The sequence below is a fragment of the Dasypus novemcinctus genome, chromosome 12, assembly GCF_030445035.2.
Source record: "Dasypus novemcinctus isolate mDasNov1 chromosome 12, mDasNov1.1.hap2, whole genome shotgun sequence".
In the NCBI taxonomy this organism is placed as follows: Eukaryota; Metazoa; Chordata; class Mammalia; order Cingulata; family Dasypodidae; genus Dasypus; species Dasypus novemcinctus.
Genome location: NC_080684.1, coordinates 77,960,250 through 78,032,338, shown reverse-complemented (window position 1 = coordinate 78,032,338; position 72,089 = coordinate 77,960,250). Strand labels below are relative to the sequence as shown.

At 39.8% G+C, this 72,089-nt stretch overlaps 1 long non-coding RNA gene and 1 other non-coding gene across 2 annotated transcripts in view; both read right to left on the bottom strand.

Moving 5' to 3' along the window:
• Positions 1–2,874, bottom strand: part of LOC131280759 (uncharacterized) — a 7,314-nt gene extending 4,440 nt beyond the window's left edge. Inside the window, exons 1-2 of the long non-coding RNA XR_009188452.2 lie at positions 2,684–2,874; positions 516–582 (exon numbers count right to left, since the gene is read on the bottom strand). This is a non-coding gene — a long non-coding RNA (uncharacterized lncRNA). The remainder of the gene's footprint in view (positions 1–515; positions 583–2,683) is intronic.
• Positions 2,875–37,404: 34,530 nt separating this feature from the next.
• LOC111760107 (U1 spliceosomal RNA) lies at positions 37,405–37,568 on the bottom strand. Its single transcript, XR_002793902.1, has one exon. It is a non-coding gene; the product is annotated as a U1 spliceosomal RNA (small nuclear RNA).
• Positions 37,569–72,089: the final 34,521 nt, after the last annotated feature.

Here is a 72,089-nt window from a genome sequence, read left to right as displayed (position 1 = left end):
AGTGCCTGAAATGCTACTATTCTAAGATCTTTTGTTTTTAGGAATTTATCCTGGTTAAAAGGTAAATGGTTCTCAACCTTTGCTTGCACATTGGCATCACCTGGGGAATGTTACAAAATCCTGATGTCTGGGTACCACTGCCTGAACATTATTCAATTGGCCCAAGGTACAACCTGGGCATGAGATCTTCTTAAAGTTCCCCCATTCACTCTAAGGTTCAGTCAAGGTTGAAAAGCACAGCCCACAAAGGGGAAGCACATTCTGCCACGGGGGGGTGTGGGTGGGGGGGATGGGGCAAAAGGTGCTGATGATAACAAAAATGGCAAAATGGCTTCACAATTTTGCTTATAGCTGCTACTGGCTATGGTGATTTAGTAGAAGCCTTGCCAATAAGTTTTTCTAATATCGGATACAGTATACTCATCTTTCCAACTGCTAGCCAAGAAGGTAAAGGAAATGAAAGGGAATGATACTTGTGGAAAGAAGCAAAGTGCCTGGGAAATGATCTTTCCTACCTTTAGCTCACCACCTTAAAACACAGCCACTGAGGCTCTGTTCTTCATCCTCATTTGTGTTGCTTCTCTGGAGATGAGCAGAGGAGAAGGTTAGGCTGGAGAAGTGAGCTGAGATAACATACTAATAACCATTTTTAATTCATAAAATGTCTTCAGAAAGATTAGCACTTTGATGTTTACAACATAGCCATTATTTTTGCCATTTTACCCATGAGGGAAGTGAGGAACAGAGAGAGGAAGTGAACTTCTCCAAAGTCCATGCAGCAATCAAGTGTTGCACTCTCAAGCTAATTCAAGACCTCTGTATCTGAGGATGATTTTAATGCCCAGTGTTTAAGGAAGGAAAGCAGATCCCAGTACACCTGACAGGATATTCCAATATAAACTTCCATGGATTCCCATCAGTGATTCCTCAACTACTCATCTTTGCTAAGATGGGGAGTAGAGAAGGTCAAACATTAGCCTGAGTTGTGATCACTTTCCCTGGCCTATTTCCCTGACACCCCTGATCCTTTCCCAGGGTCCCCATCTCAGTCACCAGCATTACTGCCCCTTCCAAGGATCATCCTAGATGGACCTTAGCCTCCCACATCCAATGACTTTTTTGCCTTCTAACTTTTTCTTAAATATAGCTACTTCTTTCTGTCTCCAGCACCAACATTATACTCATCCAAGAAATCAACATTTCATGCCCAAATTGCAAAGTCACCTGCTAACTGTTCTCTGCCCAGTTCCCTCCCAACTGTTTTCCATTCTGTAGCCAGAACTTCTGTTTATTTTCTTTGCTTCTTTGTGATCTTCTATAGACCTTTTCTATTTTGGTTTTATGTAAATGAAATAAATTTACATAATACCAGGACCCAAAGTATTTGTTTTAGTACTAGAGCTTTTAAGAAGTATTTCAGAGGTACAAAAAAAATAGAAAATAATATAATAAACATAAATTTACTCCTTAAAAAGCTTAATATTTTATACTGTCTCAGATTTGATGAAATATGGTAGCAGCAGAGAAATAATTTTTCTGTTAAATAAGTGAATGTGTCTACCACTTATTTTCATCTTTAGGATAACGTCTGTTCACGCTTATCTTTGCCTGATGTCTGCAGCTCCATGATAACTTTTAGCCTCATTGTTTGTTTGGTCTTGTGAGGGAGGGAGCATCCATAGCTATCGTAAGGAAAGTTCACTGCATTTTAGACCATCCAACAACTGGCAAACGTTACTCCAGGACTTGCTGCTCTTCTCTAGCTTTTAACTGTGTTTTCAGCCCAGCCAGGGAGCGTCTATTCCTGCTCACATGTACACACCCTCATGGTCTTTGTTTCCTGGAAACTTCTGTCTGGTCTGTCCTTTATTTTGCAATTCATTTGGCCACAATTAGTAGCAGGGCCTTTACCACACAGAAGACCACATGTTGTCAACTACTTTGGTTGAGAATTAGAATTCAGTGTATATTTGGTTTTCTTGGAAGCCACTACAATATGGTGACCATGGGAGAAGAGAATTTTGTAACAAGTCTTAAAATTCTTGAGAGAAAGCAAAGAATAGATATCAACAGCTAGAACTTAGCTTAAAAGACTTTGGAAGTGAAAAGTCATAATTTTTAAAAGCAAATTTGTCAACCTTGCATATGATAAGGAGATGGACAGGGTGACCAAGGAAAATTATTCAGATAGAATAGGTCTATAGAAGAATTCCATGGTGACAGATGAGGGAGCAGCACTATGAAATTTTGTACACTCAGGGTAAGACATGTTGTATTTGGCCTGAAAGGAAATTTAGGAGTTTTGCCGAATACCAGCAGTCAAAAGATTTTGAATCATAAGGAAAGTGCAGTTTAACTAAAGGTTTTCCTTTTCTGGGCTCTCTTCCAAAAGTCTAGCTAGTGATGCCCTGATGCTCAGTGTGATATCACACGTGATACACTGACTATCCTCATATAAGATGATGCCATCTGTCACTTCTTAGAAGAAACCATCTAGTTTTTAGAGCCCAGGTGACAGACACAAAGCATATTCCTTTTTAAATAAATATGTTTCTTGCAGTAGTTACACTCTTCGATTGCAAAGGAAATGTGGTTGAAATTTACCATCAAGTTGCAAAAATTGTTGCCCATGTGGGATCAATGAATAATTATGCTCCTGGAAATTGGGGGTTCTTTCACAAACCTTTTTTGCCAGATGAAGTCACTCTACCAAAGCTCTAGGAACAGGAGGTCCAGCTGTCACCAATCTATTAGAACAGTTTTCCTTGGGAGTATCTCTGTGTGCTATAGATATAACGGCTGTATAAGTTATCATTCAAACTGGGGCACTTTTCAGAGTAAAAGAGGGCACTCTTGGGGAGTAGATGTAGCTCAGTGTTCAAGCCCCTGCCTCTCACACACGAGGGCCAAGGTTCAATCCCCAGCCCCTCCTAAAAAAAAAAAAAAAGTGCACTCAATAATTGCCTGGCAGCAATAGTCATAAACTGGCATTGTCTTGTGTAAACCATGATGCCTAGGCACACAGGAAAGGCATTTAGTCATAGGTTTCAAATAAAGCTCATATCTGCTTAATGACATGTGTAGTCAAAACTGTGGGGACTGTCAATTAGGGATCTAGGTAAGACTCCACTTACCTGATTGCCATTTCTATCACTCTTATGCTTTCCCACAGTGGAGGGGCCCTCTCTTAGCATGCAGGACTGCGGCGTGCCCTGCAGCTAAGAGGCTGGAAATGAAGGCTCAGCTAATGAAGGGCTTAGCGCTGAGCCTACTCAAGAGAAGTGACTGCAATAAACGAAATCCCACCATCCAGTCTTGTAACAGAGTGATTCTGGTTCACATCTCATCAGTGTCATAGATAGTACATGTCATGGACTTTTGGATGACTCCCACATAACCAGACTCCAAATCTGTATATCGCTTGATGCTGAGGATCAGTTGGATCTGCCAAACAACTGGGAGTTTCAAGTGTTCAAAACTGGTAATTCATACCTGAAATGTAACATGTCAGAGCAGAAAATACTTTTATACTGCATGCATTTATTGACTGTCTGCTTGCAGTACTAAGTAGTGTGGCACTCCTGAGTTCAAATCATGGCTCTGCCATTCACTAGCTGTGTGTCCTTAGGCACACTTCTTGATTTCGCTGTGCCTCAGTTTTTCTTATCTGTACCATTATAATTGTAAGCATCTGAGGTAATGTGCCTAAAGCACTTGGTACACCTTCTAGCCCATATTGAATACTTGATGAACATCAATGTTAATGTTGAAGAGGCCGAGTTGGGCATGAGTTACAGATGAAGAAAACATGGCTCCTCTTCTCACCTGAGTCCAGTCCACCCTAGCCAGGCCAGCTCACCTGAGGTGCTTGGTGCCCCGTAGATCTCCCAGGGTCCCACCTCAGTTCCCAGATTCAAAGGTAGCAAACATCCCCTGCTCCCCAGCCTTCCCCACCTCCCCTCACTTTTTTTCTAAATAATATACTTTTTTTAGAATGGTTTTAGATTTACAGAAACTTGAACAGGTCGTATAGGGAGTTGTCATATACACCTCCCAACCCCCACACAGTTTTTTCCTTATTATTAGCATCTTACATTTGTATGGTACCTTTGGTACCATTGATGAACCTATATTGATACATAATTTTTAACTAAAAGCCATCCTTCAATCTTATTTCTTTAGTTTTTGCCTAACATCCTTACATTACATTTAGTTGTCACGTCTCCTTAAGCTCCTCCTGGCTGTGACAGTTTCTCAGACTTTCTTTGCTTTTGTTTGTTTTTTTTTTTTTTTTTAAAGATTTATTTATTTATTTAATTTCCCCCCCTCCCCTGGTTGTCTGTTCTCGGTGTCTATTTGCTGCGTCTTGTTTCTTTGTCCGCTTCTGTTGTCGTCAGCGGCAAGGGAAGTGTGGGCGGCGCCATTCCTGGGCAGGCTGCTCTTTCTTTTCACGCTGGGCGGCTCTCCTCACGGGCGGGCGCACTCCTTGCGCGTGGGGCTCCCCCACGCGGGGGACACCCTTGCGTGGCACGGCACTCCTTGCGCGCATCAGCACTGCACATGGCCAGCTCCACACGGGTCAAGGAGGCCCAGGGTTTGAACCGCGGACCTCCCATGTGGTAGACGGACGCCCTAACCACTGGGCCAAAGTCCGTTTCCCTTTCTTTGCTTTTGATGACCCCGAGCGTTTTAGATATACCAGTCTGGTATATTATAAGGTGTCTCATTAACTGGAATTTGTCTCATGTTTTTCTCTTGATTAGACTGGGGTTATAAGTTTTGGGGTGGAAGATCACAGAGGTAAAGAGCCATTTATATCACACCCTGTCAAGATTACATCCTGCCTATATGATTTATGACCATTGGTGTTGAATTGATCATCTAGCCGAGATAGTGTTTGTCAGGTTTCTCCACTGTAAAAAGTTACTCTTTATTTGCCCCTTTCCATACTGTACCCTTTGGAAGGAAATCGCTATGCACAGCCCACACCTAAGGCATGGGACCTTCGCCTTTTTGGAAGTGTACAAGAGACAATAGGTTCCACTGTGTCTAGTTATATACATCTATCAATAGTTGGAGATTTTGTTACAAATGGCAGGAAAGCCATCTCAGCTGGAGGAAGGCTAAGCTCACACAGCCTGAGGACAAAAGTCCAGGTGGAGATAGGCTGGTTTTCTCCCATAGTGCTCCAAGCAGTCAAATGAGGTAAAATGACCGAATAGGAGGAAGATAAAGAGTTGGCGGGTGTTGGTGGGTGGTGTTGGTGGTGGGGAACACTGGACTGAGGGCCTTTTAATAAAGAGACTACCCCTCTTCGTTTTTATTTAGAATCCATTCTTAAGCTATGGCCAGAGGTGATTCTTTAGTTCCAATGTAATTGTTATGCATTTGCTATTTAAGGGGATTTAAAAAAAATGCTGTCAGTTTGATTGAGAGGGATTAGAAAAGGAGAAGCAAGAATCATTTCAGTCTTTTTTTTTTTTTTAGAACTCCTTCAGCTGCTTCCTAATTAATCAGTCTGTTTTCTGAGAGCAAGCTGCTGTATAATTACAAGGGGGAAACTACTCTTAAAGAGAATTCCAAACTGTCTATAGGAAAAGGCGATTTTCTCACTGGTGTCCTGAAAGATTTAATCGGCTTAACATGGCTGGGCAATTTTATTAGCAGAGTGATTTGCCATCATCTGGTCATTAAGGACGAGTCATATTTTAGAGCTTTCACTTTATAGGGAGCATTGAAGGGGGAAGGAGAAAAATAACGATCAGCTGGCAAACACTGAAAATAACATCCTGAGCTACCCACCAGTCTAGTCTTTCTTACTATATAAATACTTTTCTTCCCATTAGCACTGTACTCTACGTTCTGGGTAGTTTTCATAGGATGTTTTCAGATAAAATCTCCTGTACGATAGTGCCAAGTTTTATTTAACAAACAAGCAGGTTAGCATCTGGGAGACGGTCAGTCGACAGGCAGAGTTCTAACTTCCAGGAATTCCGCTGGGGATTTGATGTTTCTATAGTAATTTTTTGTTGTGAGATGAACTAAGTCTGAAGAACATTGCAGGTTTTGCTTCTGTAATGTTGTATTTGTTTCCTCCTCTATATATTACAGAGGGTCTCAAGATATGTATGTATCTATATAGATAAATATATATTTAAAATTATATTCTCTAACATTTTACTCATCTGAAACTCATGTGACAGCAGAAACCCAAATCTTTCAAATGCTTTGGGGAGGAAAGATTCTGTAGAGAATCCATTGTTCAAAGCTAAAAATCTCCATGCAAGGTGTTTTATTTCTCCAGTAGTAATATGCTTCTATCATAGGCAAATGGACTGTCTAAATTTGAAAAAAAAAATGAGGACATCATTAAAACTATTAGCAAGGCTGGAAACAATACAGTAATTTTTAACCTAATGGTGCCCAGAGAGTGTAACGAGTGTTCTTGATTATACAGGCTTTGATGATGGATGCAGGTCTTTTTAGTCCATTTTAATGGCTAAGATTGGTTTGCTTCAAAAGAAAATGATTTGAGATATGAAAAAAAAATTCCCATCTACATGCTCCTGAGACCTTTTTTTGTACCTTGACTGCTAAGTTGCCTGTGGCTTCATTTCTATAGAAAATGGGTTTTCAGCAGGTGGAACTGAAAATTACTGTCAGGGAAGAATGATTTTTCAGTGTGGTTAGAATTAGCACACATTTTATGTTTTTACTGTTTATACATACTTCTTCTACTTCTTATGACCTGAAGTCATAATTTTTCCATTGTGATGTCGCAATCATAGCACAATAACTAATAAAAGGCTTAAATTACAGTGATACAGCTGCAAAAATAGTTCTATTGCCCTGTAGAGTCTCATTTATTAAAATGAGAATGAGACATAAGATGCACAATTGTATATGCAGATTTTCCTTCCTTAGAAATTCTCTGTTGAAGTGAACCTGCGCCTAAGGTTAGTATCTAAAATTTTTTCTTTGATATGTTAGAGGAGGTTTAATAATAGTTACTAATTAAATGATAAGCTTTTCATTAGGCAAAGTGAAATATAAAAATGTCAGGATGACTGTACAAAATCTTATTCACGACTAAACAATTACATTTGGCAAGGATTCTCAGTTGGGGATCAGGAAGATTAGAGAAAGCATGTTATACAAGTCTAAATTATTTGCATGTGGTTTCTTTTAAGTGATATATATTCAAGTCAATCTAAGACAGCCTTGGTAAAGGCCCTAAATTTTCAGTTTACAAAAGGAGCACAGTTTATATGTGGCTGCATCTAAGAAGCAGGAGGATAGCTGCGTCTTTAGAACATTCTGAGTGGATTCCATTCAATGCTTGAGAGCATGTTATGGTATAATTTTGGGGAAATGGACAGGTGCTAAGAAATGTCCTTCACTTATGTCTAAATTTTTGAAATTCTCCTCTTAGAGCATATGATGAGACTGCAGTGGTAGAGGAAAAACAGCATGAACTTTTGAAATAAAACTCAATTTCCAAACCTGGATCCACCATTTACCAGCAGTAGGATTTTGGTAAAATCTTTTAACCTCACTTATAAATTGGGAATAATAAAACCTGTGGAGTCAGTATCATGCGCCAATCTACCAGCCACTCCCATTCCCCCTCTTCCTTATTGTCATTGACCACAGAGGCTGGAAAAAAAGTTCTTGCTCTCATCTCCCTTGCAGATAGGGGTGACCAGGTGACTAGTTCCGGTCAATGAGATTGAATGCAGAACTGCTAGGGGCTTCTGGGACAACTTTTGATTCCTTGTAAAAGGGCTTGGCTGAAGAGAAGACCTGGTATCACCTCATCTCCCTTTTCCCTATGACACTGGGAGCTTCATTAACCATCTTTTTTTTTTTTTTTTAAGATTTATTTATTTCCCCTTTTCCCCCCTCCCCCGCCCCAGTTGTCTGTTCTCTGTGTCTATTTGCTGTGTGTTCTTTTTCCCGCTTCTGTTGTTGTCAGAGGCACGAGAATCTGTGTTTCTTTTTTTGTTGCATCATCTTGTGTCAGCTCTCTGTGTGGGCGGCACCATTCCTGGGCAGGCTGTACTTTCTTTTGCCCTGGGTGGCTCTCCTTATGGGGCACACTCCTTGCGCGTGGGGCTCCCTTGCGCGGGGACACCCCTGCGTGTCAGGGCACTCCTTGCATGCATCAGCACTGCGCATGGGCCAGCTCCACACGGGTCAAGGAGGCCCGGGGTTTGAACCACGGACCTCCCATGTGGTAGATGGACGCCCTAACCACTGGCCCAAGTCTGCTTCCCTCATTAGCCATCTTGCATTCAGGAGGAGACAAGCATAAGGATGAAAAGTCAAAATGCTAGTTATAGCAGAATGGAAAATAGAAATTGTTGGGAATCTTTGATAGCATCAATGTACTGGAATCACTGACTTCCTGACTTATTATAACATGAATGAATTAACTGTCTTTGTGGCTTCAGCTACCATCAGAGAGAAATTCTCTTACTTGTATCTGGAAATATTCCTAACTTCCTATCTCAGACACATATTATAAAAGTTAAGTGAGATAAGATGATAAAACACAAGCACAAGACTTGGTTCACAGAAGGCAGAGAATAAATGTTCTTTTTGCCACTCAGTGCCTTCCATATCTTTTTATATTCAAAAGCGCACTAATAGAATAACACATTAAATGGTTCATACTAAGTTATTGTTATTAGCTACTTTTCTCTTCAGGAGGAATGAAGTAAGGAGGGACCAGAAAATAAGGTGGCTTATAGGTTATGCTGTATGCCTTGGAAATGGGGGGCATTGAAGGGTTTTTAAAGGAAGACATCAGATTGTGAGATTTGCATTTTAGATAAATTGGGGCAAGGAGAAGGGTTTTGTGGGATATGCTTGGGGTGGGAGAGGATTGGTAGGATAGCATTGAACATTTTTAATAATCTGTTATGGCTGGTGGACATTAAATCTGTGCAATAGCAGAGATGGACAGGATAGGATGAGCATAAAACTTATTTAGAAGATAAATAATCAGTATTTGGTGCTTAATTGGATATGGGTATAAGGAGCAGGCCAAAGATGATTGCTAGGTTTTTAGCTTAAGTGACCAGGTGGATAGTGGTACAAATTATTGAGAAAGAAAATATAGCTATTGTTGATTTGGAGAAATGTTGACAAATTTATGTTTGGGTATACTGAGCTTGTTTGGGCTATGAGATGGATTAGATGTCTAAGCCTGCAGCTCTTGGGAAATTTGGAAGTCATCAGCTTTAAAGTGGTACCAGAAATCATGGAGAAGATGAGATTAGCCATAAAGAGAATATATAAACATAATTTTAGTGTGCCTGAGGAAAAAGTTATGGGGCAGTGATAAAATTAGTGTTATAAACTACCTATAAAGCAATGAAACTGAGTCTACTTTATACTGTAAGAAATGAGAGATTGCTAAAGACATATTTAGAGCTGCAAATGCGTCTGTTTGAGAGAGAACATTTTTGAAGAAAAAAGGTAGTACTTTTCTTAAGAAATTAGAAAATGAACAAGAGAATAAGGCAAGTGAAGCAGATGTGTCTCCAGCAATTGGGCTCCTGGTCTACCACAAAGGAGGTCCAGGGTTCGATTCCCAGGGTCTCCTGGTGAAGGTAAGCTGGCCCACACAGTGAGCTGGCCTGAGCCGAGTGCTGGCCTGCACAGAGATCTGGTGCAGCAAGATGACACAACAAAAAGAAACACAGAGGAGAGACAGTAAGAGAGTGGCAAACCAGGGAGCTAAGGTGGCACAAAAGATTGAGAGCCTCTCTCCTACTCTGGAAGGTCCCAGGATTGGTTCCCAATGCTACCTAAAGAGAAGACAAGCAGACACAGAAGAACACATAGCAAAAGGACACAGAAAGCAGACAGTGAGTGCAAAACAATGAAGGGAGGAGGGAATACATACATACATACATACATACATAAAAGAGAATAAAGGCAAAAAAGAGAGAGAAATCTGTAAAGATGAAAGTTGAAATCAATGAATCAGAAAACAAAATATTAGCAAAAGAAGAAATAAATTTTAAAATGACTTCTTACTATATAACTCACAAGTGTAATTATGGAAAAAAGTGAAAAAATTTACAAATTTGGAATGAATAAAAGGACATAATCACATATACGAAAATAAACATTGTAATAGAAATGTACATGAAACTCTTTGGCAATGAATCGGAAAACATTTACTTGTTTACCACAAAGTAAACAAAAGAATTTTCTTATAAATGCTAAGTTCTCAAAACTGACACAAGAAGAAGTAGAAACTTTAACATATCAATTACCATACAAATGTTTGTATAGATGGGTAATAAACCATCATTGTAAAAGGCACCAGGATCAAATAATTTCAGAGCTGAATTCTAGCTAGCTTTAAGGAATAGATAATTCCAATGAATTATTGTAATCCATAAAAGTAAAGGTTAAAGCTTCCATTCATATTATGAAAACAATATAATTTAGCACCTAAGCCTGAAATTCAACAGAAAATAACATTATCAACTAATTGCACTAATGAATATAGATGCAAAAATTTTACATTTTATTAAATATTATATTTAATATCAAGAGAATGGTACCCATTTACTAAATATAGTCTATTCTAGAAATTCAAGGATAGTTCAATATAAGGAAAATTATAAATATTACATCAACTAACCAAAGGAAGAAAACCATTCTGTCATACCAATAGATGCCATGAAGGCTTTGGATTTGAATAAATTCAGCAACTCTTTCTTTTTTTAAAAATTTTAAAAAAAGATTTATTTTTTATTTATTTCTCTTTCCTTCCCCCCCATTTTCTGCTCTCTGTGTCCATTTTGCTGTGTGTTCTTCTGCATCTGCTTGCATTATCCAGTGGCACTGGGAAACTGTGTCTCTTTTTCATCTTGCTGTGTCAGCTCTCCGTGTGTGTGGTGCCACTCCTAGGTGGGCTGCTCTTTTTTCATGTGGGGCAGCTCTTCTTGTAAGGCACACTCCTTGTGCGTGGGGTTCCCCTACACGTGGACACTTGCATGGCATGGCACTCCTTGCACACGGCAGCACTGTGCATGGGCCAGCTTACCACATGGGTCAGGAGGTCCTGGAGATCGAACCCTGGGCCCTCCACATGGTAGACAGATGCTCTATCAGTTGAGCCTTGTCCGCTTCCCAGCAACTCTTTTTTTCTTTTTTTTTTTTTAGTGAAATGGATCATTTTTATTATGGTCAGATATATCACATAAATTTGCCATTTTAACAATTTTTAAGTATACAATTCAGTGGTATAAATTACTTTTACAATGTTGTGCTACCATTATCACCTTCCATGACTAAAACTTTTTCATCACTCAAAACAGAATCCTTTGTCCAATGACGCTTCATTTCCGCAGTCCCTGGTAAATTCCATGATAACTTCTGTCTTTACGAATTTGCTTATTCTAAATATTCCATATAAGTGGAGTCTTGCAATATTTGTCCTTTTACCCAGCAACTCTTTCTTAATACTCACAAACACACAAAGTAAAATAGGAACAGAAGGAAACTACTCATATTATGATGAACATTTTAAAGACTATGTGTGAAAACCTAACAGCAAATATAATTCTAAGTGGTGAAATGCTATGGTACTATCATTCTTAATTGTTTGTTGCTGTCCCTGTGAGAGTATTATACTTCCTCGCCCTACTGACATCATGACATTGTGTGGGCCATGGTTTGGCCATTTGACTCACTTTGACCAGTGAGTATGAGGAGCAGTGATAGATGTAACTTTATATTTTTAATTTTTTAATTTTTTTATTTGTTCCCCCTACCCCCACCCGGGTTGTCTGTTCTCTGTGTCTATTTGCTGCGTCTTCTTTTTTGCCCACTTCTGTTGTCGTCAGCGGCACGGGAATCTGTTTCTTTTCATTGCATCATCTTGCTGCGTTCAGCTCTCCGTGTGTGCGGCTCCATTCCTGGGCAGGCTGTACTTTCTTTCGCGCTGGGCGGCTCTCCTTACAGGTCACACTCCTTGAGCGTGGGGCTCCGCTACGCCGGGGACACCCTTGGGTGGCAGGGCACTCCTTGCGCGCATCAGCACTGCGCATGGGCCAGCTCCACACGGGTCAAGGAGGCCCGGGGTTTGAACCGCGGACCTCCCATGTGGTAGGCGGATGCCCTATCCACTGGGCCAAGTCCACCACCCGATATATGTGACTTTAGATGCTTTAAATGCCATTGCGTGAATTAGCCATTTCCATTTTCCATTATACTAAGAAGACAAATCTCAGAGAAAAAATGGGTTTTTATCCTGGGTCCCAGAATGGGAAGACACAAGAGCAGACCTGTTGACTCAGTCAATATGTAAGTAAGTGAAATATAAAACTTTGTTGAAAACTGCTGAGATTTCTGGGTTATTTGTTACCACAGCCTGGCAAAAGCTGAATGATACAAAAATTGCAACCAGGGATAGAGTGCTTCCAAAGATAAGTAAGCAATAAAAAAAACAAGAAAGAAATAAAGGAAACTTAAAATATAGGGCATTTTATAGACTCGGCAGCTGTGGCAAGGAAATTGTCATTAGGGGCTGGAAAGATGATGTCCCATCTTCAGAACTGTTATCTGTGATATCTTGGAAGACAAATAATGCACCAAATATGAACACATGGATTTATATAAGAATGTTGGGAAACAAAATGTCACTAGTATGCCTTGACTGTTACTGTCTGAGTATGACAAGGCATTACAAAGAGGAGATAAACTCAGAAAATAATCGGTTGATTTGCAAGCATAATTAGAAAATGGAATTGTTTATCAAGTCCAACCAGTAAAAGATAAAATTAAGTAAAACTTGAGCCTAAAAAAATAAAACTTTTAAAAGAAAACAAAGGGGAAAATCTTTCTGACCTTATATTTGGCAATGATTTCTTAGAAATGAAACCAAAAACATTAGCAACAAAAGAAAAATTAGATAAATTGAACTTCATCAAAATTAAAAACTTTTGCGTATCAAAGGTCATTATCAGGAAAGTAAAAAAATAACACACAGAATGGGAGCAAATAGTTGCAAATTCTATATTTGATAAGGGCTTAATATCCAGAATATATAAAGAATTCTTACAACTCAACAACAAAAAGACAAAAAACCCAATTTAAAATAGACAAAGAACTTGTGTAGACATTTCTCCAAAGGTAATATGCAAATGGTAATAAGCACATGAAAAACTGCTCAACATCATTACTCATCAGAGAAACGCAAATAAAAACAATTAGATGCCATTTCACACCATTAGAATGGCTATTATTTTTTAAATGGTGAGGATGCAGAGAAATCGGTGCCTTTGTACATTGTTGGTGGGAATGTAAAATGGGGCAGCTGCTGTGGAAAGCAGTACTTAAAATGTTAAACAGAATTATCAAATAGCCTGGCAGTTCTACTTCTAGATATATATATATGCAAAATAATTGAAAACAGGCATTTGAACAGATACTTGTATACCAATGCTCATAGCACCATTATTTGCAATAGCCAAAAGAAAGAGTCCCACCAACAGATGAATGAACAAATGTGATATATATGTATATATATACAGACATACATAATACAATACAATGGAATATTATTCAGCTGTAAAACAGAATGAGGATCTAATATACACTACAACTTGGATGAACCTTAAATCATAATGTTGACTGAATTAAGCCAAACACAAAAGAACAAATATTGTATGTATCCATTTAAATGAAATATCTAAAATGATCAAATTCATTGAGATAGAAAGTAGATTAGAGGTTACCATGGATCAGGAGAGAGGGTAATGGGGGTTATTGCTTAAAGGGCACAGAGTTTCTGTTTGGGGTGATGAAAATGATTTGGTAATGGAAAATGGTAATGGTAGCATAATATTGTGAATGAAACCAATACCACAGAAGGGTACAGTTAAAAATGGTTAAAATGGGAATTTTGTGTTATGTGTTCCACAATGAAAATTTTAAAAATATTTTCAACCACAAGAATCAATTGAGACTCAGTTCTTTTGCAAGAATCAAACCAAGTCTGTAGTCATCATATCTATTAAAGCTGCTGAATCAATTGAGATGGTGCTGAGGAAAGCTGTTCAACTGGAAAAAAATGGCTCAAGGAAAAATGACTAGTTTCATGAATTTCCTACAGAAGTGTATAAACTTAAGTTACTCCCTATAAAGTGAAGAGAAAATGGGCAGCATTTTTGATAAAGTTGCATTGCCAAAAATCATTAACAGAGTAGTGACTATTCAAGACTTGAAACAACTTTTGGGCCTTCAAACTTATATTGCCAAAGAGTAAAATGAGAGATAAAGGTGCTGACAGCCACGGGAGGGCATGTTCTCCTATGCCTTTAAAAGTATGGCCAAGATGGACAATGGACATAGAAAGATGTCTCAGTGGACAGAGCTAAATGCCAGGGTGAACAGTGGAGTTGAAAGCTTCTCACATGGAGCAGAGATGAGGACTAATTAAGAAATATCCCTCCTCCTAGGATTTGAGGTCTTTGAAGCCTTTTCTTAGAGGAATTTCAGAATTGCTTTGGGTCAGTGACTGTTGTGTTCCATCTATTCTTCTCCTTTAATGATGGGAATGTGAGCAGATGTTGACCTGTCCCTGTTCTACCATTATATTTGGGAGTAGGAGGGAAAACTCTTTTTTGTAGTTCATAGGTTTCACGATTAAGAGAATCTACATTCAAATCTGTTGTAGACCAATACAAGATCTTGAAATTTGGTCCTGATATTACAATTGGATGGGATTTTCTACGGGTTTTCCTTGGAAAGGGGGTGAGTTTATTTTGTGAGTGAAAGGGAGGAAATATTTTTGATGCAGAAAGCAGACTGTCATAGATTAAATTGTTGTTTTCAGTCATTTGCTGCCCTTCCCATTCAAGTTATTCTTTCCATGTCTTTGACATTAGGCTTGGCCTTGTGTTGTGCTGTGGCCAGTGAACAAGAGAAGCAGCAAAGTATGTCACTTCTGAGCAAAATAACTAAAGAGTCATCTCATGGTTTGACTATTGCTCTTTTCCCTCAATCAGGAAACAGCAGATCCTAGATAGATGCTCTACTTTTTTTTTTAGATTCAGAATGAAAAACACATGGCACAGAGCCACAACCTATTAGCAATCAATAAGTAATGTGAGCAAAGATAAAAATGTGTTGCTACAGGCCTTGATATTTTGGGATTATTTGTTGTTGCAGCATAACCTACATTAATTAACTAACAAAATTGACTAATATATTTGCATTCATATGGTTAAATCCATTTCCATTAAAGTTAGGAACATGACAGGAATGCCTACAATCACCAGTTTAATGTTTTTGGAGAGTCTAGTAAATGTAGAAAACAAGGAAATAAAATGCCCAGTATAAATATGGAAATGGAGAAATGAAATTATCTTTTTGTTGATAATATCGTTGTATACCTGATATCATCAAGAAGTTCTAGTTTTTAAAAAGTAGAGTTAATCAAACAATTTATGAACTGGGTGGATACAAATAAAAATATAGAGTCATTAGTTTTATCTATATGCTTGTCTTAGTTTGCCTGAGCTACTACAACAAATACCACACAATGAGTTGGTTTAAACAATAAGGATTTATTGGTCACTGGTTCAGAGACCAGAAGCCAGAAATCTCCAAGCTATCCCTGGACACTGTAGCATTCTACTGCTGGCTGCTGGTGATCCTTGGGCTTCTTTTTTTTTTAAAGATTTATTTTTTATTTATTTAATTCCCCTCCCCCGGTTGCTGTTTTCTGTGTCTTTTTGCTGCATCTTGTTTCTTTGTCCGCTTTTGTTGTCGTCAGCGGCACGGGAAGTGTGGGCGGCGCCATTCCTCGGCAGGCTGCTCCCTCCTTCGCGCTGGGCGGCTCTCCTTATGGGTGCACTCCTTGCGCGTGGGGCTCCCCTACGCGGGGGACACCCCTGTGTGGCAGGGCACTCCTTGCGCGCATCAGCACTGCGCATGGGCCAGCTCCACACGGGGAGGCCCGGGGCTTGAACCGCGGGCCTCCCAGGTGGTAGACGAACGCCCTAACCACTGGGCCAAAGTCCGTTTCCCGATCCTTGGGCTTCTTTGACTTTTCTGTCACATGGCTATACCCTCTCCTTCCTTCTGCTTACCTGAGTTTCTGCTTACTTCTGGCTTCTTACTCCCCCCTGTGTCTTTCTCTTTCTTAAACCTCCAGTAATTTGGATTAAGGCCCATCCTCATTCAACTGGGCCAAACCTTAAGTAAAAATAACATCTTCAAGAGGTCCTCTGGATTCCCATGCACAGGAATGCAGATTAAGATTAAGAATGCATCTAGGGAAGTGGACTTGGCCCAGCGGTTAGGGCGTCCGTCTACTACATGGGATGTCTGTGGTTCAAACCCCGGGCCTCCTTGACCCATGTGCAGCTGACCCATGCACAGTGCTGATGCACGCAAGGAGTGTCCTGCCACGCAGGGGTGGCCCCCACGTAGGGGAGCCCCATGCGCAAGGAGTGCACCCTGTAAGGAGAGCTGTCCAGCACGAAAGAAAGTGCAGCCTACCCAAGAATGGCACCGCACACACGGAGAGCTGACACAAGATGACGCAACAAAAAGAAACACAGATTCCCGTGCCGCTGACAAAAACAGAAGCAGACAAAGAAGAACACACAGCAGATAGACACAGAGAACAGACAACTGGGGCCGGGGGGAGAGGGAGGAAGGGGAGAGAAATAAAATAAATAAATAAATCTTAAAAAAAAAAGAATGCATCTAAATTGGGGTATATAATTCAATCTACCATAATGAGCAACACTCATCTAATATGGGAATGAGGAAAATATTTCATCCATATTAGTGACAGAAATAATAATATAAGAATAGATTGCTCAAAAAGGTGCACAATCTATATAAAAATAAAATCCTATTGAAGTGCAAAAATACAATCTCAACTAATAGAAATCTGTACTAATTTCTTGAAAAGGAATACTCATTATCATTAAAAAAAGTATGTTCTCCTGAAGACAATATATTAATTTACAGTAACTCCACTAGAATTGCAATGGTATTTTTAGGCAGGAAAATGTTTTTAAATTGATCAGTAAAGAAGGATGGTATCATAATATTATATTAAAACTAATTAAAAGCCACTATAATTTTTAAAAGTATAGCATTGTTACAGGCCCATGTAAGAATTGAGTAAAAATTAATAGAGAGCTCAGAATTATATTTCAGTATATATATATACATATATATATACATATTTACTTTCTGACAAAGTTGAATTTTCATTGTAGAAGAACTAAATTACTAGTGTCATCACAGTTGGATATACTCCTAGATGAAAATAAATTTGGAACCCTCCTAGTTTACATTAATTCCAAAAATTTCTGAAGGATTAAAGACTTGAAGGTAAAAATAAATTAATAATAACCATTTTGGGGGAAAAATTAGGGTACTGTCTGCATACTTAGGATTTGGAGAAATCTTTTTAACAAAGTAAAACTATAAAAGATGTGTTTAATATATTATTTATAGGTCAAGCAATACCAAAACCAAAGTAGCTAGGTAATAAACAAGTTAGGGAAAATATTTTCAATTCATATGACAGACAAAAAATTAGTACCCATAATAGACAAAAAGCTCTTTCACAACTTAATAAGACAAAGGCAATCAACCTAATAGTAAAATGGGCTGGAGATATGAATAGGCAATTCACAGAAGAGAACATATGATAAAATGCTCAACCTTCCCCAATAGTCAGAGGAATAGAAATTAAAACAACATGCTGATACTCATCAGAGAGGCAAAAATAAAAGTGTAATAACACCTTTTACTAGCAGGGATGAGAGGCAGGACAAAGGAACACAAATATATCACTGGTGGAAATGTGAAAAAGCAATTCACGATCTCTATTAAAAATTTTAATGCATATACAAGTCAACTCAGTAATCCTACTCTTGGGAATCTATACCTTAGAAATAAAAGCCTTAGTATATAAGTATATATATTCAAGGTTGATCATTGCTGCACTATTTTTAGTGATGAAAAGCTGGTAGCAAGTCAAAAGACCATTAATAAAAGAATAGCTGGGTGAATGATGATAATCCTTGCAGTAGATTATTATACAAGCATGAAAAATTAATGATCTATACAACGTGGCCTGGAGGAGTTTCCATTATGTATTATTAAGATACTGAGAATTATATATCACCACTCCCGTTAAAAATGCCTCCTTAAACCTTATATGTACATGTATTTATATATATATATATATGAATGCATGTGAAATTATACCTATGTGTAGATACTAGCATAAAGAATTACATAAAAGGATGATCATGTTAATGGTTGTTATCTCAAAAGTGGATTTCAGGTGTCTTTTTTCTTTAATGTATTACTTGATGTTTTGCAACTAACATGTTCAATATATCTCAAAAAATAAAGCAATAGAACACTCTTTATTGTGGAGAGGAAGAAATTAGACAAATGCTTGAAGCTATATGTCTACACAGGGATATATCAACATTATTCATAACAGTAAAAACCTGTAAACAATGTAAATATCCAATGTTAGGGATTTGGTTAAATAAAGTATGGTCCGCTCATGAAAAATGCAGAATGTGTGACATCTAAAAATATTAAATAAATATATATTTATTGGCATGTAAAATATTCATGTTAAAATACATTTTATGTGTGTCTACTTATATGCACACATACAAATATATGTTACATGTAAATGTTTTGAAGGACATATATAAAAACAGTTTAACTCTTGGTGTCAGGCTTACAGGTGACTCTTATCTTCTTATCTCTATTTTCTAATTTTTCTACAATATACAGGCTGTGCCTTCTGTTACAAAGAAAGTGTTGGACTTTTCTTTTTTTATCACCCTTTCTCAATTTAGGTTGGCTATTTTTCAGTCCTGAGGGGGAAGAGAATTACCCACGGAAGGGAACATTTTTGTGACTCTTTTTGGCTCTCATTTCTTCTCCCTAGAATTCATGGTTGTCCTGGAACTTAGTTCCCTTGGAGCAGATGGAATTTATTCCTTATCTGCATTTTCCACTTGTTGCTAAACTTAAAGTAAAACATGGAAAAAGTGAGGTCAATTTTATTAGCTTTAATCATGTCTGCATGCCATTAGGTTTAATATTTTCCTTGGTTATTCCCCACACATACCATTTTCCATGCCCCTAATAAATTGATTTATTCATTCCTACTGGTTCTGTTTAAAAACTGGATGAGAATGACAGACTTGTCACTTCAAAGTCATAGCCTGTTTTTAACCCAATTGACCTGATTTACCAGACCTGGCTCCATCTGACTTTGGGTCATTTGGAAAAATTAAAGCCATCCTCAAAAGGTGAAGGTTGGCTACCTCTAAGAAAATTCCAAATCACATGCTGCCCGAATGGAACTTAAGAACGAGGAGTTCCAGAAATGCTTAGAGTAATGGCTGTGAAGGAACATGGGTCTGCTCCTCGCTAAACTACTAGGCACAGAGCCAGGCCGGGACCAGGTTATTTTTTAGCCTTCCTTCCTGCTTTAGGCTCCAGGGATTTAGTCAACATTTTCTCTTGCCTGCCACTGCCAACTTCTACTTAGATTTCTCATAAAACTTTATATATATATATATATAATATATACTTATTTCTCAATTTATTCGATAAGTAGATTTCTATAACTGCAGGGATTTTTATTTAATTTTTTAAAACACCGACTGGAGGCCAGGATTAAACCCAGAGCCTCCTATTAGGGAGCCAGTACTCAGCCACTGAGCCTCATTGGCTTCCCTGAATTGTTTTTGTTTGTTTATTTTGCTAATTGTTTGTTTTTGTTTTTACAGGAGGTACTGGGAATCAAACCCGGGACCTACCATGTGGGAGGTGGGAGCTCAACTGCCTAAGCCACATCCGCTTTCCCAGGGAAATTTTTAAAGACTTAGGTAAAAATAAGTTTTCTCTTAAATATGACAAAAAGCAAGGGATAGGCTCTAGAAATTTAAAAAAAAATTTTTTTTTTGCAGTTTCACATTAATAAGAAGCCTAAATGCTTAATGAAAAAAGAGTTAATTATTGTTTAATGGTGCCCAAAAGAAGACACTAGATAAAAATGTCCAATTGAACTGCAGAAAGTGTGAACCTACAAATAGTAGCTATGTTTTAGGGAATTCTTGTGTGAGAGGTCTTTATCATACTTAGTAATGCCAGGTTTTCACTTTCTTTAATCTTGGGAGAGTTTTTCTGAATTATTTTGAATTTGCTTTTTTATAGTGGAAAAAGGGACTAACATCTATATTTCACTCATTTTTTACAATATAGGCTGATAACCTCTACTGCATTTCCTTTTGGCAGTCTCCTGTGATGTTAACAGATAATATCCAGTCATTGTTTTACCTAAAAGGTAAAAATTTTTGTAGAAAGCACACATGTTCTCTTGGCTTGAATAGTATAATGCTACATTGCAATTAGGAAGGGAGGGAAGTGATGGTTAAGACTTTGCTGTGCATCTTGCTTGTAGTAGTTTCAAACCATTTGCACTTGGCCTTGTAACAACATTCTTATTCTATGATGCCAATAAAAAAGCCCTAAAATTTTTGGCAGACTTTTAAATCCCACATTATTCTGAAATTAGCATCTGTGCATTTTTAAACAATTGTAATTTATTTGGTAGTAGATGAAGTCTTAATACTCGTCACTGGTCACTTTTAACCTATTCTTTCATAGCTGTTCCAACCTAAGGATAGTTCTTGAGTTAGAATCCACTCCTACCCAACTCTAGCTTTGGGTGCTAAACAAGCTGTTCAGATGAAATGGCTTTGAGTAGATACCACTACTGTGGACTGGGAATTTTTCATTCCTTTCATAGTTTACTTAATCATCTTCCCCTTGAATATGGATTTCCAAGAGACCTTCTTTGGCCATGGTCTGCAATTTATTTCACCTTGTGGAAATAAATGAAGAATACCCAAATGTTAATGAGCAAAGCCTATTTATTAAGAGCTTACTATAGCAAAGGTGTCAGCTACCATCACTTGCTTTTGGGAGACTCAACAGCAGACAGATGAATGGATAGATTAATAGTGGGAAAAAAGGAAAGACTTTATGCATGTCCTGATTGGAGGCTACTGGCAAGGGGAAGCTAGAGGTGGGCTAACTAGAGACAGGGCATCCTATGTAATTGGTTAGGAGTATATTTGGCTTTCTCCAGTTCATCCTAATTTGGAAGGGGGAGCAAAAATCAGGGAAGCTGTCAGTCACTGATCAAGTTCTGGCTATTTTGGGCCAATTGTTGCAGGGAATGTGTTTTGGCTTCCTGGTTGCTGTAAGTAGTTGTGGTGGTTAAAAACTGTATGTATCCCAGAAAATCATGTGCTTAAAGCTAATCCATCCCTGTGAGTGTAAACCTAAAGTAGGATCTTTTGATGACGTTACTTCAGTTAAGGCATGGCCCAGGATGAGGATTAATCTTCTTACTGGCGTCCTTTATAAGAGAATGAAATTCAAAGAGAGAGAAAGTTTTCTCAGATGCCTGTGGGACTGTGGAAAGCCTGGCCACAACCCCAATGTTTGATGAGAGTAGAGCCTTGAGCCTAGCTGACACCCCAATGCTTGACAAGGGTAGAGCCAAGGTTCTGGATGTCACCCCAATGCTTGAGGAGGGGGGAACAGAGAACCTGATCATCACACCAATGCTTGAAGATGTTGGAGAGCACGGTCATTGTGCAAGCACTTGGAAAGGGTGGGGCTGTCACTCCATCTGGCCCGGAGTACAAAACACAGCTCTATAGATGACTCTTGAAATCAATGAAGTATGCCCTACAGCTTTTCAGATTTGTTTGAGACCCACGAGCCCTGTTCTCCTTCCAATTTGTCCCTATGGGAATGGAAATGTTTATCTCCTATCTGTCCCTCCTTTGTATATTGGAAGCAGATAACTTATGCTCTCCAAGTGTCACAAATCCACAGACTGAGAGGAATTGTGCCCCATGACAGACCATACCTATAACTGATTTTGATGAGATTTTGTGCTTAACATTGTTACTGAAATGATTGAAGGTTTTTGGGATATTGTGATAGAATGAATGTACTTTGCATATGGAAAGAACATGTCTTTTTGGGGTCCAGAGGGTGGAGTATGGTAGTTTGGGTCTGTATGTACAGAAAATCATGTTCTTAAAGTTAATCTATTCCTGTGGGTGTGAACCTGTTGTAAGTAGGACGGGTTACTTCCATTAAGATGTGGCCAGTTTACAAATATAATATCTTTTTTGGAATTCATAAATAATATCAAACTGCTACAAAGGGTGATAGAAAAACATATTATAAGGGATTTTAAACTGCACTCAAGAAACACAAAAGGGAGTTCTTTAGGCAAAAGGGAAATGATCTTAGCAGGAAAACAGAATTGTAGGAAGGAATAAAAGACAATAGAAATGGTAAATATGTGGGTAAATATAAATGAACCTCGACTGATTATTAACTTTACAAAACAATAGTAATAACATATTGGTTTTGTGATGTTTAAAATGAGTATGTCATTAAAATGCACGAGAGTAATAACACAAACAGCAGGAAGAGTTTTGTTGGGGATTAAATAATGTACCCCACAAAAGACATGTTCATCTCTTAATCTGTGTTCCTGTAGCTTTGAACCCATTTGTAAATAGAACCTTTGAATATGTTATTATTAGATAATGTGTGGACTCATTTGTGAATAGGATCTTTGAAGTTCCTATTTAGATGAAGCCAAATCTTAATCCACATGGCTGAAGTCCTTATAAGCAATTCAGACACAGAAATCAGTAGAAGCCAACAGTTAGAAAAAGCCAAAGAGAAGAGAGATATAATGTGATGGAGGCAGAGATACAAGCCAACAACCTGAAGGATTGTGGTAAGCCAGTACCAGAAAGCTACAACTCTGGGAGAAACCATGGTCTCCTGAGACCTTGATTTTGAACTCACAGGCTTTGTTTTAGTTTGCCAGGCTGCTGAAAGCAGATACCATGAAATAGGTTGGCTTAACAGTGGGAATGTATTAGCTTACAGCTTTGAGGCTGAGAAAAATGTCCAAATCAAGGTGATGCTTTATTCCTGAAGACTGGCTGCTGGTGATGTTTGACTTCTTGGTCACAGGGCAAGGCACACGGCAGTGTCTCTCTCTGCTCTTCCAAGTTTTGTTGCTTCTGTGGCTCTCTCTCTCTCTCTCTCTCTTCCCCCCCCCCCCACTCTCTCTCTCTCTCTCTCCATCCCATTTACAAAGGGCTCCAGTCAGAAGACCCATCCTGAATGAGGTGGGCCACACCTTCACTGAAGATCCTAATGACAATGGGTCCACACCACGGAACGGATTAGCTTGAAGACAAGCTTTTCTGGGGTGCACACAATTTCAAACCACTACAGGCTCCAAAACTGTGAGACAATAAATTCCTGTTGTTTAAGTCAGCACATTGTGTGATGTTTGTCATAGCAGCCCTGGCAACAAGACAGGTATAAAGAAAATTAAAATATTCTAAAAGGCTAGCATTATCAGGGAAATGGGGAAAAGTAATAATTTTATAGATTATAAGTCAAATATGTATGCAGGAATTTTGAGGGTAACCACTAAAATAATAATAAAATCATGTATAATTAAGATAGTAGATAGAAGGTGGGATAGTAAAATGATTTAATTTTTTAAAAGTTGAGAAGAGAGAAAAAAGAATATACAACAGATGAACCAAATAGAAAACAAGTAGTAAAAAGGCAGATAAAAAGCCAAATATGAGTAATTACACAAAATGTAAATGGCCTTAACATTGCAAGTAAAACCTAAGATTGTCAGAACTAGATTTTAAAAATCAAGTATGTGCTGTTTATAAGAGACACACCATTAATAAAATGGGGTATAGGATACAGAAAGATTGAAAGTAAAAGGATGAAAAAATATATACCATGCAAACCCTAGCTGAAAGCTGGTACAGCTATACTAATATCAAACAATGTAGACTTTAAAGTAAAAACATTTCTAGATTATCAAGAAAATATATTCCAGAATATTAGGCCCAGTTAAACTTTACCACTTTGCAAAATTAGACTACAATGTGATACCAACACATATCCTCCAGCATGGCTGAAATGAAAAAGAAAGAAAATACCAACTGTTGGTGAGGATGCAGAGCAATCCTCTGCATTCACAGGCTGGTGAATGTATAAATGTATATAACAGTAGGAAATCTCCAAATGCAACTTCGGAGAACTCTGGCAGTTTCTATAGAAGATGAGCATTTGCATACCCTTTGATCCAATAAGTTTAACTTCTGGGTATATTCTCTACAGAAATGTGTACATGTGTTCACCAACAAATTTGTGTATTCAATGGAATACTACACAGCAATGAGAATGAATGAACTACTACCATGTGAGTTTCATGGATGCAACTCACAAGTGTAAAGTTGACTGAAAGAGTTTATGCATGTGAGTACATGCTGTATGATTCTATTTCTATGAAATTCAAAAGCTGATAAAATAATTCTGCAGTAATAATTCAAGTGTACACACTTACGCCCTTTTTGGCAGGTAATACTTCAATAACAGTTGCAAAAATGATCCCAAGGTGATCAGCTATCCTTTATGGAGTTTCCTGAGCCTGGATCTACTCAGAGCTGACCCACATTCGAGGAAAGGTAGCTTAGAGTATCGCATATGAAAGCATTCAGGAGGCAGGGACAGGAATTGGGTTCACAACAAAGAGGCTGAACCAAGGAGAAGCAAAGTTAGCTCCAGGATGAGGGAGAATGAGGGAATTTTCCCCGAGGCAAAGACACAGAAGTGGGAGCATTTGATAGTGATCCTCAGGTACAGCAGCGTCCCTGAGTGCTCTTAGAAGCTACTCTGTAAGAGGGAGCAACACCCATCTCGAAACACGGATTCTTGGTTGTTTTACTTTAGACGTATACCCTGTATTTATTTTTCAACCAATGCATAATCTCTCAGCTTTCATCCAATAGATTTCAAACTTTTGAACTGAGACCCAAAGAGAGAAATAAATTTTACATCATAATACATTACATATATCTACTACACACTTAACTGAAGTCAAGTTTCATAAAACAATGTTTATCATTATTACCTATGATACCCTCTTATACCTGCCTTTTCTCCTCCTTCCTTCCTCTCCATCCTTTCCTTTCTCCTGTATTTCTAAAGACGCTGGTTGTGACCCACCAAATCAATCCTTTGGCTCACTGATGGATTGTAATCTGCAGTATGAAAAACATTTTTAGTGCTCTTCAAGACTTCAGCCACTAGTCGGTCCCCTATGGCTCCTTTAAACAGCTATGTCCACCCCCAGCACAAGCACCAAGGCCATTCCCACATCCTCAGACAAACCCTGTCCAGAGGCTGCCCCACATTCTCTGCTGCACCTTCTGCATCCTCCTGTCTCTTCTCCTTCACCTCTAATGGCAACTCACTCACAGCTCATTCTCCCATCTCACTATTACCTGATCCCTCCAGTTTTGGAATATATCATAGAACACAAAAGTATGTCTTCAAAGCCAAGATGATTTTAGGGAAGCAGATGTGGCTCAGGTGACTGGGCTCCCGCCTATCACATGGGAGGTTGTTGGTTCGGATTCCAATGCCTCTTAAAGAAGACAGTGAGCTGGTGCAATGGGCAGGCACGGCAAGCTGACACAGTAAGAGACACAAGAAGAAAAATCAGGAAACGGACTTGGCCCAGTGGTTAGGGCGTCCGTCTACCATATGGGAGTCCGTGGTTCAAACTCCGGGCCTCCTTGACCCGTGTGGAGCTGGCCCATGTGCAGTGCTGATGCGCGCAAGGAGTGTCCTGCCACGCAGGGGTGTCCCCCGTGTAGGGGAGCCCCACGCGCAAGGAGTGGGCTCCGTAAGGAGAGCCGCCCAGCGCAAAAGAAAGTGCAGCCTGCCCAGGAATGGCGCCACCCACACTTCCCATGCCGCTGACGACAACAGAAGCAGACAAAGAAACAAGACGCGGCAAATAGACACAGAGAACAGACAACCGGGGAAGGGGGGAGGAATTAAATAAATAAATAAAAATCTTGGAAAAAAAAAAAAGAAGAAAAATCATAACGGGAGATACAACAAAGCAAGGAGTGGAACTTGGTTCAAGTGATTAGATACCTCCCTCCCACATGAAGGTCCTGGGTTCAGCTCCCGGTTTTCCTAAAGAAATGAGGAAGAGAAACAGACTCAGCAAGTGCAAACAAGTGGATGGGGAGAAATAACAAATAAAGTAAATCCTTAAAAAAAAGATTTTAGACACACAGATGACCATCTTCTTTTAATAGATACATCCTTTTTTCCATTTGTCTTCTATTCACACCAAGTGATGCTCGTTTTACAATAATTAAAGCTGATAATAGCTAAAATTTATCACTTACTTACCATGTATCAGACATAATTTTAAGACCTTTACATGTATGAACATGTTTAATTCTCATGTTCCTATGAAGCAGTTCCTATTGTTACCATTTTACAGATTAGAAAACAGAGAAGTTAAGTAACTTGCCCAAGGTCACACTGCTAATAGGTAGAGGAAACAACTCAATGAGTGCTGGCTCCTTGCAAGAAAGTCAGCTCTTGGGAGTGGCCTGGATTAAAATCATGGTCTTATCACTCTCTAGCCGTGTAATCTTAGTCAAATTCCTTCACCTATCTGTACCACAGTTTCTTCATTTCTGCCTCAGTTTCCTCTTCAAATCCATGACACCATCAATTGATGGACCACTAAGAAAGAATTAAATATAACCGATTAAACCATGATAGATGCTTTCTTGTCAGTTATATGATGCAATCTGGTAACAGAGAATGCTAAAATATGAAAAAAGAAGCGAATGCTTTAGAATCAATGAATTAAACCAATAGTGCTCAACTCGTGGGGTTGCAAAGAAGAGTAAATGAGTCAAGTGCTTATTGTGGTGCCTGACACGCGGAGAGCCCTCAGTAAGCACGAGCTGTTCTGATAATACGATACTCCCTACTTCAGAGAAGAAGGAGCTGGGATGAGACATGGCTCAAATTACTGCTCTCAGGTCGCACCCAGGTCTAGCCGAGGTCCTTGCTCTCCTGCTGGCTCAGGCTCCTCCGCTCTAGTTGGGTGAGGCCCGGCACGTGGGGGACTGTCGAGCTTCAGGGGTCCTGGGGCATTCTCTTTAGAGGCTCCCAGGCGATCTCTGCCTTTCCAGTTTCAAAAGAGCCCTGAAGGTCATCGCAGTGTGCCGCATTCCTCATGCTTCTCTGGGGAGTGTCTAGACTTTCTGACTCAAGGCAAATTACAAAATGCATAAATGCCTGCTCTACGTAATGACTTTACTTCCACTTTTCACAGACACTCTCGGATGTGGCCAGAAATAGTTCGAACCCTGTAATCTTTCATAGAGCTGTGATAAGCTAAGTGGGTAGTGCTGCTCATAATTCCTCTCCCAAGCACTTAACGTTGACATACGTCCCTCCTCCTTTTGCTCAGAGAAGAGATGTTTGGAAAAACAACAACTACGAAACGTCATTTGACTCTGAAGAAGGAAAAGACCTGACTAACCGTGGATTTCCAACTCCCATTCCCATGTATGAGTTCTCAGGGCTGCGGTGAATGCTCTTGGATGGCTCTTTCTCTGTTTACACACACGCATACGCACACGTGCACATGTGCTCGTGTGCTCCTCACCACTCACATGAACATTTTATTCACACGGCTACTTTAATTTATATTTTGAATATTTTTGCTCTGTAGTCACAGCTTTGAGGTAATTATTTTACATTTTCTTAACATGCACCTGAAATGGCATTTGCATCCCAGAAGGCAGTAGGTCCTTTGGGAGGCAATCCAAGAAGGACTGATTTGCTAATAGCTAGGGGACAGAGCCCCTTGATTTTTGGTGGGGGTGGCAGGCTGCCTTAAAGGGTCGCCGTCCTCTGAAACTCAGCATGCGCTGCCCTGAGCACTACTTCCGTGTGATATGACAAACGCTTAATTTTAGGTCTTAGGTGGTGCCTTACTGCAGACATTCTCATACTGGAACAAAGGTTAGATCTGACACTATTAATTGCAGTCTTTCCAGATAACTCTTTTCTCTTTTACACTGTTGACACTACTTACATTCTTGGAGAAAAGCTCCTTGTGGTGAGCTTTTCTGACTACTCATCCTCTTGTCTTCACTGAGAGCCCAGAAACAAGACACAGCGCCGCTACCATCAGACGTTCACTTTCTCCAGCCCTGTCATCTTGACAACAGACCACAGGGCATTTTGAGAGCTGAGAATTGTCCTCTAGAGAGAGGGGTGGGAACACACACACATGACGCTGGAGACTGTGTGCTATCTGTATCTCCTTGGGAGTTCTGACTTTTAATTGTTTAAAGGAAGAAACTATGCGCTGAATTGTATGCTTGCATGTGGTTAAAAGGGGAAATTTTATGTTGTGTACTTGTCACCACAAAAAAATTAAAAACAAAAAACAGCAATAAAAATGATTAAAGAGAGGAGAAAAAAAGAAAGAAAGAAATATGAGCCTTACTTGGGCCTCCGTGTTTCTCTCTGGGGCTGAACCCTCTCTTGGAGGCCTGTTAAAGTCGGCCATCCTTTGCTGTTGACATGCTCATATAGTCACTGCAGCCACAGGGAGGGACACGCCCTTTCCTTGGCTCTTTCTGACAAACCTCCAGCTCCTAGAGTCCCTGTCCAGTCTGGCTCCTGCCTCGCCACCCGCTGACCTCAGTGAGGCCAGGGCCAGCTCACTCCCCACACCAGGAATCCTTAGGGTTTACCATCTCTCAGAGTAGAGGCCCAGTGACTTTTCCCAAAGCCAGGAAGAGAGCATGGCATTTTTTCAAGGAAAAGAGTATTTACTTATCTGGCAGGTACAAAGGTTCCACTGAAGCCAAAGGGGCAGTTCAACCCAAAGGGCAACTTGTAGTCTCTACCCTCTAAGGCATTTTTTCAAGGGAATTTTTTTTTCCAAGTTTAAAATTCTAAAAGTCCAATCTACCCCAGGGATCCCCATTTTATATGTTTTTTGAAATTGTTGAATAATCCTTTGGTAAAACTTACATTTTTTACTTAATAGGTTATCTATGGGTCTCCTGAACATCTAATATTTTCTACCATGTGATTTCCACAGACTGTTTAATGTCCCATTTCACAACTTATCAGCTAGAATAGGCTAGGTTAAGCTTTGGTAACAAACACTCCCAAAATATCAGGGACTTGAAACAACAAATTTTTATTTCTTGTTCACTCTATGTGTTTATAGTGAATTGGCTGGGGGTTTTGTTCCATATTGTTCTCACTCCAGGACCTGGGCAGAAGAAAAAGTAACCATGGAAAATTATACACTGGCCCTTAAAGTTTCTGCTTACAAGCGACGTGTTATTTCCTTGGCTCACTTAACATAAAGTGGGCAAAGAAATGTAATCCTACCACTTGCTCAGGAGGAAAACTGGAACTATTTGGTGGACAGCACTAATTACCACCAAATATGGATGGAACATAATAAACCAATTCCCCCCCTTTTGAACACATAAATCATATCCAATTTTTCTGTAAGTTTAATGACTTTTTGGATGTACATTTCTCTAAGATGCCCGAAGACTCCCTAAGAATATCAGGTGGAAACATTAAAGTGAACCCAGTCATTCATATTGACGTGGTGGAGATCTTAAACAAGTTACAAGCCCTAAGTAGTGATATGGGTTTGAATCTTGGCAGCCAGCTTTGTTCCAAATAACATTAGTTCAAAATAAAGTAAGCAACAAATATAGTCATAATATTAAAATCTTTTTCTTAGATTATTTGACATATGTTTATCCATTTTCTGTATTTTTGTTAATAATGAATCTTCCATACCTTAGTACAGGAGGATTTCCAAAGATTTAGGTCCAGCTAAAACTCCACCAGTTTGCAACTTATTCATCAGCTATTGCCCCTACTACTGAATCTATGTAAAGCTTTAGATACATAAGTGAGTATATGGCATCAGGTGATGTTTCCCAATCTTTTCCAGACGATCACATGTGAGAATTTGCTCAGACACCCAGGCACAAGTTACCTCTAGCTATTGACACGTCCATCAACAACCTCTAATCATTCCCTTCTACCTAGTGACATTAAACCTCCATAACAGCTAATGGACTAATGGGCTAATGGACTAATATCCAACATTAGCTGCAAGGGCTGGCTAAGGTCCAAGGTAAATCAAGGTGTCCAGGGAGGTATGAATACAAAACATCCTGGCAAAATCAAATTCGGGGACAACTGTTGTCTAGAGCCAGTTCTGCAACTGGTAGCTGTATAAATACTGGTCAAGCAGACTCGGTGGCTATTTCAGCTAAGTTAACTGTTGTCACAATTGTAAGACAAAGGGAAAAATGGTACCTACTTTTCTCTCTGAAACTTCTGTCCCACCAAGCTATGTGTATGTTACAAGTATATCATCAAATACTTTTACATTTTTTATAACTTAGAGCCACGTTACTGAAATTGTATTCCTTTGGTACTTCAGTAGAGGGGAAAGGAGGGGGAAGAAGATACATTTTTAAACAAGTTTGAGAAATACAAGATTAAACAAAGATAAATAGGATTCTTTACTGCAGGACTTCTCAGAGCCTTTAATATGCTAATGTGATTGTAAATCTTTAAGAGACTCCTAATGTTTATCAATGTAAATGACCATGGGACATTTTACAAAAATAAAGTATTAATAATGTATAAATAAATATTCTGCCTCCTTCTTGACTACACCTTCTGTGGACACTCCTAGTAAAATTATTTGCTCTCTTTCCCTCAATTTGATACTTACCTCTTTGTCCTTATCATACATACCCAACTAATAAGAGCAGGAAGAACCAGAGCATCTGTAATGGGGAATTGTCAACAGACAGGGCTGAGGCTTTCTTAAAAGAATTCAAAATGATGGAAAGAAAGGAGGTCAGTGAGAAAATGTGAAGACCATACAAGGTTAGGAGATATTCAGGAAACCTTGGAGGGGAGTTTTGTGAAAGAAATGGGGGATAAAAGGTCTTGGGAGAGCTTTGGTATATCAGACAATTATAAAAGAAGAAGAATGAAGAAAAGAAAACTTTAAGAAATGATGTGAGTTATTAATTGGATCCCCTTTAATGTTTTCTGAGAAATGGAAATAAAGAAACTGAAAGATGGTGATTATTCTTGCTTAATGCGCCTGTGTTTCTAGGTGGGGCTTACCATCTTCAGACTGGCCACATGAACCCTGGGATTTTTTCAGGTTACAAGAGAACATCAACTCAGCAGTATTCCACAGAGGAACAGTGTTTTTCAATTTATAAAACCAGGAGTAGAAATAAGGAATTAAATAAAATATTTATTGCATTTGGGCCATGGGCCTTTTAAGATGCATAGAAAAAACATTAGAAACAATGCAATATTTTTGAAAATATTGTATGGATTGAAACAAAACAAAGAATGAATTTTTAAACACAATTTTAGAAATCGCTCTCATAAAGGTAAACCTCAGAGCAATATTGCATCACACCATTTTAACTGTTGCTTAGATTTAAACATAAATTTGTCAGTTCAAATAAATCCTTTAAATCCCACATTGAATTTATGTTAAGCCTAGGCCATCTGTTTGGCTAATTATGGATATCAACTGTGTTAACTTAGCACACTACCCCTATTGGATTATTAGGATTAAATTATTTAATAAATGTGACACATTTAGAACAGGACCTATCATGTAGCCACATCAACTCCCTCGAGCTGGCTCCCTCAAACTAACTGCCTTCGTTTGTTGCTTGTTTTTTGTTTTTGGGAGGCACTGGGAACCGAACCGGGGACCTCCTATGTAGGAAGCAGGCACTCAACTGCTTGAGCCACATCCACCACACCCAAACCTTTTTCATAGTCCCAAAAAGAAATTCTTCACATTTTAAGCCTTTACTCTCTATTCCTATCCCTACCCTATCCCCTGGTATTTACATTCTGGATCCTGTCTCTATGTGTTTGCTTATTTTTTCAAATCAGTAAGGTTACACAATATTTGTCCTTTTTTGTCTAGCTTCTTTCACTCAACATGATGTCTTCAAGGTTCATTGATTTCGTTGCATATATCAAAACATCATTTGTTTTTGACTCCGTAGAGTGTATATACCACATTTTTTTTTTTTAAAGATTTATTTATTTATTTAATTTCCCCCCCTCCCCTGGTTGTCTGTTCTTGGTGTCTATTTGCTGCGTCTTGTTTCTTTGTCCGCTTCTGTTGTCGTCAGCGGCTCGGGAAGTGTGGGCGGCGCCATTCCTGGGCAGGCTGCTCTTTCTTTTCACGCTGGGCGGCTTTCCTCACGGGCGCACTCCTTGCGCGTGGGGCTCCCTCACGCGGGGGACACCCTTGCGTGGCACGGCACTCCTTGCGTGCATCAGCACTGCGCATGGCCAGCTCCACACGGGTCAAGGAGGCCCGGGGTTTGAACTGCGGACCTCCCATATGGTAGACGGACGCCCTAACCACTGGGCCAAAGTCCGTTTCCCAGTATACCACATTTTATTTATCCATTCATCAGTTGATGGGCACTTGAGTTGTCCCCATCTTTTGACAATTGTGAACAAGACCACTATCGGAATGTCAGCCCAAAGGGTATTGGGAATGAAAGAAAGAGAAAAAGGAGAATGAAACAAAGAGAAAGAAAGAGAGAGGGCTGGGATCAGGGGTCTACGAGTAGAGACTCATCAGACCATTTTATTGTTTACGAGGGGCTCTCTATATACCCTAGTCTACGTAAGAACAAGCAGCAACATGCAGTTAACTAGTAGCATTACTCATGATCTAAGGAATTAAAAAAGTCTTATCTCAAGGTGCAAAGTCTAAGTGTTCTATTTACTATAAAATATATGTGCTCATTTTTATCTCTGCCTGTGGCATCATCCTGATAGCCATCAAACATTCAACCGTTGCATTCCTTATGTTGCAAGCATAGCCATGGAGACAGCACGTCTCTCCTAGCGAGACCACTGTGCCTCAGTTTCCAACAGACCACTGTGAACATCGGTGGGAAAATATCTGTTTGAGTCCCTGCTTTCAATTCTTTTGGATATATGCCTAGTAGTGGAATTGCTGAGTCATATGGTGGCTGCATTCCCACCAGTATGTGCATATTCATGTCTTTTGCTAAATTTGGGAAGTTCCCTGTCATTATTTCTTTGAATATTCCTTCAGCCCCATTCTCTCTTTCTTCTCTTTCTGGGACTCCCATATAGATATGCTTGATGGTGTCCCAGTGGTCTCTTAGGTTATTTTTATTTTTGTAATTCTTTTTTTTTTTTGTGTGTGTGCTCCTCAGCATGCTGGAGAGGAGTTTCCCAAGCTAGTCTTTCCTGGCTGGAACAAGGCCAGGGACCTACAAGAGGAAGACCATCTTGCTCCAACCTTTCCATGGCACCCCAAAGCTTTGCTTTCTTGATTTGGACCCTGCCCAGGAAATGCAGCCCTTCCACTGTCCTCCATTTGCTCTGAGGGAGCCTGCCATATTGAAGTTTCCACTGCCACCTTTGTCTGGGGCAGGTTGGGACAATGGTTGCCCTCAGAGCTGGGCCCCTGGTGATACCAAGTAGCTAATTAAAAGCAGTGATCATAAAAAAAAGAAAGCAGTGATCAGTGATCAGCCCATGCCTCATCCTCCCACCCCCACGATCTTCCCTGCTTGTACCTATGTGGAGCACAATCTTGGGGACCTGGTTTTTTATGCCCCCTTCTGGCACTAGCAAGCTGCCCATTGTGAGAGGGGGGACTGTGTGATGGTATCTGATGGGGAGAGAGCAATTCATGGTATTTACTGAAATTTACCAGCCCCTTCCTCCTGCTCTGCCCTGGATGTTAAAGCATTCTACCAGACTCCAGAGTTTTAGAATAGTTGTTTCAGACACTTCCTGCCTGTTTAATAGTTGTTCTGGTGGAGAGTTTGATTCCTGGAGCTGCCTGCTTAGCCATCTTCCCACAATTCCAGTTATTATTTTCATTACTGTTTTATCACTTGCATTAGTCAGCCAAAGGGGTGCCAGAAATTGGTTGGTTTTCATAAACGGTATTTATTTGGGGATAGGAGCTTACAGATAAAGCATAAGTTACTTTCCTCACCAAAGTCTATTTTCACATGTTAGAGTAAGATGGTTGCCGATGTCTGTGAGGATTCAGGCTTCCTGAGTTCCTAAATTCCTGGGTCTTGCTTCTCTCTAGGTTTAAGTTTCCTTCTTCCTGGGGCTTGCTTCTCTGCCCTCTGTGTGCTTACTTCCCAGGGCACCAGCTTAAGACTTCAGCATCAAACTCCAACATCAAAATTCCAATGTTAAGAACACTCCAACTCAGTCCTTTGCTGTGTCTTTTATCTGTGAGTCCCCACCCACCAACGGATGGGAACTCAACACCCTAATGACATGGCCCAATCAAAACCCTAATCATAACTTAATCATGCCCAGGTACAGACCAGATTACAAACATAATCCAATATATATTTGTGGAATTCATAACCATATCAAAAACTGCTACATCACTTTAAAACATATGTTTTTTGCAACACCTTTGAAGTTGGGTGTCATAAATTGATTGGTAGCAATTTTTATTTCTTGAATACACAGTTATTATTTAGTATTTCTAGCAATTTAATTGAATCTTTGACTCAATTAAAATTATTATTAATTATTCCCTTTTGCCCCTGTTAGTTTGGAAATTTTACTATATTTTTCTGTTTCACCAATGATTACCTTTCTTTTTATACACTCATAGTCAAACACATGCATACACTTCACATATCATATGACAACAATATATCACCAATCTCACTCCTTTTCATGTTTCTCTGTGAAACCTGTCAGGGTGAAATATATTTGTGGCTAAACAAGGTTTCAGGTAATATAACACCCATTTACTGAATTTTAGGCAAATATTTGAAGAAGGATTTGAAATAAACAACAAATTAATCAGAAGAGAGACTTCAAGGCAGTGGAAGATAAGGAAGAGGAGACATGGTGGAGAGCAAAGAGCCTTGTGAAATACATAAAAACTTTTTCACCAGCATCCGTGTAATCAATTTACTAGGTTTACTAATAAGCTCCATTCCCTTGAACAGCTCTAGCAGAAACTTTGGGTACCTGAATTTGTATCAGTTGGTTACCGGCAGCAGAAACTCTGCACAACCTAAACAAAAAGTGGGATTTATTGGAAGGATATAGGACAGCAAAAAGAACAGATTCAGAGGCAGAAAATCAAACTCAAAATGACTTGGAGCTACTGCTCGACAAAATGGGTTCTCCTGTTCAGTCTGTTTGTCCCTCTGGTCATGGGAAGGATCTCCTGAATGGCCTGGGCCATGTGTCTGCCCCTTAGCTTAGCAGATAGTTTCCAGCTGGGAAAGGTGAACTCCCTAAAGGAACCAGGTGCTGTATCAAGGGAATATGGACTAGATGCTGGCTTGTGAAAACTCAACAGATGTCCACTACCAGTTTGAACAACAACCAGTAGCTGGTCAGAGTAGTATGATTAATTCCACAATTAGTATGAAAGGGCATTGTAAACAGAAAAGAGCCAAAAGCACATCTTAAAGTACTTGTGTTCAAAAAGATCCTTCCTGACTCTTCCTGATTCTTTGGTTATAAGCAGCAGAAACCACCTCTAGCTCACTTAAGCAAGAAGGGGGATTTATTGGAAGGATATTGGACAAGTAAATAAAGTATGATTTGAGGACAGCATGGATTGGGCAAATAGCATTCAGACCAGCCTATTGCCAATGTTTGTACCCCACACTGAGCACCACATGGGTGAAACTGCAGGCTACAAAGAAAGGCACTTCCAGAGGGCACCCATAGATTTTTCTTTTGACTGTGACACACTTACCCAGGCATGATCACTGCATGATCACAGAGGTCAATCTCATTAGATCATGTTCAAAATAGTCAAATTTGTTTTAATGCACAAGATTGACTTATACATTAGATGATTCATCATATATATGCAAACAATCTTAGCTGTTTCCAACTTTGCATGAGTCAACTTGCTTCCATGAATTTGGGTGAATGCCCGTTGGCCTTGTTTCCAAGACCTGGCTTTTCTGGTGTTTTGTTCTGCTCCCAGGTGGGATTTTTTTTCTTCCTGACTCACCTTCATCTCTTTGCCTTGGCCTTTGCAGGCCTACTGATCACACAAACAAATGTCTCCTCAGGGGGCACAGGCTCCTGCCATGGAGGAAAACAAACCAAAGGAAAGCTGCTGAGCTTGTCACCTGCTTTGTTGGCAGGAGCAAGATGCTAATTTTTGCAAAGGCAGCTGCAGCAAGAAGTCTATCCCTTAGGCATGGCAGGAACAGAGGGAGAACAAAGGCTTCATGTGGATCTAATCTGCAGAGGTCCCTGGGTGGAGACTTTCTTGTTTCCATCTGCCACTTTTCAAAAGTTGTGCTTTATTTTTAGCGCATATATTGAGAGCAACCTTTTCCACTGTGGTTTAAATATCATACAGAAGATATCTAGAGAGATACCAGTAATATAAAGGAAAGTTAGCAAATCAATATTTTTGTATAAAACCAACTGTAGGAGACTTAAGGAAACTATAGAAATTTCTTGTTCAAAATGACATTTCAGTATAGGGTTAAATTGGTTTTATTTTCATTGAATCCCCCTCTTATGGGTGGTGTTGTGAATTAAGGAATTCTTAAGGGTGAGCCTTAGTTTGCCAGGCTGCTATGACAAAATACCTCACAAAGGGGTGGCTTAAGCAACCAGAATTTATTGGCTTACAGTTCAGGAGGCTAGAAGTCCAAAACCAAGACATCAACAAGGCGATACTTTCTCCCTGAATTCTGTAGCGTTCTGGGGCAGGCTTGCATCTTTGGGATTTCTTAGCTTGCATCTCTGCCTTTTGTCTCATGGCAATATCCTTGCTCTCCTCTGTGGCTTTCTCCTAAGTCTCTTTATAAGGCTTCCAATAATACAGCCGAAGACACACCCTGATTCAGTTGGGCCACACCTAAATAGGATCTTAGGAGATCCTATACACAAAAGAGATCACACTTTAATTGATAATCTATCTTCAAAGGACCCTATTTACAAATGAATTCATACCCGTAGGAAACAGGATTAAGGATAAGAACATGTCTTTTGTAGGGGTGCATAACTCAGTCTACCACAGGGGACTCCCAGAAAGGTTTTCTTATATCTACACGGAGCACACAGGAAGAGAGGGCCCTCTCTACCTCTGGACATTGCAGAGACTGGGTATGATAGCAGAACGGATACAGTTATCAATCTACTGGCATGAGGATGAAGCTGCCACATGGGGGAGTTTGAGGCTAAAAGATGCAAAGAAGTGGTGCCAGAGCCTTGACAGCCCTGGAGACCGCCCTTATAAGGAGTTTATCTTAGGTCCAATATTAAGCCTTTTTTTTTTTTCAGGGGAAAGCATGAATGCAGTCACCCACTACCACAAATTATGCAGTCTAGTTTCCTATATTTGGGGAAATTGCAGGGGCCAACACATCCGGAGTGCAACGGGTAAACCTCACCCTGGGAAAGCCTCCTTCATGATCATGGTGTCTCCCCTGCCAGATAAGTATATTTAAACCATTTTAAATCTGGGCTTTCTCACGGCCAACAGCATCCTAACAGACACAAAGGACACATGTTGGAGACAGGGAGACCAGTGAGGTGGCTGTTGTTTATATTGGCCCAGAAGTTATGATGGTGGATTGGCCTAAGGCAGTGGCCTTGGGGATGAAGAGAAGTGGGCAGAACCAGGAGAGAGTTGTAGTCGGGAGGAAAAATCAATAAAGTATGGTGCTTGACAAGTGCATGGGGGCATGAGAGGGAGGGTGGAGTTTTGGAATTCACTCAGTCACATGTTCCTGTTGACTTCCATGGTAAATTCAGAGATGCTTTCATGTAAGAGAGAGTCTCTCTACGACATGCAACAACAGGTCAGACTCAAATTCTTAGGCTCACTCTAACAAGAGGCTCCAGCTCAGATTATTAGCCCCAGAGGGAACAAAACTCCCTGGGGAAGAGGTAAAGAAGGGCCTGTGTTGGCATCAGGTTCCTTTTCTTTTCTATGTTTATGTGTGGCCATGGTAGTTTGATTCTGAATTCACCATATTAGTCTATTCTGGACTGAAAGCTATACTCCCTCCCACTGACTCCTTGGGGACTACCTCATGAAATCAATCCTGAGGAAAACACTATGTCCTTAGGCCTAAAAGCTAAATGGCTTCCTCCTACCCAGCCCCTGACTTGAGTGAAGACCAAACCCAGTTAGGTCCTGCCCTGGTCCAGACAGGCCCTTAGGGCTGAACTTGCTATGCAGAAAATGTGTGCCAAGTGAGCACTCAGTCTCTGCTCCTTCTCTCCTTTACCCAGCACTACCTTCAATGGAGACCATCCTCAGTTTGCCAGGTTGGGGCTTTCCTTTTCCATTGCTGCTATAAGGCAGTCTAGAGGGAAGGCTGGCTGCCTCCACATCATAGCTCGCTTCTGTCCCTTTGCTGGAAGTCTCCCATATGCCAATCCAGATCATCTCCCCAGCCTCTCCTCCCTAATGTGGGTCCCAGGAGGCTGACCTCGAGGCGCTGCATCAGACGCTCTCTTTCCCTTCAGATTCTAGTGGGGTTGACCAGTTGGCACCAATAAAAGATCAGAGGGAAGAAGGAAGCTTCCTGTCTTGTCCAAAGATCCCACCCTCTGTAAGGCAGCTTTCTCTGTCTGTGTTCCAGTACCTACTCCCTCCTCTTACCCTTTTGGGCCTAAGTCTAGGAACGGTGACTTGCCCCAAGGAAATGTACTCTCCATTGAGATTTCTCCATACTCTGTCCACACCTTTGAAAGTAATTCCTTTATTAAACTCTACTCAAAGTATCCCCATCTGCATGTGCTGTATCTTTCCTGCCAGGGCACTGACGGTGTGCATTCTTTATTGTGTTAGTCACATCCTTCAAGAAGCAGATGCCAAGACATGACTAAATGTGTAAGGATTATACTGGGCGAAGTGACTGTGAGAGGAAAACCAGCAAGGGAGCTGAAAAAGGCCGGGAGAGCCTTCAAACCAAGGTGGAATGGTAACTCTGAGTAAAGGAGAGAGGGAAAGAAGGTTGAGTGAATCATTTTAGACAGTGGTGCCATCTAAAGTAGGTTCGGCAAGGCTGTTGTGGAGTCCTCAAGCCTAAACTGGCCGCAGGAGGAGTCCCGTGTTCCCGGGAATGAGGCTGCCTTAGTATTCCTGCTGTGCTCAGTCACTGCTTGAGAGCAGTCCATGGGCAGTAAGGCCTCTGCAAATGTGGCAATGGATTTCTGAGTACAGTGCTCTGTGGTTGACAGGCTGTGAGGTACATTCTTATGGCCACAACACTCCCCCTACAAACCCTTTGAGCACCACCTAAGATTTGTGCTCCTCCCCCACCAAGACATTGTTTTCTTCTTGCTGTATCTATTTGTTCCTCAAAAAGTATTGTGCTAAAGTTCAAAATGTGCTTTTTCAGCCAAATCATGATACCAGGAGACTCTACCATGGAAAGACAGGCTGGCTGTCTCCCAAATGACCTTGGAGAGTGCCGTTTACTACCTTTACAGATTTACAATTATTAGCAGTCAGATAATTAGCCTCGTAAGCTCAAAATATGATTTTGTCAGCATACCATGCAGTTCATCTCCCAGGACAAGTTTATGCTAATCATGTTCAAGAGACCATGGTATAAAAGTGGAATGCCAGGTTATTCATTTTCATGAGAAACCCCCTCCAGAAGGACAAAGACCATTTGAAGTTTCTGTGATTAATATATTATTTCAGTATAGAAGCTAAATAATAATTAGAGGATTGCTTCTTGAGTGTGACATCAGAACAAGGGGAATTAGATAAGCCAAAGCCTTACAACAGCAAGTGCTAGTATGCCATTCATCTGATACAGGGATGTGAGTGCTCAAAACCCAAAGCTACAACCTCTGGATTCATCTGCCCTTTGTGAATGGCATTGCATACTCAGTGCCCACTGGCTAAGGCTCCTTCTCCACTGGACGTAATTTGAACAGCACTACCAACATTTGTCTCTGCATCACCCCTTTTTCCTCTGTTTCCATGGTTGACCATCACAACCACCATATCCCTTTGTACATACATCCCCATTCCCAGCCATCCCGGGGAGCCAGCCTGTCTTATTCCATTTACTTTTTGAATCTAATGCATTATGCATTGGTAAGAGAGTGTAATACTCAAAGGTCAGCCTTATTTCCTCTTTTCCAAATTTCGGGGCCTTAATGGGCCAATAATAGTCAAATTCTATCAACAAAGCTTTGCCTCTTTTCAGTGCTCTGAGTTGGGAAGAGGTGCTTCAATGTACATTCCTAGAGCTACTGACAGTCCCCTACAACAACATTTCTTTTCTCCCATGAATGGAGTCTTACTGGTCCCTTCTCTCAGGATGTGACTGGGAAGGGAAGAAAAGCCATCTGGACACCCTAGCCCTCTCTGATTCCCAACCTGGTTGAAGGAAGAATGTAGTTGACCATGTCAGCTCTGCAACCAAGTAATTCTGCAGGCAAACTTCTTCCACCAAGGAGCCTGCCTGCCCTCCTAGCAAGGAGAAATCCCTCCTCCTGGATATGGAAAGAAATCCTTGCTACAATATCAATCTCTCCTGAGGCATATGCAGATGGTAGAAACCCTCCCTTTTTTGTTTTCCTCATGTTGGGCTGTTCTTCTTGGATTTAGCCTACATCACTGTCATAATGTCCTTAATCTACTTCATCAAACTGTTCATTATGAGCATCAGGTCTTCCATCCATTCCATTTTGTGAGAAGGCAGCAAAATGAGCATTGCACTCCACCCTCTCCCCTGCCATAATCTTTGTATATCTATTAAAAGTCCACATACATGGAACAGGAGTAGCCCAGTGGTTGAGCACCTGCTTTGCACATACAAGATCCCAGATTCAATCCATGGTACCTCCTAAAATTAAATAAATAAGTAGATAGATAGGTAGATAGATAAAATAAAATAAAATGAAGTAGATAACTCAATGGATTATTTTTAAAAATCCACACACTCCAGTCAGAGAGACACTTCCATCTTCTTTTCTCTGCTTGCTCAGATTAAGGATCCAAAGAGAAAGCCACAAAAATAATTTGATTTTGGTCAAATGTGGGTAGAGTAGTGATAAAGTCTCTAGAGTTGGAAACCCTGATTTGGGGGCTGGTTTTGCCCTTGACTGACCCAGAAGCCTTAAACAAAACACTTAATCCTTTTAAGATTAAGTTGCTTCCTCCTTTGTAACATGGTAATGGTGACTATTGGCCCCATGTTCCTCAGAAGGCTGTTAAGAGGGAAAATGTGATAATGGATGTGAAAATGCTGTGGAAGATATAAAGAGCTCTGCCGAGGCAAAGAAATGTATGTAGTGTAGGTGCTTTTAAAGAAAATTATTTAAACATTTCTGCAACCTGAAGGAGTGTTTGTGTTTAAATCCAAGAAGAGATTTCCCACCACCTCTAGTGAGGTGGGAAACGCAGACCTCAGCAAACTGACCAAAACAGAGTCTCTCCGTTGTCTAACTGACTGAATTTCCTCCAGCCTCACGTATCTAACAATGTCTTAAGGGCGTTGTGACTTCATTAGTTTAGGTTACTGAGCCCTTAGCATCTCCTGAGATGCTTAGGACTTAAAGGAGAAATTATTTTAGACACAACCCCAAAAAGGAGAGGAGAGACATTATTTAGGACACTTATGATTCCAAGGGACAGAAACTCTTCTCCAAAAACTTGATCAAGGAGCAGGAATTGGTTGTCAGTGGACTCTTATAACTGTGGGAAGGTTAGCATGCAGCTGGAATTGGGGGAGAGCTGAGCCAGGGACTTGAGCACTGCTGGTAGGCTTTCTTACCATTTCTCATCTGCTATTATTTCATTCTCTTAGAAGGATTTCTTGACAAGCTGGGTAACATGGGTACATTTAGTTGCCCGGCCTCTTATCTTACCTCTTCACCACTGAAACAAAACCAGCTCTTCTCTAAACTCCAGTTTGAGATGTTCTGAGGAATGATTCTGATTGTTCTGGTTTGGGTCAAATGCCCATGCCCATATCAATCAGTGACGGCCAAACAGACCATGATTGGCCAAACTGAGTCTGGTCTCAATCCTTAACCAATGGTTGAGGGTAGGGTAAGGCTCAGGTTCAACAGTCCAGGCATGGACATAGGAGATAACTCTATGATTTAGGGTTATTCTCAGAAAAGGGGATGTTTGTGGAAGTTGGGTGGCCAATCCTTGTCCTATAAAGTGGAGAGAAACTGCTCAAAGTGCTTCCTTGCTTGTTTTTGTTTGTTTGTTTGTTTGTTTTCCACCTAAGCAGGAATCATGCTTGTCCGAGAGATGCAGAGACTGGAAGCTGAATGTACCAAACATTCACAAAGGGCCATAGAGTCTTGAACCCTTGTCTAGTTCTATTGTATTGGTATAGACCCAACCTCTGAATACTCATATGATGGGGGCAGAGAGAGGGGAAGCAAAACCCCACCCAGATATTTGTTGATATTTCTCCAAAGATTTTGGCTACATAATAATATAGATGATGCCATATTGCTTCCTCCCACATCCAAAAATCTCAAATCATAGTTCAGATTGGCAGCTTTGTTTTAAATCATTTCCATGACAACAAATTTCTATTCTTTCCTTTCTCTGTCACTTACTCACATATGCTGTGTAAGGGGTTGCAAATATCAATATATTTTCACACCAAGAGTGGGGACTTGTGATAACAGGAAAAAAACGTGCCTCATTAACTGTTATCGAACACAAGAAAATACAAGCATATGTATGAAGAGGTTGATTCCCAGCTCCCCAACCCCCCATCGGTAGATACAAATTACATTTTAATTCTTCCAAAAAGCAGAAAGGCAACTGTAATTTATTTTAAAATAAAATTAATGATAGGTAACATCCTTTGGAATTAAAACGATTTTCCTTTAGTCATAGAGCATCTTTTATGATGACTTTGTGTTTCAGAATAGATAGATTGCACAGGAGAATGCCTCAGAAGACCCGAGTCAACTCACAGTTATGTTTCCATCTTAGTCAAAGGCAGAAATCTGCCTTTTTTTTTTTTCACAAGGAGAAATCCTAGGGGCATCAACATAGTCTGCATGAGTGATGCTAGCAGAAAGAGTTACATATGATGTACCATCAATCTCAGAAAACAAAAAGAAGAAAGCAAACAGGAGGGTTGGCTTTGTTTTGTTTTTAAATATAATAACCCTTTTTGCTTTCCTGATATGACAACCTGGGCTGACATTTGGGGCAATTTCTCAGTGAAACAAAAATCTCTTCAAGCATCAAACTTCTTAGCTCTGGGTCTATAGAAAACACTTGACCCCTGAAAGAAAAATATTATACGTAAGATTAGCGTCATCCTAAAATAATGAAGAACAACTGAATCATAAATAAAGTTTGCAAACTTTGAAATGATCAAGTGTACTCACTTGGTGACTGTAGTGAGTTGAATAGTGTCTCCCCAAAATACCTGTCCATTTGGAGGCATTGGTGGTTCAGGGGTAGAATTCTTGTCTGCCAAAATATCTATCCATGTCCTCCTGGAACCTGTGAATATTACCTTATTTGGGAAAATGGCCTTTACAGACATAATTAAGATGTAATTAACTTAAGGATCTTTTTTTAAAAAATTTTATTATTTATTTCTCTCCCCTTCCCCTCCCCGCCCCCCCCCGCCCCCAACGCCGGTTGTCTCTTCTCTGTCTATTTGCTGCTTCTTCTTAATCCGCTTCTGTTGTTGTCAGCGGCATGGGAATCTGTGTTTCTTTTTGTTGCGTCATCTTGTTGTGTCAGCTCTCCGTGTGTGCAGCACCATTCCTGGGCAGGCTGCACCTTCTTCTTGGGGACACCCCTGCGTGGCAGGGCACTCCCCACTCGCATTGGCACTGTGCATGGAATAGCTCCACACAGGTCCAAGAGGCCCGGGGTTTGAACTGCGGACCTCCCATGTGGTAGACGGACGCCCTAACCACTGGGCCAAGTCCGCTGCCCAACTTAAGGATCTTGAGATGAGATCCTGGATTAGTTGGTGGGCCCTAAATCCAATGAGAAGTGCCCTTAAAAGAGACACACAGAAGTGAAGAAGACAATGTGACTAGGAGGCAGAGATTGGCGTGATGTGGCCACAAACCAAGGAATGTGAACAGACACAGAAACTGGAAGAGGCAAAAACGGATTCTTCCTCGAGCCTCCAGACAGAGTGCAGTCCCACTGGGTTTTGGACAGGTGCCTCCAGAACTGTGATACAGCTATATTTCTGATGCTTTAAGCCATGCAGTTCGTGGTAAATTTGGTATGCAGCCCTAGGAAACTAATACTAACCTACCCAGATTATGAAGCCAGAAGACATAAAGAGGAATTTAACCATTTAAAAAGCAAACCCACTGGAAGAGGATTGTAACGTAGTTAGAATAGAAGTGCCACACATTCTGAGGGAACAGGTTTCAAATAAAGATGTTGTTGTCTGTATAGCACATATAGTTCATTCCCAGGAGAAAACATTTATTTAGCATCTACCTGTGAGGGTACTGTGCCAAGTACATTGTCATCTACATTATCTGTGGGGGATTGTATTACTGTTTACCCTTATTCACAGGCCACATCTGCCATTGCTTCAGAAGGCTGTTCCATCAGCTTGAATCCAAAGCTGAAGTGAATATGATGACAATGCAATGTCTATGTAGCATGAGTGAGAATGAAATCACAGAGCTTTGGGAATCCTTTGTTATAGCAGCATAACTTATCCAGACTAATAGAAATCTTGTCTGATCCTCTTAAGAATCTTTTAGAGTGAATATAATCATCTTCATTTTAGAAATAAGAAAATTGAGGCACAGAGAAATTAATTACCTTGTTCAAAGGCATACAACTAATGAAAGACAGAACTGAAACTGACATCTTGAATGCCAGGGTAATCAATAAAACATTTTGTATTGAGATGTTGTACAAAAATATGTATCAGGAATATTAATCTATATTAAATGTGGAATAATTTGGGAGAAAGGAAGGTGGGAAGACCACATAGGAGATTATGAAGTAGGAAGAATTCACAAAAAATACTCTTCTAGGCTGAAATCTAAGGGGCTGTGGCAAGCGAGGGTAAGTGTAGACTTAAGCCAGATTGAAGTACAAAACAGGAAGAAAAGAACAGCTGAGAACACATCTAAGAAATTATAATAATTCTAGACTTACACGGACTCCTTCTCACTAAGCCCCAAGTTATTACTTGTAAAATAGGGTTTGCTCAGCATCTTTCCCTTTGGGTTGTTGCGTAGAATAGGTGAGATGGAACAAGAAAAGTACTTAGCATAGTCGCTGGAGCATGCAAGTGTTCCTTAGTGCTAGCTGTGGCTGTTATCATTTCTTTTTTTTTTTTTTAAAGATTTATTTATTTTATTTCTCTCTACTCACCCCCCCACCCCAGTTGTCTGTTCTCTGTGTCTATTTCCTGCGTATTCTTCTTTTGTCTGCTTCTGGTGTTGCCAGTGGCATAGGAATCTGTGTTTCTTTTTGTTGCGTCATCTTGTTGTGTCAGCTCTCCATGTGGGCTGTGCCATACTTGGCAGGCTGCACTTTCTTTCGCACTGGGTGGCTCTCCTTATGGGGCGCACTCCTTGCATGTGGGGCTCCTCTACGCGGGGACACCACTGCATGGCATGGCACTCCTTGCACACATCAGCACTGTACGTGGGCCAGCTCCACACGGGTCAAGGAGGCCCGGGGTTTAAACTGCGGACCTCCCATGTGGTAGACAGATACCCTAACCACTGGGCCAAATCCGCTTCCCTGTTATCATTTCTAAATTCACTTTATTATTATTACTATTTTTTATAAGGCATGTACTTTATTTATTTATTTTTAAATTTATTTCTCTCCCCTCCCCCCCAGTTGTCTGCTTTCTGTGTCCATTTATTATGTGTTCTTCTGTGTCCACTTGTAATCTTGTCAGCAGCACCCAGAATCTGTGTCTCTTTTTGTTGCATCATCTTGCTGTGTCAGCTCTCTGTGTGTGTGTGTGGTGCCAATACTGGATAGGCTGCACTTTTTTTGCTTGGGGTGGGTCTCCTTAAGAGGCATTCCTTGCGCGTGGGGTCCCCTATGCAGGGGACACCCCTTTCATGGCACGGCACTCCTTACATGCGTCAGTACTGTGTGTGGGCCAGCTCACCACACAGGTCAGGAGGCCCTGGGTTTGAACCCTGGACCTCCTATGTGGTAGGCAGATGCTCTATCAGTTGAGCCAAATCTGCTTCCCTAAATTCACTTTAGATATGGTTCTATGCCTTGATTCTTGAGGTATTCCTAGGGACAATTTTGTCGAGGAACTGCTTGCAATGTCTAAGAAAGCTGGAACACTTCTCAAAGAATGATGCCCTTTACAGATGATTTTTAAAAGATCTTTAAGAAAAGACTCTTTACCCTCTGATCCATGGTCTTTGAAGGAGAGAAATTCTGTAGGGGGTTAATCTCATCACAGAAAACCTTCACGGGGAAAGTGGGTGGGCAGAACAGAAAGTTATAGTGAAGAAAGTTCCATGTTTCCTGAGTGCAGGAAGGAAAGGAGAGGGGGAGGGAGTAAAGGAGGATAAGCACTGTATTAAGTGCTTTCACACATTGCATTTATTTCTCACAATATATTATACATGTAATCTTTATGAAAGTCTGGAAGGGTATTATGTTCCCTAATTAATAACTCCTTTTTGGAAATGATAATTTAAATAAACATTAATTTACCTGCTATTTGTCAAGAACCAGTTATTGACTAGGCATTGTGCTAAGTCCTTGGTACACAGTAGGGAACAAAACATAGTCTCATCTTCCAAGGAACTCTTACTCTGGTGGAGTGAGCCGCCTTATGAACAAGTAAACAACATTTAATGGCAACTTGCAAAACACATGTTGGAAACAAATGATGTCCTGATAGGAGAATAAAAGGATAGGGTAGATAGGATGGTTGAGGAAGGCCTGGAGGATGAAGTGTACCTAATCATGCAAAGAAGAGAACAAAGATGTGTGTTGGGGTGGTGATGGGAAAAAGGGAGTCTTCCAGCAGAGAGGTAGCACAATTAAAGATTGTGAGAATCTTTAGGACAGTGAAATAATTTGGGAGAATCTTCAAGAATAATAATGCCTTAAAAAAATGAATAAATTGAGTAGAATTTGGAAAAAAAAAAAAAGAATAATAATGCCTATTATGCTTGAAAACCCCAGACACTGGAGGCTGGTGTGGTTGGGACACAGTAGGGGTGGGGTGGGGTGACAGAGGCAGGTACCAGATCCCACAGGGCTTTGAAGACACTGTTAAGGAGCTCAAATTGTATTCTAAGTGAATTAAGTTGTAATTGAAGACTTTCAAGTAAGGAAATGATCTTTTATTTATAGTAGTTATTCAAATACAAGATTTAAGTTTTTAGAAGTGTACTTTGTGTAGAACAGAGTTGGAGGAAAACAGGAGTTTAAGTGGAGAGACATGTCAGAAGGCTACTGTTGTCTTCCAGATGAGCCAAGATGGTGGCTTGGACAGTGACAGTGGAGAGGAGAGTGGGTGAATTCCAAATGGACATAAAAAGTTGATGTGGCCAAACTCGTGGAGAAGCTGGATGGTGGAGTTGAGATCAAGGATGGAGCCCCCCAGTTGGCAAAAAATATATGTGGTGTGCATGTCTACATCCTGAGAGCTAATTCTGGAGTCTGGGGATATAAAAGGATCTAATAAATGGTGATCTTAACTAAATCGGAGGGGTTCCTATGAATCCAAAAGGCATTACTCAATCCTCATCTTGTCATGGTAATCTCCTTTTATTCCTTTTCATTGATTCATCCCACAAACACACACCTCAGAGAAGGTTTCTGAATGTATGAAATGGCCCCACTATTCTCTGCACTGGACAGAGTATGCACAGAGCACTAAATGCCACACTGTCAGAGAGTGTATAAACAGAGAGAATGGAGAAAAGCCACCGAAAGATGAAGAATTTGAACATCAGGTTATGTATAACTATTCCCAAATGCTTAAAGGGCTGCCATGTGGCAGTTATCAGAGTGAACCTACTTTTGCTTTACTTGGGGCACTAAAGTTCTGCCACTCACAGACTCAGGCCTATGCAATCCCTATGCTCAGTCTGACCTGGCTCCCAATTCTAGTTGAATTCTAGAGCCAGGAGCTTCCTATAATTTTGGAAGGCCAGATAATCCCATCCAGCCCTCATGTGAGGTCAAACTGTTTTATTGACCTATTGCTTTAATTTCATCTGGGTGGTTGGGTTCTGAACCCATGGCGATTTTCTGTATATGCCCTGGCCAACATCTTGTCTGCAACCTCAATATAGTTTCCAAACAAAGATTAAAGCTAAGGCATGACCAGGAAATCTTGGTCTAAAATTGAAGCCAAAGATGTGATTGCAAAATCCTTTTCTAAGAGCTCAGAAATATTAAAGGTCTGTTTCAAGTTCTGTTCAGTCAAACAAAAGTTAGTTAAAGAGTTAAAAGGTGGGTGGGCCTCATGGATTCTGTCAATCAAACAATAGGGCTTCAAGGAAGCTAAAGGTCACTGTTACTCAGTCATCTCAGCAGAAGCCCAAGAAAGAGAAGGAATTATCTTCAAATGATTTTTTGGTGTAGCTTTTGCCTAGTGATCCCTGATAAGATTCACATTGTTAAGAGTATTACACTCACAGAAACACCACTATCTTGGACTGAAAAGGACAGAGATAGTACAAAATGAAATTTGGAACTCCCATATTTCTACAGGTAAGAAGTGGACTGAGAAAACTACTTAGTTTCCATTCATGGAATAGAAATGATGCCCCAGAGAGTAAAACCAAGAGCCCCAAGGACATACCTAGGAGTCATGGAAAAATTTTCCCATACCTTAAGTCCAAAGCAAGGAATTTCCAATATTTCCCAATTGAATTTCAAAACTGCTATGGACCAGTAACTCCGCTGTGACACCTGTTTTCCTTATTTTGAACAGAAGTGCTGATAGCAGTTATTCTATGACTCAAAACTGTGTGTTGAGTGGGGGAGAAGAAAACTTTTACTGTAGTTCACAGATCTTAAAATCAAGAGGAATTGTACTTGAGGAGCTATACTTAAGGAACTACAACTGAATAAACTCATAAACTCTTCAATCTGATTTAAGTGACAATTTATACTTCAAGCTGATGTGTGATGGGATGTGACTTTTGGGAACCTTGGGATGAGATGAGTGTATTTTGGATGAAATGAGTATTAATTTTGACCAGAGGGGAGACTTTAATATTTAGAAAATGTCCATAAACTTTTTATACTCCTTCTTTCAAGAGGTGGAACCTAATTCACCTACTCTTGACTATGAGTTGGACTTAGTGACTGACTTCTAATAAATAGAATAAAGAAGTAATTGGGCAGCGGACTTGGCCCAGTGGCTAGGGCGTCAGTCTACCACATGGGAGGTCCGCAGTTCAAACCCCGGGCCTCCTTGACCCGTGTGGCGCTGGCCCATGTGCAGTGCTGATGCGCGCAAGGAGTGCCCTGCCACGCAGGGGTGTCCTCTGCATAGGGAAGCCCCACAAGGAGTGTGCCTCGTAAGGAGAGCCACCCAGTGTGAAAGAAAGTACAGCCTGACCAGAAATGGTGCCGCACACATGGAGAGCTGACACAAGATGATGCAACCAAAAGAAACACAGATTCCCGTGCCGCTCACAACAACAGAAGCGGACAAAGAAGACGCAGCAAATAGACACAGAGAACAGACAACTGGGGTAGGGGTGAGGCGAGAGAGAGAGAAAAAAAAAAGAAGTAATGGTGTGTGACTCTTGGGAAACAGTGTGGATATTTTCCTGTTTTTCCATATCAATTTCTGGGCAATGGAAGTTAACTTGCTATTAAAATAGGAATTGTCTTCTTTTTTCCCCCAGAGTCATTTGTTTTTCACATTCAAAGGAAGATAGATATGGAACCATTTATTTCATTTTTGGTGGAGACATCTACTCCCATTCAAAGAATAATGAAACCTTTGTTAATCTTCCCCAACTCAAATGCTTACTTTCTGGGGTGGAAACCATTCCCTCCTCCCCTCAGAAAGGATTAGTTTACATCTCAACTCCTCTCTCCCTCACTGGAAGGGAGAAGGATAGATGTGACAGTTCCTATATAAGGTCTAGATTAATAATTTTCAGAGTCCCTCCCTTGTAGTACAAAACCCACTATACATATAGATCTACTTGGCTTTCATGATGTCACCCCAAGGGGGAAAATAACATGGGGTACTGTTGCTAAGATGAGATTTTCTATAACTAAATAATCTGTCTGCCTCTCATTAGAAACTTCATGTTTACTGTCAGATTAAAATAAATAATATATAAAATAAAAACTTTACTGACTACGGAGATTAAGTCATAAAAGGCACTGATATCTTGCATTTTCTCTCCTCTTTCTTATTCATTTTCTCTGGATTGCTTACTCTGGGGGAAACCAGCTGCCATGTTGAAGATGCTTTATGGAGAGATACAAGTGGCAAGGAACTGAGGTCGTTGGCCAACAGTGATGGAGGAAGCTTGGAATTAGATCTTCCAACCCCAGTCAAACCTTCAGGTAACTGCAGGCTTGACCAACATCTTGACTGCAACTTATTAGAATCTTGAGCATGAATTACCTAGATAAGTCTCTGCTGCATCCCTGACCTAAGAAAACTGTGAGGTAATAAATGTTTTTAAGCCACTAAGTTTTGGGGTAATTTATTATGTAGCAAAAGTAAATGTATTTAGCCAGAGTTGATTTCTGTTGCTTTCAACTGAAAGACCCTGACTAATACAGCCTATGAGAAACTTGATACAGAACCTTGCAAGTATTCAATCCATGGCAGCAATTACTATTATATTATTAAAAGATGACATATACTTATTTTGCGTCACTCTATAGGACAGAGTCAGAATTAATGAGAGGCAGAATTCTGTTCAAAAAATAAAAATAATTTTAATAATCAGAATTGGAAGCAATGTAGCAATTTACCTAGCCAACTAATCTGCCCCTTCCTGGAAGGATTTAAGTAGGAAAGGGAATTAGGAATGCTATAAAATAAATTATTGGGAGGGAAGTTGAACTAGCCACCTCTGGGCACCCTCCCAGCTTTAGATTCTCTCTTTCTATGATTCACTGGGACCTAGGGATGCTTGCTAATTGTTATCATATCTAACCTCTCTCATTTCTTGGGGCCATCAGCCCAAATTCTACATCAGCTAAGGAAGTCATTGGGGGAAGGAGAAGTAAAATAGGGAGATTTAATAGAAATATGTACCAGAGCACCAAGCCAGAATCTGATTTCTACATCAAATAGGACAGGCCTGAGAAAAAACTGCTAAAAAATAGCAAGTTAAAACATAACAGTAATCTTCAGGTAAGGAGAAGCAATGAAACTGACCAAATAAAAGGATAATATGAGATTTACAGGGAAAGTGAAAAAAAAAATCCTTAAAATAGGCCACAGAATTTTGGCAAGCCAATTCTTACAGATGAATGGGGAGAGAAGCCAGGAATCTTACTATGGTATAGTTAAGAATTGACTAAAGCACGAACCAGAACCTTGGCAGCTGCTGTGGACAAAAATCTCTAAATTATACAGAGGCTGAATAAATGATTATGGCCATAGTTCATGGATGCAGAAATCAAAACAGAACAGATCAACTCATATCTGGGAAGCACTACAGGCAAACTCAACTCCATCTAGAAAATAGGAAAATGCTGACTGCCAGGATATCTCTATCAAAAACCAAGGGACTAGGGGAGCAGCGACAGTCTCCCAGGTACAGCGACAGGGACTGGGAGGGAGTGAGGGTTCAACGGTGAGCCCCTGATGCTAATGACTATGCTTGTGAGCTGATAAACCTAAAATAAGAACAAGGCCTAGAGCAACATTGTGCCTGGGAATTTCCTCCTGTCAGCCTTCATGTTACTCAAATGTGGCCAGTCTCGAAGCCAAACTCAGCATGTAAATGCAATGCCTTCCCTCCAGCGTGGGACATGACACCCGGGGATGAGCCTCCCTGGCAACGAGGGACCACTATCAAATACCAACTGATGATGCAACTGGAAAAGGTCCTTATACGGAAGGTTCAATGCGGATCAGCAGAATATCCATGTCTACATAAAATACCATGACTTTAAAATGCTGTTTGACCTAAAGTAAGGGGGAAATGGAAAGGAGAAATGAGTTTATATGGCTACAAGTTTCTAAAAAAGAGTCTGGAGGCTGGCAGAAGGATTGCCCTCATGCACAACTGAGCAGAGTCAGAGAGACAGATAAAGCAGATACAACCCCCAGATAATGGTTCCTTTGAAGGCTAAAGAGACCCATGAGAGTTATGGTCATGGCCGATGGGGTTAACTATCAGGGCAGATGGCCCCTCTTTGGAAATGGTGTGTATGTGTAATGAATCTGGACTCAGATGGGATCTCCCTTCATAAGTCTTTCATGCTAATGTGCCGGAGGTGCAGTTAACGTTGGGGTTTAAGATATATTTAGGGGATTTGAATCTCTGGACCGACAATGTGATAGCCAGGTCCTGAGCCTCAACAGACTCCAGCACCTACAATCTGATTTATTGGACTTACCACACTCAGCTAAGATGGAGTTGAAGAAGGACAATCACCACACCGTGGAGCCTAGAGTGATTACAACTGAAAATGGGAGGACTGCATCCAGCATCCATGTGGAATCTGAGCCTCCTCTTGACATAGAGGTGCAATGGACACAACCAATCCAATGTCCACATAGAAGAGGTGGCATGGAATTGGGAAAAGTGGACATGGTGGACGATGGGTATGGGGAAGGGCAGGAGGAGATGAGAGATGGAGGCGTCTTTGGGACATGGAGCTGCCCTGGATGGTGCCTCAGAGGTAATCACCGGACATTGTAAATCCTCATAGGGCCCACTGGATGGAATGGAGGAGAGTGAGGGCCATGATGTGGACCATTGTCTATAAGGTGCAGAGGTGTCCAAAGATGTACTTACCAAATCCAATGGATGTGTCATGATGATGGAAATGAGTGTTGTTGGGGGGGGAGAGGGGGGGTGGGGGGGGGTGGGGATGAATGGGACCTCACATATATATTTTTAATGTAACATTATTACAAAGTCAATAAAAAAAATTAATTAAAAAAAAACAAAAAAAAAAAAAAAAAAAAACCAAGGGACTACACTGAAGAAGCTAAGCCAACACCTAGAAATCATCAGCAAAGACCACTGATGAACCAGGAGGGAAGCATAACCCAATTCCACTGTTCAACCTACTGGGAGAGGAAGTACCTACTATGTAATTCACAAAAACACCAAAAGAGAAAGTAACTATTGTGGAGATGTTGAAAATAGAACTCTTCAAATGGAAATGGCCTGAGTTTAAGGGCTGAGGTCTGTAACCAATTGACTTGACATGTGTGTGCCTTCCCTTAGCAACCCTGGAAATTGCTTTTATTTTCTCTAGGCACCCAAATTCCCTTTTGTCTAAAATGTTTTGTAGTCTCTGGTTGTGACTGTAGTATGGTTTTATATTAAGTTTAATAACTTCCAACAGCAACTCAATTCATTTCTGACTATCTGGATTTAGGCCAGGCTCCACAGTTTAAGAGCAAATCCTCCACAGAACTGCCCCATGTTTGGGGGTCCTCAGAGCCACTCTCACTTCTGACCAATTGGCTACAAATTCAGGGGGCTCCCATAAACTCCCTTGAGTTTAATAATTTGCTAGAGGGCAGTGCTACAACTATGATTATAGTTTTATTATAGCAAAAGGATGCAAGTCAGAAGAAGCCAAAAAAAAGAGAGCTCTGGGAGGATCTTAAATGCATGCATCCATGTCATCTCCATGTGGAGGCAGAAATTGTCACCCTCCCAGCACAGCGATGTATCTTTTCAATCAAGGAAGCTCATGAGAGTTTTCAAGGGTCCAGAATTTTATAGCGGGTTCCATTAGTAGGCATGATTGGTGAAATTAATGCCCAAATTGCTGAACTTGATCTTTGCCAGATCCTTTCCCTAGAGGTCAAGAAAGTAGGGCTGACATGATCGATTTCAAAGCCCCAGGTCTCTAATCACATGGTAGGTCTTGCTAGTGTGGCCAGCCCCCACCTTAAAACTGCAGGTGTGATCAGCCCCACCCTTTTATCTCCTTAGCCCATGAACTATCCAGTGGGGTCCTGAGTCTACCAGGAATAACAAAAGACACTCCTATCAATAGGAAACTTCAAAGGTTTAGAGGTTACTTCCCCAGCGGCCAGGACAAAGGCCAAACCTGTATACAAAATACATGGAAAGAACTGGAATGCTTAGGACTTATGCAATTTTTGGACTTGCTTGATGTTGAAGAGTCCGGGAGGTTCTAAACAATATCTCTAGAGCCAAGACACCTGGAGCCTCAGAATTCATTTTGGGGCTGTTCCAGTGCCATGGCCTAATGCTGTGCGTTTCCAGAGACTGAGAGAACTTAAGATCACTAGGTGAGATCTACCTAATAGGGACACACATTCCCAAACTTGATTGAGGTCACATTTTCAAGCTTGCTCAGATCATCTCTATAGATGATGACTCCATAGCTTACTATGAAGTGTAAGTTATTGAAGATGATGAGATGGGGGGCTAAACTGAGGAGAAAATTTTGAAAAGATATTTAAATGTGGAGAGGAGGCTTAACCTGCAAAATTATTGTAAGAGTTAACACCTTTATGTTAAGCTTGCAAAATAAAAAAATCTGCTATGACAGTCTATATTGTCTATGTCCTAAATCATGCATTGCAACTTCACACAGTGTACAATGCCCCTATGGAGACAATTAAATATCTCAGATTCAGCTAGCCAGGTTGTATCCGTTGTCTCTGTTTTATCTCAGGGAATCCATGCGTCCTAAGAGATATTAAATACAATAAAATGTCCACCTGCTTTAGGCATTTCCCAGAAAGGATTTTCCAAAAGTAAAATAAACAAACAAAAAAAGACAGTGGACCCCAGGGGAGTCCTAAAAAACTGGGGCGCACCTACAGAATTGCTGTTAAGAAGTACCTGGTGATAAGCTAGTTTGGATCAAGTAGAGATGATTTATCAGAAAGGACAAGCAAACCATACTAATCAATGTTTATCTGCTCCTCCCTTATTTTGCAAAACCCTCCTATGTAATGAAAAACTTAACACCTGTGGTGCCTTTCCCATAAACACCTGCTGTACCTTTCCTGTAAACTCCTGCCATAGCTTTCCCGTAAGTGCCTGACTTACTAAGAAATGGAAACTTAATCAGTCAAAAATAGACACCTGGGGAGTGAATGTAGCTCAGTGTTTGAGCACCTGCCTCAATCCCTGGTACCTCCTAACAACAAAAACAAACACACACTTTAGGAAAGGGAATCTTAGATGCAAATGGTTCTGATTTGTCAATGCAGATTATGGGTCCCAGGTATGCTTCCTGGTCCAGGTAGAAAGAGAGAGAGAGCTCTGGTGGTTGCTTTTTAAAATAATTATCCTCCCCTTGTTAATGTTCGGTGGAGGGGTTCCAGCTGTTTGCTGTTTTGATTGGTTACCCCGCCCATCAATTCCTCTGAGGCGCCCAATGATAAGCCCCCTTGAGAATATCCGGGGCTTTTCCTTGATCCCAGATGAAATCCCATTCCAAATGGAGAATTCTCATGAGGTTCTTCCAGCAGCCTTTAGGTGGGGGTCCTTCCCTTGGGGGGGGGGGGTAGTTCCAGGTAGGTTCCATAGCCACATATTTCACATCCATGTTTTTCTGCTAGGTCCCAGATTTGTCTTCTCAGCCCCTAAACTAACCTACCTTACCATTACAGCCCCCTTTATTGACCCTTAGCATTGCTATAGTATCTTCCTTGCCATTGTTGTAAAATATTACAATATTACTGTTAACTATAGTCTATATGTCAAATTAGTTTTATTTTTCCCATGTGTCTCCATACTCTTAACACCTTGTAATAAAGGGACATCCTTGTATTTATACTTTTAACCACAATCATCATCCACCACCAAAATCACTATTACACAGTCCCTAGCTTATCCTCTAGCTTTCTTTCAATTGACATTAACCTCCCTAGACTACTGCTTTCAGCCACATTTACACTGTGTGTATGTGTACATTCCACATACATTCAGCATCAGCTCTCCCTTCTCAAGCCACATTCTAGCTCATGGTAATTTATACACTATAGTTTAACTCCATAAGTGTATTTATTGTATTTAGTACGTATCAGTGAGACTACACAGTATTTGTCCTTTTGTGTCTGGCTTATTCCACTCAACCTAATGTCCTCAAGTTTCATCCATGTTGTCATATGCATACCAACTTCACTTCTTCTTACAGCTGAATAGTTTTCTATCATATATATATATATATATATGTATACACACACACACACACACACATACCACATTTTGGTTATCAATTTATTGGTTGATGGACCCGATAGGTTATTTTCATATTTTAGCAATTGTGAATAATACTGCCATGAATATTGGTGTTCCAATATGTGTTTATGTCCTTGTTTTCAGTCCTTCTGAATGTATTCCTAGTAATGGAACTGCCAGATCATATGGAAGTTCTATATTTAGCTTCCTGAGGAACCACCGAATTGTCTTCCACAGAACACCAACAGCTTTGGCTTTCTTTCTGACATTAGTTAATTGATTAGTTTGTTCATTCATTCAACAAATGCTGATGAATGCTTTCTACATGCCATGCTCTGTTACAGGTGACAGTAATAATAAGTTCTGTGAAGAAAAATAGAGCAAAGGCATAGACAGGATAGGAGTGAGGCAGGTTAGTAGAAGGAAAGAGGGAAGGCAGCTGGGACCTGGCAGAGAACAAGTCCGTGAGACCCCTGCCCAGAAAACCCTGCTACTATAAATAAAGCCATAAAGACCCCACCTAGACCCTGGCTATGAGGTCCCATTTGGAACTCTTTCTGGGGTCAAGGGGAAGCCCTGGAAAACTCCAAACAACAGGCCTCCCGGTTGGCTCCTTGAGAGCTAACAGGTGGGGCAACCAATTGGAATAGCCTGGAACCCTCCCCAACATTAGGAAAGGGGAGGAGGAAAGGCCTTGAAAAGGCTGAACCTGGTCCCCGCCCCCGCCCCCCCCACACATACCTCTCACCATGTAGCACGCCCGCTATCCATGTCTCAGGTTGTGTACTTAACTCATTTCTAGTTTTCTAGTTTCTTAAGAAAGTCTTTACTCCCTTGCCTACACTATTGAAGCAGGCTAGTAAGATAGGGAATCAATAGATGGTCTGGAACCTGGCAAGAAGTCCATGTGGACATCAATAACCCCAAGATGGCTGCTGGAAGACCCTCCCCAAGATTCTGCCACACAGAAGATTTCCTCCAGAAGCCAGGAGAAGCCCTGAATATTCCCCAAGGGCTTCATCATTGGGCCCTCCTGGGAGACTGATGAGAGAAATAAGCAATCAAAACGGTAAACAGCCGGAACTCCTCCCTGCCTAATTAGCAAAGGGGTGGGATAATCAACAGTTCAAAAAGGGAGGCACCAGGCCCCGAGCTCTATCTTGTTTGCTCTTCCGCTTGTGGACCCATCCTGCCCTCTGCACACCACTCTCACCGTTTTTCCTCTGCCATGTGGCCATGCAAGAAAACCTGGGGATCTATAACCTATAATGGGAAATGGTAGCCTATAAATCAGCTGGCTTTATCACTTTTCAACCCCTTCCTCTCCACCTGGGACCCCTGATCTGTTATATGCTCCCATTTCTCTTCCCTCCCTACCTGAATAAATTACTGGCCTAACTCACCCGACATGCTCTTGAAATTCATTTCTCCAGCAATTTAAGAACCTAAAGTAATATCCAGTAACACTCTGTCTTGTCCTTAAATTCTTTAATGCAACATAGCCAAGAACCTAGAAGCCCAGAACCCAGAGCATTCCGCTAACAGGGGGGCAATGGAGGATACTGTTAAATAGCGTGTCCTCCGAGCTGAGACAAGACCCACAGGAAGTGAGGGAGTGAGGCATCAGGATATCCAGGAAGAAGGTTTCAAGGCAGAGGAAACGCAAGTGTAAGGTATGAGATGAATGTGTCCTGGGCATGTCTGAGGAGCAGCAAAAAGGCAGGTGTGGCTGGAGTGGAATGAGCAATTCAGAGTGGGAAGAGATTGGGTCGATGAGATTTCGGGTAGCATTTTTATTAGAATGAACTGAGAAGCCATTAAAGGGTATTACGCAGAAGTGTGGCAGGAGCTGACACATTTGAACTCTATCTGGCTGCTATATTAAGAATAGATCAAAGAGGAGATATAAGGACAGTGGTAGTGGTGGGACATTACTGCAATCATCTACATGAGAGATGATGGTGGCTTTGGATTTGAATGGTAATGGTAGAGGTGATGACACATGGTCAAATTTTGGTCATATTTTTAAGGTACAGCAACTGAGATTTGCTGATGGATTAGATGTGGGGTGTTTAAGGAAGAAGTCAAGGACAACTCCAAGGTTTTCTCTGGGCAAATGAAGCAATGCATTTGCAGTTTATCAAGATGGAGATGACTGATGAGGTGCCAGATAGTGGGGCTGGTGTAAAAATCAAGATTTCTATTTGGTCTTGTCACATTTGTGGTGCCTCTTAGACATGCAAGTGGAAATGTTAATAGACAATTGGATATATGAGTCTGGGGTTTGGGAGAGAGGTCAAGGCTAAAGCTATAAATGCAGGAGTTTTTATTCACTAGATAAAATGTCTATCTGTGGCACTGAATGAGATCACCTCATTCAGGGAATGAGTATCTGGAGAAAAGAAAAGTGGCCTAAGTACTGAGTCCTCTGGTACTTTAACAGTTAGCACTCCAGAAGATGAAGGTAATATAGCAAAGGCAACTGAAAGGGACCTGCCATTGAGGTAGCAGGAGATATGAAAGTGATACTCTAGAAGCCAAGGGAAGGAACTGTTTTACGGAGGAGAGAGTGTTTAGTAGAACCAAGTGCTGCTGGTTTGTAAAGAACTGCAAAGAGCCATTAAATTTGGCAACATGGAAGTCACTGGTGACTTTAACAAGAACAGATTCAGTAGTGTGGGCTCAAGAGATAATAAAAGAGAGGAAGTGGTGACAAGAAGAATAGAAAAATGCTTTAGGAAGCTTTAAGGCAAAGATTAGAAAAATAGGGCAATAACTAGAAGAGTATGTAAGAACAAGAGAGGATTTTTCAAAGATGGGAACTAGCACAGCATATTTGTTTTTGATGGGAATGAGCCAATAGAAAAATAATTCAGCCATAATGAAGAGAGATAAGGGGGAGAATTGTAGGTATGAAGGCATTGTGCAGGCAAGAAGGGATGGGATCCAGGATAGGGCCTGGACAGCTTATCCTTACTTATAGGAGGGAAGGCAAAGCTTATGGAACTGATACAAGGATGTTAGTGGATTTGATACTGGGTGTATGTGTTGGTTTGAAGCTGTATGTACCCCAGAATAACATGTTCTTAAATTTAATCCATTCCTGTGGGTATAAACACATTGTCAGTAGGATCTTGTGATGAAGTTGTTTCAGTTAAGGTGTGCCCCACCTCAGTCAGGATGGGCTTTAATCCTATTATTGGAGTCTTTTATAAGAGAATGATATTCAGGAAGAGAGAAAGAGAGCCTTTGAAGCAAGAAGCGGAAATCATTGAAACCTGGAAGAGAAGGGAGAGACCAGCAGACATCACTGTGTGCTTTGCCATGTGACAGAGGAGCCAAGGATCTCTGGCAGCCAGCAGTCATCAGGAAGAAAGCATTGCCTTGATGATGCCTCAATTAGGATATTTTCCTGGTCTCAAAACTGTGAGCAAATAAATTCCCATTGTTTAAGCCAGACCATTTCATGGTATTTGCTTAAGCGTCCTAGGAAATTAAAACAGTGCATGGGAGAGTTCTTTTCTCAATATTTGTGTGTGTGTTTGTTTTTCTCAGTGAAAATCACAAATCTGGTCTCAATCCAAGCTTCAATTACTTACCAGCTATGTAATTTTGTTCCAGGTACTTAATTCCTCTGAGCCTCAAATTTATCATTTGTAAACTGGTGAAAAATTAGTGTTCACTTAACTTACAGGATTGTTGAGAGTATTACATATGATAATATGCATAAAGAACTTAACACAGAGCTCAATAAATACTAGCAATCAAAATTAATAACATGCAACTCATGTGATATTCACATATACTTAGGGAAAAATATATTTCATGAGTTCATTGCCACTAACGTCTTACATGAGGTACAAAGCCTTTCCTGATAATGATGGCTGGTCTTGGCAAGAGAAGAATAGGAGGATAATTTAATAGGATTGTGATTAGTGTTTGATCTCCCCAGATTTTTACTTACAGCTCCCATGTCGTACATACAAAGCAAACCAGGTCTTTCATATTTTCCTGTTTCTGAGAATATTTTGTTTATTTGTTTTGTTAGAGCCAGAATGTAAAAGTTAGTCAACAATTTTTCCTGCTTTCACTGTCGCTACTTTTGTTTTGTGTTGCGTAATTGATGAGATTATTCTTGGAAAAGGATGGGAAAGAGTGCTTTTGAGGAGGGTGGTGGATAGATTTCCCCTGTTCTGACCTGCTAGATCTGGCCTGAGCCTATTGGCCCTCAAGTCTAACCCTTCCCCTTCCCCTACTCGGCTCTGTATTTCTGCGTGAGGGAGCTGACCACACAGGTTGCCTTTCACAGGCCTCTGAGCCAACTAGATTTTTACTATGTTTGGCCCATTTCTACTAGGAAGACTCTAGTAGAAAATTGGAAGAAGGGTGAGAGAAGTTAGGGTATTTTCTTCCTCACTCTCTTTTCAGCAATCATCCCCAGCAGAAGTTACATTACCTGCAGATCCCTCTAGATGGGCCCACTGAGATTCCAGTCCTACCCAGTGATCCTCACCTCTGTTCCTCTGCCTCAGGGAAAGTTGTGGCTTCTTGCTGTTGTTAATCTCTGGGTTATCTCACTATCTTCTTCAGTTTTCTCAGTTCTTCCATTGCCTGGGTAACCAAATTATTCATTTCCTCGGTTTCAAATCCTGAGTGCTTTACATTTTCCTGGTAGGATGCTGACTGATGGAGCTTGGAAGGGCATCAGCCAAGAGTTCCATAAGTAGTGAAGACCAAGCTCCAGGTCCCTGGAGTGCCCCAAGTAGGTTTCAATATCCAAAGCAGTGATCTTCAATCTTGTCTATACGTTAGCATCACCTGGGGAGTTTTTTTAAAAAAAGCAATATGTGGTTCAATTGAATCAGGTTCTGGCATTAGGACCTGGTACCGGTGTTTTCTTAAGGAACATCTAAAGTTGAGACTGCTTCAGAGGGGATTTTTGGGTGGTCTAAAGATTAAGAAAGCCTTCTGCTTTCATGTGATCATGTGGCCTTAGACAACAGTGGTAATTAATGTGCACCAAAGATCAGAAGTAGAGCCAGTAAAGATTGTTCTTCCTAATTTATTTTATTGAGGTAATTTACAGTGAAATGTTCAAATCATAAAGGTATAGCTTGATGAGCTCTGACAAATGCATAAACCCATGTAACTCAAACTCCCTCACTCCTATCCAGGTATAAAACATTTCCTTAGCCCAGAAAATGCCCCCCATGCCTTTACTCAGTAAATACCAACACCTTCAAGAAAACTACTATTTTGATTTCTACCAACATAGATTAGTTTTGTCTATTCTAGGACTTCATATAAGTGGAAGCATATAGTCTGTACAATTTTGTGTCTTGCATCTTTTACAATGTTTTAGGATTCATGGATGTTGTTCAATATATCAGCAATTCATTCCTTTTTTATTGCTAAGTAGTAGTATTCCATTGTGAGACTAGGACCTTCAATTTGTACATTAATTATCCTGTTGATTAACATTAGGGTGGTTTCCAGATTGGGGTCATTATGTATAGGGATGGTCTGAACATTCTAGCAATCTCATTCATAAAGCTGGGTTTTTTCAGAAGTCCTTTGCCAGAGTGAGTGAATTTCCCTTCTATTCTTAGTTTGCTGAGAGTTCTTATAATGAGTGCATGTTGAATTTTATCAAATTCACTGCACTTCCTAAGATTATCATGTCTTCTTTTTTATTCTGTTAATGTGATGAGTTACACTGATTAGTTTTCAAATGTTGAACCAACTCTGCATTCCTGATATAAAACCACTTGGTCAAGATGTACTACACCTTTCCTATATTGCTATATTATCTTTACTAATCTTTTGTTAAGGATTTTTGCATCTATGTTCATGAAAAATATTGGTCTGTAAGTTTATTTTCTTGTAATGTCCTTGTCTGGTTTTTGTATCAGGGTTATGCTGGCCTCATAAAATGAATTGGAAAATATTCACATTTTCTCTATTTAAAAAAAAATCATGTGTAAGATAGCTATTTCTTTTTGTGTCAGTGTTGGCCGTTTGTAACTTTAAGGAATTTATTGATTTTATCTAAATTGTCAAATTTATTGGAATAATATTTTTTATAATATTACCTTGCTATCGTTTGACTGTCTGTAGTAGCTGAAGTGTTTTTCCCTCTTTCATTCCTGTGTTGGTGTTTGTGTTATTTGTATCCTCTTTTTCTCTGTCCTACTTATTTTCTTTTCCCTTTTTTTAAACAAATCAATTTTATTGTTACATATTAATAAAACATATAATTCATCCAAAGTATACAATCAATGGTATTTGTTATAATCACATAATTGTGCATTCATCACTTCAATCATTATTGGAGTATTTTCATTATTCAATAATAATAATAAACAAAAACCAGACAAACCAGAAAATTCTTCACCTCTCAATCTCTCTCTGTTTCCCCATCTGTACATAGTTGCTATTTTTCTGGCTGTTCTTACACAATTATTTATTTATTGAGATATATTCGCATATCATACAATCTATCCAAAGTGTATAATTAAAGGCTTTTAGAGTAATCACAATATTGTGCATTCATCACCGCAAAAACTTTTAGAACAAATCCATTACTCCAAAACGAAAAACTTTACACCCCTTAGAATTCTTTCCACAGGCCTACATAACCACTAATCTAATTTCATCTTAATAAATTGCTTTATATTTATACTTACTTTTTATATAAATGGAACCATACAATAGTACTTTGTGTCAGTTTCTTTCACTTAGCATAATTTTTGGTCTGATATTAACATTTTGTAGTATTAATGTACTTTTGTTCAGCTTCAAAGAAAATGGTCTTATATATGCAATTTTACCATTTTCATATTTCTCATGCGGTTTTACAATTCCATGTTACATTTTTTAGCTTTCATTTTAACAGTATATTGAATACATGACCTTAGACTTTCCCTTTCACATCCACATAATAATATGGCTATTTACAAATACAATGTTGGGCTTTCCCCTTTTCTATTCATTTCCAAAGATTAACATACATCCTTTTTACCAATTCTGTACAGTTTAACACTCAGCTTTCCATTCTCTAACCTCATTCTATTTTCTGTTTATCCATATTCAAGTTAGTAACTCCATGAGATTACACAATATATTTATTTCATAGTAAGGCAATCATAGAGTATTTGTCCTTTTGTGTCTGGCTTGCTTCATTCAACATAATGTCCTGCAGGTTCATCCATGTCATCAGACGTTTTACAACTTCAGTTCTTCTTATAGCTGTATAATATTCCATCCTGTGTATATACCATAGTTTGTTTATCCATTCATGAGTTGATGGACACCTGGGTCGTTTCCAACTTTTGGCAATTGTAAATAAGGCCACTATTAGCATCTGTGTGCAGATGTCTGTTTTGGTCACTGCTCTCAGTTCTTCTCAGTATATAACCAGTAGTGGTATTGCCGGATCATGTGGCAAATTTATATTCAACTTCTTTAGGAACTGCCAAACAGTCCTCCACAGTGACTGTACCATTCTACATTCCCACAAACAGTGAATAAGTGTCCGTATCTCTCCACACCCTCTCCAACATGTGTAGTTCTCTTTTTAATAGTTGCCATTCTGATAGGTGTGAAATGACATCTCATTGTAGTTTTGATTTTTATTCCCCTAGTTAGTCACTAGTGATGTTGAACTTTTTTCATGTGGTTTTTTTTTTTTCCATTTGTATTTCTTCTTTGAACAAATGTTTATTCGAATCTTTAACCCACTTTTTAAAATTGGGACTTTGTCTTTTTATCATTGACTTGTATCATCTCTTTATGTATCATGAATATTAAACCCTTACTGGATATGTGATTTCCAAATATTTTCTCTCATTGAGTCAGCTGCTTTTCACCCTTTTGACAAAGTCCTGTGAGGTGCAAAAGTGTTTAATTTTGAGGAAGTTGCATTTATCTATTTTTCCTTTTGCTGTGTGTACTTTGGGTGTAAGGTCCAGGAAACCACCATCTACCACAAGGCCTTTAAGATGTTTCCCTACATTTTCTTCCAGTAGTTTTATGGTCCTGGCTTTTGTATTTAGGTCTTTGATTCATTTTGAATTGATTCTTGCACAGGGAGTAAGATAGGAGTCCTCTTTCATTCTTTTGGCAATGGATATCCAGTTTTCCCAGCACCATTTGTTGAAGAGACAGTTTTGCTCAGTCAACATGGACTTGGTAGGTTTGTCAAAAACCAGTTGGCCATAGTGGTGAAGGTTTATTTCTGGACTCTCAATTCTATTCCACTGATTGATATGTGTGTCTTTATGTCAGTACCATGCTGCTTTGACCACTGTAGCTTTGTAATAGGTTTCAAGGTCAGGCAGTGAAATTCCTCCCATGTCACTCTTCTTTTTTAGAATGTTTTTGGCTGCTTTGGTGCACTTTTCTTTCCAAATCAATTTGTTTTGTTTTTAAAGATTTATTTTATTTATTTATCTCCCCTACCCCCCCACCATTGTCTGCTCTCTGTGTCCATTCACTGTGTGTTGTTCTGCATCTGCTTGCATTATCAGGTGGCACTGAGAATCTGTGTCTCTTTTTTTGTTGCATCATCTTGTTGCGTCAGCTCTCCATGTGTGTGGTACCACTCCTGGGCGGGCTGTGCTTTTTTTTCACGCGAGGTGGCTTACCTTGCAGGGTGCACACCTTGTGCATGGGGCACCCCTACACAAGGGTGCCACTGCATGGCACGGCACTCCTTGCACACAGCAGCACTGCACATGGGCCAACTTACCGCACAGGTCAGGAGGTCCTGGGGATTGAACCCTGGACCCTCCTTATGGTAGATAGACTATCTACCAGTTGAGCCATGTCCACTTCCCCAAATCAATTTGACAATTGCCTTTTCTATTTCCGTAAAATAGAATGTTGAAATTTTTATTGGTATTGCGTCAGTTGACACTGTCATGGTATTTAGTCTTCCAATCCAGTAACACAGTATGTCTATTTCTTTGCGTCTTCATGATTTATTTTAGCATTGTTTTATGGTTTACTGAATATAGCTCCTGTACTTCTTTGATTAAATTGATTCCAAGATATTTGAGTCTTTTTGTTGCTATTTTAAATGGAATTTTTTCCTGATTTCCTCCTCAAATTGTTCAATACTAGTGTACAGAAAGAGTACTGATTTTTTGCATGTTAAGCTTGCATCCTGCCACCTTGCTGAACTCCTCTATTAGCTGTAGTAGCTTTGTCATAAACATTTCAGATTTTTCTAAATATAGGATCATGTCATCCACAAATAGTGAGGGTTTTACTCCCTCTTTTCTATTTGGATGCCTTCTTTTTTCTTGTCTAATTGCTCTAGCTAGAACTTCTAGTACAATGTTGAGTAATAATGGTGACAGTGGGCATCCTTGACTTGTTCCTGATCTTACAGGGAAAATCTTCAATATTTCCCCATTAAGGACAATGTTGGCTGTGGGTTTTTCATATATGCCTTTTATCATATTCAGGAATTTTCCTTCTATTCCTATCTTTTGAAGTGTTTTTATCAAGAAAGAAAGCTGGATTTTGTCAAATGCCTTTTCCGCATTATTTGAAATAATCAGTGTTTTTTTTCCTTCTATTTGTTGATGTGATGTAATATGTTGATTGATTTTCTTATGTTGAACTACCCTTGCATACCAGGAATAAATCCCATTTGGTTGTGATTTATAAGTCATTTGATACACTGTTGGAGTCTATTTGCAAGTATCTTGTTGAGAATTTTTGCATTTATGTTCAATAAAGATATTGGCCTATAATTTTCTTTTCTTGTATTGCCTTCATCTGGCTTTGGTATTAGGGTGATATTGGCTTCACAAAATGTGTTGGGTAAAATTCCCTCCTCTTCAATTTTTTGGAAAAGTTTAAATAGAATTGGTGTTAAGTCTTCTCAAAATGCTTGGTAAAATTCACCTGTGAAGCCATCTTATCCTGGAATTTTCTTTGCTGGGAGATTTTGATTTTAAATGTGATTGCTTTGTTAAGTTCTCGTATTTCTTGTAGCATCATTATAGGTTGTTTGTGCATTTCTAGGAATTTGTCCATTTCATCTAAGTTGTTTAGTTTGTTGGCATATAGGCTCTCATAATATCCTCTTAAGAACCTTTTTTCCCTGTAGGGTCAGTTGTAGTTTCCACCCCTTTCATTTCTGATTGTATTTATTTGCATCTTCTTTTTTCCTTTGTTAGTTTAGCTAAGCGTTTGTCAATTTTATTTATCTTCTCTAAGAAGAAGCTTGTCATTTTGTTGATTTTCTCTATTTGTCTGTTCCCAACTTCATTTATTTCTGCTCTAATCTTTATTATTTCTTTCCTTCTGCTGGCTTTGGGAATGACTTACTGTTCTTTTTCTAGTTTCTCCAATTGTTCATTTAGATCTTTGATTTTAATTTTCTTTTCTTATTTAAAATATGAGTTTTGGGTTCTAAATTTCCCCCCAGCACTGCCTTCTCTGTATCCCATAAATTCTGATAAGTTATGTTGTTGTTTTCATTCAACTCAATATACTTACTGATTTCACTTGCAATTTCTTCTTTGACCCACTGATTATTTTGGAGTGTGTTGTTTAGTCTCCATACATTTGTGAACTTACCTCTTTCCTGTCTATTATTGATTTCCAATTTAATTCCATTATAATCTGAGAGGGTGCTTTGTATAATTTTGTCTTTTTATATTTACTGAGACCTGTTTTGGAATCTGGCATGTGGTCTATCTTGGAGAAAGATCCATGGGCACTTAAGGAGAATGTATAATTTGCTGAGTTTGGATGCAAGGTTCTATATATGTCTGTTAGCTCTAACTCACTTACAATATTGTTCAAGTTCTCTGTTTCCTTGTTGATCATCTGTCTAGTTGTTCTATCTAATGACACAAGTAGTGTGTTGAAATCTCCAAGTATTATTGTAGAGATGTCTATTTCTCTCTTCAGTTTTGACAGAGTTTGTCTCAAGTATTTTGGGGCACCATGGTTAGGTGCATAGATATCTGTTATTTCTTCCTGGTGGATTCTCCTTTTTATTAATATAGAATGGCACTGTGTATCTCATAACTTTTTGCATTTAAAGCGTGTTTTTTTGTTTGTTTGTTTTTAAAGATTTATTTATTTCTCCCCCCACACACACTGCATTGTTTGCTCTCTTGTGTCCATTTGCTATGTGTTCTTCTGTGTCCACTTGCATTCTCAGTGGCATGGGAATCTGTGTCTCTTTTTGTTGTTGTTGTATCATCTTGCTGCGTCAGCTCTCCGTGTGTGTGGTGCCACTCCTGGGCGGGCTGTGCTTTTTGCACATGGTGGCTCTCTTTGCAGGGTGCACTCCTTGAATGTAGGGCTCCCCTATGTGGGGGACAACCCTGTGTGGCATGGCACTCCTTGTGTGCAGCAGCACTGTGCATGGGCCAGCTCACCATATGGGCCAGGAGGCCCTGGGTTTGAACCCTGGACCTCCTATATGGTAGGCAGATGCTCTATCAGTTGAGCCACATCCACTTCCCTAAAGTCTGTTTTGTCCAATATTAGCATAGCTACTCCTACTCTTTTTTAGTTATTATTTGCATGGAGTATCTTTTGCCAACCTTTGACTTCAGCTGGTCTGTATCCCTGGGTCTACGGTGATTCTAGTATAAGCAACATAAGAGTGGCTCATGTTTTTTTAATCCATTCTGTCAGCCTATATCTTTTGATTTGCGAGTTTATCCATTCACATTCAATGATATTACTGTAAATGCATTATTTACTTCCACCATTTTATTCCTTGGTTTTCATATGTCATATCTTATTTTCAGCTGTCTTTTTACTCTTTTGGTTACCCTTTCTGCTATTCTTTCTTCTATACTCCTCAAGCCTCTCTCTCTGATCTTTTTCTTTCAGGCTCTAAGGCTTCCTTTAATATTTCCTGCAAGGGTGGATTCTTTTTTAAGAACTCTTTTAGTTTCTGTTTGTTTGTGAATGTTTTAAACTCATCATCATATTTGAAGAACAATTTTGCTGGATAAAGAATTCTTGGCTGACAGTTTCTCTTTTTCAGTACCCTAATTGTATCATACCACTTTCTTCTCACCTCCATGGTTTCTGATGAGAAATCTGCAGTAAGTCTTACTGGTTGTCCTTAGTATGTGATGGTTTGCTTCTCCTTCCAGCATTCAGAATTTTCTCTTTGTCTTTGACATTTGACATTCTGAGTAGTGTGTGTGTTGGAGTAGGTCTATTCACATTTATTCTGATTGGGGTATGCTGCACTTCTTAGACATGTAAGTTCATTTCTTTAGTGAGGGTTGGGAAATTTTCAGCTATTATTTTCTCAAATATTTTTTCTGCTCCTTTTCCCTTCCTTTCTCCTTCTGGAACTCCCATGATGCCTATGTTCTTGTGTTTCAGGTTCAACTCCCTGAAAAGAATGGAATTTTTTCCCCATTTTTTTCTCTCTTCAATTTCAGCTGTTTTGTCTTCAGTATCACTTACTCTTTCTTCTATATTTTGAGTCTGCTGTTGTAGGCCTCTAATGTATTTGTGATCTCCAATATCATGTCTTCCATTTCCATAAGCTTTGTTACTTTTTTATTCAGGTTTTCAGATTCTTCTTTGTGCTCAGTCAGTGTCTTCTTAATATCCTTTATTTCTTTAGCTATATTGTCTTTCAACTCACTAATTTGATTTTGGAAATCTGTATTCATTTCATTGATAAGTTGTCTCAACTTCTGCATCTCTTTTGGGACTTTGATATATGCCTTTTCTTCAGCCATTTCTTCCATTTTCTTAGTTTGGCTTTTAATTTTTTGCTGATGTCTAGGCATCTAATTAGGGTGGTGTGTTTACTCAGATGCTTGCTTTCTCTCTCGTAGGGTGTTAGTGGAGGGAGTCTCTGTGTTACTGCTGTTCTTTAATTCAATCTGTTCTGGGTCTTTAGACTTGTCCTTGTTAGTTGCTCAGATCTGAGCCCTGGGCCTAGTAATGGATTGCAGACCCAATTCTTGGTTAGGAAGGCTGTAAAGGCCAGAAAAAGCCTCTTTTATTTAATTTCCTCACGTGCACTTGTTTGGTTTGTCAGCAGATGGCACTCTTTGGCAGCCCTCTCAATTTATTGCCTGGTCAAAGTGTGTTTGCTGCAACACAGACCAGATCAATATGACAGAAGTTCCTGCTTAGAGGCTAAGAGCCTCGTAATTCAAACTTTCTCAGAAGCAGTTCTCCAACCTTTACTGGCAGCCCCCTCCCTTTTCCTGAGTATGAAGTAATTCTACTCCCCACTGTGTCCTCAACAACCAGTCCTGGTCAATAGACAGGAAGATTGAGAGCTTCTTTAGTCCATCACCAGCTCCCAAGGCAAACAATGGTCTGGCCCCACCCAGCCCGGAAGGACTCCTGGGTCCCAGCAGACCAATTTTGTGGGTCAAAAGCTAAGCCAGACTTAGACTGTGTCACTCTCTCTCCCCTTTCCTGGGGAGATAGATCCCTGGAGATCCCTTTGTCTGTAGCTGCCAGCTTGAGACCTGAGAATTCAAGCATTTATAGGGTAGGGGAGGGTGCTGAGATTTGCAACTGTGGGTTCAACTCACAGTTTGGCCATTGTAATTCTTTTCCTCTGCCCCTCTCTCCTCTGGGCTGTGTTCAGCCTTCTCTGCATGTCCTAAATTCTAGAAGATTTTTTTCCAGTTTTTTTTTGGTTTTTTTTTTGTTTTTTTTTTGCCTGTCCTCTAGCTATTTTTCTGGAAGAGAAGAGAGTCCTTGTCTTTCTAGGCCATTATCTCCCCAGAAGTCTCTCTTTTTCTTGGTCAGTTTTGCTAGGTGTATATTAATTCCATTAATCCATTCAGAGAAACAGTTTTTTGTTTCTCTAACTTTTTCTTTCATCTATTCCATTGCTTTCTGCTTTTATGATTATTGTTTCCTATCTTCTGCCTACTTTGGGTTTAATTTGCTATGTTTTTCTAGCTCCTTAAAGTAGAAATTTAGATTACCAATTTTAGACATTTCTTCTTTTCTAATAAGTTCAAGTTATACATTGCCTTCAAATTACTTCTTTAGCTACATCCCAACATTTTGATATGTTGTGTTTTCATTATCATTCCATTCAGAATATTTAAAAATTTTCCTTGTGATTTCATTTTTGACCTCTGGGTTATTTTTAAGTATGTTGCTTTATTTCCAAATATTTGGGAATTTGTCAGATATCTTTCTGTTACCGATTTCTAACAACTCCATGTGATCAGAGAACTTGCTTTGTATAATTTGAATCCTTTGAAATTTATTGAGACTTGTTTAATGGCCCAGCATATGCACTATATTGGTGTATGTTCCATGTACATTTTTATGGTATCCTATACATATCAATTAGAACAAGATAATTGATGTAGTTTTCCTTACTGATTTTTTCCCCTGGATTTTCTATCAAGTTTTGAGAGAAGGGCATTAAAATTTCCAGCCACAATTATGTGCTTGTCTATTTCATCCTTTCATCTTGTCAGTTTTTTATTCATGTATTTTGAAGCTCAGTTATTCAAATTTAGAAGTTAGAACTGTTATATGTTCCTGATAAATTGACCAATGAAATGTCCCTGTTTATTTCTGGTAATATTCTTTGCTCTGATATCTACTTTGTCTGATATTAATATAAGTATTTAAGCTTCCTCTAATTAGTATTTGAGTGGCATGTATTTTTCCATCTTTTTACTTCCATCAAATATCTTTTTGTTTAAAGTGTATTTCTTGTAACATCATGTAGTTGGGCTCTGTTTTTTGTTGTTGTTTGTTTAATCTAACTCACCATTCTTTATCTTTTCATGTAGTGTTTAGTTCATTTACATTTAATGCAACTGTTGATATGGTTGGATTTAACTATCATCTTGCTACTTGTCTTCTATTTGAATCATCCATTCTTTATCCCTGTTATTTCTTTCTTGCCTTCATTTAGTTTAAACAAATATTTCTTAGTATTTTTTAATGAGTTGGGCTCCATTTTTTGATGTTTGATTGCTGACATAGTTTAAGTTTCACCTCTTCCTTGTTCCCTTCTGCCCACATTTGAGCAAGCTGATTAGAAATCCTGGGTCTCCCTCCTTTGGCACTGGTGGGAAATTCAAACCACACAAGCCCCAGCCCACAGGCAGAAATTCTTGCCTCAACTCCACCCCCCAACCACAATAAAAATCCAGGCCAGTCTCCTTTAATTGTGCTCTCTCAAGTCATTTCATATCTGCTTGAGAGGGCTTCCCTGCTCTCTCCAAAGACCTCAATTATGTAAATAATAAGCCTTTTCATACCATCTTGTTGCATGTATGAAGTCATCAGTCTCATCATTCTTGACACCCAATTCAAATTTTGGGTTGGTGTTTATCTGCATCTTAAAGTGGCCATAACATATCCCATTTGTCTCTTCTGTTGACTTTTTAGCTATATTTGTTTATTTACAAATTTTAAAGGAACTACAATATAAATCTTTAACTTGTCATAGTCTACTATGAATGAATATGATACCACATCACATATACTGAATAGGATTTACGTAACATAATACCCTTTTAAATCACTCCTGTCCTTTCTGCTATTATTGTCATATATTTTACTTCTACATATGCTCAATATATTATTATTTTTATCTTAAATGTCAATTATCTTTTTCATAAATCAAGAAATACATTTTATATGTTTATGTGCATATTTGTCATTACTGGTTCTCT